The sequence below is a fragment of the Lygodium microphyllum genome, chromosome 17 (assembly GCF_053477565.2).
Source record: "Lygodium microphyllum isolate KBCC chromosome 17, Lygodium_microphyllum_v1.1.10, whole genome shotgun sequence".
Taxonomy (NCBI): Eukaryota; Viridiplantae; Streptophyta; class Polypodiopsida; order Schizaeales; family Lygodiaceae; genus Lygodium; species Lygodium microphyllum.
In genome coordinates this window covers 9,158,099-9,230,187 of record NC_141151.1, presented here as the reverse complement: position 1 = coordinate 9,230,187, position 72,089 = coordinate 9,158,099, and the positions used below count along the sequence as shown (strand labels likewise).

Here is a 72,089-nt window from a genome sequence, read left to right as displayed (position 1 = left end):
ACATTTCCAACATGAGTGATGGGGTAAGCTTTATCATCCCTTATCTCCATATAGCCTAGAGACTCTACACTACTCATCTCTCTAAATCACTTTTCGTGAGAAGTCATGTGGTTAGAGAGGAACTTGAGTCTACATGTCATATATAATTCTTTAATGAACCATCAATAGTTGTATCATTTACAAAGTGATATACAAGAAACAACTGTTCACTTCAATCATCATTGTTTTTGCTATTGGATACATGATTGCCTTACTTTTTTTTTCATTTTTAATTTGAGCCTTCTTTTTTAAGAAAATTTTAGAAATGTGACCTTTTTGGCCACAATGCCAGTACTCCCTACTATCACCAAAATTATCTTGCATATTAGAATTCGCAAGTTGGTCTCTTTGACTTCCCCTTCCTCGAGGTTGTCCTCTATTTTGTTGTGCATCATAACTTTGACTACGAGTGTAATGAAGCATTCAACCATGAAAGGAAATCTAACTAAAACTGTAATTGATATGAAAACAACAAGAAAATAACAAAGAACTATAGCACCGAGACATCTTGCCATGTATTAATGTTGATGGTTCCAAGATACATGACAGCCATGGCTGATGCTTTAGCTAACAAGAAGGAAGCTAACTTCAAGAAAGTAGACAATCAGATTTAGTGAATGAGCCAAAAGATGTCTTCCCTTGGCCTCTTGCCCTCTTTATTATAACCCCCATTTCCAAAGTTAAGGGCTATTCACAAAGGCAAAGGCTGAATTTACAAGGGTTGGAATTTACATGCTATAGAACTAACATGATTCCAAGGTGCAAAAGATATCAAGGTATTTTCCTTCACGACAAACCATCCCATCCTAAGATGGTTTTGTCCTCAAAACCAAGGAGAAATGGACCAAATCCAAGTGGAAGATGATAGCAATCATGCCTATATAGCTCCGATATGATATGAAGCACTTTCCATGTGAGAGAGTCCTTTATGTATGTCAAACTGTGGGTAAACTGGCTGCTGTCCAAACAGGTCTGATTTGCAAAAAAAAACTGTCATAACTTTTGATAGAGTGGTCCAAATGATACGTATGAGGTGTAGAAATGAAGTATACACTCTCAAGTATCATCCCATAACATCAAAATCAATTTTTGATAAAGTCAAGACAATTTTATTTATGATAGAAATTTCTTACAGAAAGCTCTCCCTGCACAATCCCTGCACAGTCTGTCATGTATCATCCTGTAATAACCAAGGAAAATCATTCACATAAGTGGATGATTGCCAAGAAGATTCCTCTATAGGTAGAGTCTTCCACTTAATGAGGTACTCAGTAAGAATACGATTTCTGGGCACTTTTTCTCTCTTCCCAATAATGCTTTTAGGTTCATATATAACAAGTCCTGCCTCATCTAAAGGTGGCAACTCTTCCAAATCCTTCACATCAGGTCCAACATACTTCTTAAGCTGTGAAACATGGAATACATCATGTATTCTAGTGGAAGAAGGTAGTTGTAGCTTATAAGCGAGCTCTCCAACTTTATCCAAAACCAAATACAGTCCATAGAATCTATGAGCAAGCTTATTGTTTCAACCCTTTAATGAAGCATAATGGGCCTTGGGAACTTTGAGAAACACCCAATCTCCAACTTTGAAATCCAAATGCCTTCTCTTCTCATTGGCATAAACTTTCATTACTTCTTGTGCTTTTTTTATGATGTCCTTGCATTGCCTCATGAGCATCTCCATTCTTTCCAATTCTTCCTTTGCTTGGGGATTGATATCTTCATGAAACAAAGCTGATGGGATTTGAACTTTGTATCCATAAAGTGCTTCAAATGGGGACATACCTATGCTCAAATGAAGTGTGTTGTTGTAGCAAAATTTAGCAAGGTGGATCCAACGATCCCATGAAGCTTGTGTGTCATGGCAATAATGTCTAAGGTAAATTTCCACCCAATGATTGACTCTTTCTGTTTTCCCATTGGTTTGGGGGTGATAGGTTGTACTAGAAGTGAGGGAAGTATCCATAGAAGATAAAAGACTTCTCCAAAAGTTGCCCATGAACTTGGTATCTCTATCCGATACTATTCTTATTAGCATACCATGCAATTTGAACACATTTTCCATGAACTGCTCAACCACTTGCTTGGCTGAATATTGTACCTTGGTTGGAAAAAAGTGGGCTAATTTAGTCAATCGATCAACAACCACATAGACACTATTCCATCCATGACTAGTGGTAGGTAGTCTCGTTATAAAATCCATGGAAATGTTGATCCATTTACCGGTAGGGATGGGTAAAGGCAAGGCTGGTAATAAGGTAGAGTCTTTATTTTGTTGGCACTCTAAGTACTTGGATACATGCTCCTTGACGTCTTTCCATAAACCCTTCTAGTAGAAGCCTTGATGAACTTTATCAAAAGTCTTGAAAAGACCCAAATGACTAGCCATTGGCGATGAATGCATCTCATGGAGCACTTTCAGCTTGAATTTACTATTAAGAACCAAGTACACTTTACCCTTAAACCATAAGAGCCCATTATGCACTTTGAAATTTGGAAATTCTTCATCACACCCTTGCTGTAATTTCTGTAAAATCTGGGTAGCATGCTCATCAATCACATATTCTTCTTGGATGTCGTCTATCCAATCCTTATAAATTGTAGATAGGGTAGATAAATTGCATGCCCACATTCTAGAGAGTGCATCGGCCACAATATTATCCTTTCCAGCCATATATGCTATCTCGAAATCGTATGATTGCAAAGTGGCCAGCCATCTCTTTTACTTGGGAGAAAGGTTGGGTTGCAAGGGAAAATACTTCAGCACTCTATGATCACTTTTGACTTTGAAATGCGTCCTATAGAGGTAATGATGCCATTTCTTGATCGCATGTAAAATAGCAAGCATCTCTTGCTCGTATACATGCATCTCCCTCTCTTTCTCATCAATTTTTTTGCTCTCAAATGCAATGACACCATGCTCTTGGACCAAAACAGCCCCTAAACCTCTACCACTAGCATCCACATGGATGGTAAAAGTTTTAGAAAAATTAGGGCAAACTAGTATAGGTGTTGAAATAAGCAATTGCTTCAACTCATTAAAGCTCTTGTCGGCAATTTCGTCCCAAAAGAAGGCCTCTTTTTTCAGTCGATCAATAAGAGGGGCTGCAACATGAGCATAATTCTTCATAAACCGACGGTAGAAGGAAGATAACCCAAGAAAGCCTCTTAGAGAAGTGGCATTAGTTGGAGTAGGCTATTCTTTGACGCATTGCACCTTCTTAGGATCCACTTTGATTCCATCTTCTCCCACTATGTGGCCTAGGTATTCAACTTCCTTTGTCATGAATGAGCACTTAGTTGCCTTAGCAAATAGTTTGTGTTTTCTCAATATGTCAAAGACCTCTTTTACATGATGCAAATGGTCCTCTTTGTTCTTGCTATAGATCAAAATGTCATCAAAGAACACCAAAACTGTTCGAAATAGCAAGGGCTGAAGTATGTTGTGCATGAGAGATTGGAATGTGGCTGGGGCATTGGATAAACCAAAAGGCATAACCATAAATTGATAGAGGCCTCTTTTCGTCCCAAAGGCCGTTTTAAACTCATCCCCTTCCTTCATGCGTATTTGATGATACCCCGATCGCAAGTCGATCTTGGAGAATACCTTAGCATCCTTCAATTCATCCAAGAGGTCATCTATTCTAGGTATTGGATACCTATTCTTGATAGTGACCTTGTTAAGATTGCGGTAGTCAATACACATGCGAAAAGAGCCATCTTTCTTCTTTACAAGAAGGACCAGAGAGGCAAATGGCGATTGGCTTGCCTTGATGAGACCCATTTCTAATAGCTCTTTCACTTGGCACTCTACCTCTTCCCTTTCCACTTTGGAGAGGCGATATGGTGGTTTGTTAATGGGCTTGGTGTTGGGCAGCAAGTCTATAGGATGATCCACTTCTCTTTTAGGAGGAAGAGAAGTAGGTGGTTGAAAAATATCATCATAATCCTTAAGCAACTTGCAAAGACATGGATCTATGTCATTGGTATAAGAAAAGGGTTGATCCCCATCAACCTTGGAAAGAAGAATAGTGAACATACATGCCTTTGTATTCATCTCCTTTTTTATCTTCTTAGGGCTGATCACCTCCATTTTCTTCTTTTCAACACCATGTAGAGTTACTTATTGTCCACACCATTGAAATTCCATTTCCATCTTGTTGAGATCCATAGTAAATCTGCCCAAAGATTTTAGCCAATTGCAGCCAAGTATAATGTCAATGGGACCCATTTCTAATGCAACTAAACTCACCGATGTAGTGCACAATGGAGAAAGAGTAATAGGTACATTTGGACAGCATTGATTGCTATTTTCAAAGTCTCCATTTGCCACTTGGATTTTGAGAGATGTAGGCATATCATGAGTATTCAATTTTAGCCCATTGAGTGATTTGGAATTAATAAAGCTATGTGTGTTTCCCGTATCAATGAGTATATGAGCGGTCCTTCCCTTGATTTGGCCTTTGAGGCGTAGGGTATTGTCCCCTCTTAAACCACTCCATGCATCATTTGATATGGCACATAGCAAGGGATGAAAATCAGTCCAATAATCACCCAAGTAATGACTGCTCGGATCGAAAGGGAAACCATCCATCGGGTCATAAAACTCATCATGGATACTCTCTTCATTTTCATGCATCTCTTCTTGAGTTGTTGAGCCTTCAAGCTGTGCTAGACTTCTTTCAATAGGTTCAGCATCAGAATCATCCTCGAAGTTCATGCTAACCTTCAAATTTTTAGCCTTGCACTTGGACTTATGGTCGGGTGACCATTTCTCTCCACACTTGAAGCATAGTCCTTTGGCATACATTTCTTTGAGCTTGTCATTGGACACATGTTTGCCTTGGGTAGGGGCTGAAATTTTGGCACTAATATCAGTCCTCTTTCCATCAAATTTATTTTCAGCATTAGATCTGAAATTACTGCTTTGTTTTGGCCCATAAACAGTGGAAAAAGTTGGTATCTTGCTGTAGGTGTTGTTGAAAACATTTGATGGCTTCCCAACATGCTGAAAATCAGTTCTAACATGCCCATAATGGCCTGATGCCTTTGGGAACTGTGTAGGCTGAAATGAATGCCCTGTTTTTGGCTGAAAACCCTTGTATTTCTACCCATAACGTTTAGCCAATTGAATGGCAGCTTGCAAGGATGTAGGATTCATGGCTCCGACTTCAAAGAATAGGGTAGATTCCAAACCAAATATGTATTTGTTCAATTTGGCACTATCAGAAACTCCATGAACATACATTGAGAGGTTTAAAAATTGATTTGAGTACTATCTAACTGAGAGACCACATTGCTCAAGGGCATACAATTTCTTCTCCAAGTGTTCCTTTTCGAAGGTGGGAGAAACAAAGACTTCAATCATGGCATTCTTCAATGCGTCCCAAGATAAGAAATAATGTCCCATCCTCGTCATATATCTCCACCAAGTATGTGCATAGCCTTCTAAATGAAGGGTTGCAAATTTCACTTTAGCATTTTCGGGCCTTGGATAAAGGGAAAAGTACATCTCCAATTTGTCAAACCACTCCTCCAACTCCGTGGGTGACGGATTCTCTCCTTTAAAATTTGAAATGACTATTTTCTCTTTGTACTCTCTCTCATATTGAGGTGGTTGCCCATTATGGTGATGTTGTTCACTATGGTGTTGTTGCCCAAAAGAGTTACCAAATGAGCCTTACCTAGGAAATTCATTATTCCAAGTTCCTTGTGCATATGGGGTTTGTTGTCTAAACTGCATACCATAACCTTGTGGCTGGAAATAATTTCCTTGAGGCTGAAAATAGGCGTTGCTCACATTGGGAGGTTGTCCATGGTACCCTTGAGGTTGTCCATGCATAGTAGTGTTGAATGGTGGTTGCTGCCCACTATTTTGTTGTGGCCAACCATGATTCGATAAGGAGCTTGGCCTATTAGGTTGCATTTGAGTATGAGAATTGTGTTGTGGCTGTCCATAGGAGTTTGGGACTGAATTCACATGCCCTTGTTCATACCCACCAACATTTGTTTGGGGATAAATTTTCTTGTAAAATGAATTGCAACCATGGATGTCTTCTTCATGCCTAGAGTTTGCTTGAACCCTCTTGTGTGGATCTTGCCCATGTGGCTGAGAATAGGCCTTTGATTGATGGGGCTTAGGTTGAAATGAAGTGGGCTGAGTAAAATCCTTAGCCTTTGATGATTCCCCAATCTCAAATTGTCCTACCACCTTTCGAGTAGAAGGTTTGGGTTGCTCTTCAACCAAATGAGGGTGTGGGACATTAGGACCAGTTGTAGGTAACATCTTTTCACTAAAGATAGCCACTAGCTTGTCAATACCCATCCTCATACCATCAAGGCCTGATTTCATGTCTTTAATATCATTTGAGAGTTGTTGTAGACTGTTAGAGTTCATAGAAGCATGAGACATCTCAACTCCATTCATTGGTTGATTGATAGGGGAATGAGTGGAGCTTGCATCAACCTCTTCATTCTCATAGTGCATACAGTATAGAGCTTCTTGAGAAGTATCATGTTCACTTCGTTCATGTTGGTATTCTCTCATCTCTTCATTAATGGTGTCCAAAACAGTGTCTCTTTTCTTATTCCTTGCCATGAGTCAATTTCTATCATGTATATACAGCAGAGGAAAAACTCGATTATCTTGAGTTCTAGAGCTCCGAATAATGAACTCTTTGGCTCTACTTGAAGCTTGAGAAGTCTCCTTTCAAACAAGCTATCAAGTATTGAAAGTGGATAAGTACAAAAAATTCTATAGGTACTTTACTGTTGCTGTCTGAAAATACATTTGCCCAAGCTGAAAATACTCTCTAAAATAACCAAAATGACTGAATAATCCATTGTAGATTGCCAAAATCAATGATGACCTGCTTGCGTACTCTATCCCAACACTTCAATGCTGATCCAATGTGTCATTATCATAGGAGACATACATCTTTCTTCCATGCATTACCTTCCATACACTTTCCCATTCAATGGTTGCCAAGCATTTGTCAATACATCAATTAACCACTGCCAAATACATCATGCTGTAGGCTGATTTCTTGTATCTTGAGTTTTGTACGTGCACCTAAACTTTAAATGCGCGGGATCTGAGACTCGAGGGGTGTGCAAAGTTCCCTCTCGAGCCGGGTCGCGCTCCCCTTCAGGGTCATCGTCAATAGGGGAGGGTCACCTCTCTTTTGTCCTACCAACTCGCCCGGCATCCACTTTTCCTCGTGGGCATATACATGGCAGTTCAATGCTAGGCTCTAAAAATTAGCATCAAATGCATGGAATATTGATTGCCCTTTTATGATATGCAAGAATTGAATAGAATAGGCTGGATTTGAAATGAAAATGGGTAAGGGATCACCTCAGCAGTGACTCACTGCTTAACAAATCTTTTTCCACTTACCATTGGGTAGAATTTACTTATGACATAGAAACAAATAGGGAAACCAATCAATGTCAGGTTTAGGCAAAAGAAATTGAGAATTGGGACACTAAGAAGTGATTACTTCAGTGAATAGAAGTGGATAGGTATTGATCAATCACTATGATAGAGTTTGAGGCATTTAGAAATGATTATTTCAGTTGATGGAATTGATTATGCATTGAGCAATCACTACATTGACCCTATAGGCTTCCATGAAATGCATTTGATTGATTGAACGGCTTTCTTAATCATCCAATTCCCTCTTTAGCAATTGGACTAAGCTCAGCAAGAGGATTTAAAGAGAGATTGGAAATGATTACTATACCTCTTTAGCTTGTAGGAGAAGAGTGTTGTTGTTGATGAAATAGCCTCTCATCAATAGTGCTTGACATCAGCAAATAGAGCTTGATGTCCTCTTTGATTTCGTCCAAGAATGCCCAAAATCAAGAGTGCTCCATCAATGAATAAGCCTCAGCTTCATAGACTCTCATGATTGCTCCAAATGGCTTCAAGAAGGGTAGATGTAGACCAAATCTTTCTCTACTTGTTGTAGAGCATGAATGACCAATGAAGAGAGCTCCAATATAGAATATAGACTCCAAGATTTGAAAGAAGAAGCCAAAATTTTAATGACATTAAAGGTACATATGCTGTCCATTTCCTTGCCTTGACTAATGTTGGCTCCAATCCTTTCAATGTCGGCCAATGTTGATGAAGACTTGAGGGCAAGTACTTGAGGGTACTTCAGGGATGATTTGCCACCAAAATCCCTTTGATTTGCTTCAAAATTTTTGAGAATCTTTGATGCTGTCCAAAACAACCAAATGTCACGTATAGTAGAGGCTTAGTATAAGCTCTATAGAGCTTCTAATCTCAAAATTTCTTCAGGTGAGGCAGGAGTGTGTGTTAGAATGCTGATTAAGGCTCTAAAGACATATGGCCTAAAAATATGAGATCTTATAAAGGTTTTCCATGTGTTTGGATGCTTTTCTTTCAACTTCAAAGAGAGATATGAGATATTTTGTCAGATTCCAACATTTTCTGTAGCAGTACACAGAGGACAAGCATATGTATATTCAAAATTAGAGCTTGGTAGGAGCACAGGCTATTCCCTAATGACATCGACACCTCTCATGCACTCTATTTTTACCAAAATTTCATAATAGTTGGAAGAAGGGAACGGGAGAAGCCTCCGCCGGGAAGCTTTTGCAATCTTGAGGAGCCTTCCCAAGACAACAATCCAGACAAGAATTAGGCGGAACAATGGCTTACCATTCTGACGAGCAATAGGAGCAAACCTGTGCGGGCGTGGTTGTGTGTTTAGAAATAATAGTGTATGAGCATGACAAAGTGCTCTCTCTCTCTCTCTCTCTCTCTCTCTCTCTCTCTCTCTCTCTCTCTCTCTCTCTCTCTCTCTCTCTCTCTCTCTCTCTCTCTCTATGCATGCTTCCTATTTGTGCGGGTGTGGCTGTGTGTTTAGAAATAACAGTGTATGAGCATGACAAAGTGCTCTCTCACTCTCACTCTCTCTCTCTCTCTCTCTCTCTCTCTCTCTCTCTCTCTCTCTACCTGCTTCCGATTCTGTGTGTGTGTGCGCCTCTCTCTCTCTCTCTGTGCCTCTGTCTCTCCTCGCTCTCAGGCCTTCACAATTCTTGTTGGACAAAGGCCCCTGCAATGAACCTTATATCCACCATATGCCCTCAAGCTGCTGCTGGTTCCAGGAAAACAATTGTAATGGTTCCATCCATTCTCATCATCGTGCTGCCATTCAAACGGCTACCCGATTATGACCCGTAGCCAGTCGTTGCCTTCCTTGTCCCTCGACTCTGTCTGCCTTGGCATGCATGTGATGACAGAGAACCTAACAACATGCTAGTACAACTAGTAGCCATAGTTTTTTTAGAAACCTCTCTCTCTTCATTTTTTAAGCTAAAATTGAGCCATGACCTATTAAAATGGGATGGAGCCCGCCATTTCCCACTGGATATTACCAAGATCCACCATCTTTAACACGGTTGACCGTGGATAGTATGGCTTCAGGTACTTGTGCACTTGAGCCAGCTGTCCAGGAAACTGTAGGCCTCTTTACCTGCCACTCTTTTGAGCATGTGCTCAGTGTATGGCAATGGATAGTTATCTCTCTTAGTGGCAGTGTTCACCTTCTTGTAATTGACGCATACTCTAATCTTTCTATTCTTCTTCATCACTATGACTATGGGCGACACCCAGTCCGTGTGCTCAATTTCGTAAATGAATCCTGCTTTCATCAGCTTGTCAATCTCTTATTTGACTGCATGAGCATGTTTTGTATTCATCGGGTATGTTCGCTGCTTGATCGGTGTTGCGTCTGGTGTCATTAATATGCTATGAGTCACTACACTCGAATCCACCCCCTTAAGCTTCTCCAGGGACCAAGCAAACACGTCTATATACTCTCGCAAGAGAGCAACAAGACTTGTCTCCTCTTCCTCACTCAAGTCATCGGCAATTAAGACTGATCAAGGTGCCTCCCCTTCATGTGCTACGTTCACCTCCTTGACCTTGGCTGGTCCCTCGATGGGTTCACTCGTTTGCCCTTGGCGTTTGGCACCCAACAGGATTACTACCTTGTCACCCTTCTTGAACTTTGTAAATCTCCTCTGGCAGATCCTGCGGCTTTCTTTGATCCTCTGTTTGTGTGTCCCTAGGCTGTTTTTCCCTATCTTCCTTCAATTGTCGACGACTCAGGTGGATGGGTAGGTCCCCCTTGGTGCGTCTGGTCTTGGATGGTCGAGGTATCTTTGGGTCGCTATTTGAGCTCACTTCCAACTTGGAATCGAACTCACCATTTTAGCTAGAAGAGGTAGTTTCTCCCGGCAGTCGCAGCTCAGAGGGTGACTCTGTTCTAAGCACTAATGTCATACCTGGTTGGGTTAAGCCTGCTGATTTGAAATCTATGGCTCTTGTGTGTTCCAACCACGCATGGTCACATTTCATGCGCATGACCCCTCGCTCCATCCTAAAGACACCCATTTTCTGTGGTTTGAAGTCTGCTTGTATCTGTTCTATTTCTCGTCCCTCAATGTCGTATTCCACCGTGTCTATTTCACCCTTACTTTTGCCACTAAAGAAATGACAGTCTTCGTACTCATCCTTGGAATCATCTTCATCCGACTGCTCATTGTCCGCTAGGTTTTGGCACAACTATTGTTTTTGGTCAAAGACTAGGGCCCAATTGTACATGAGGTTTAAGTCATGCACCCTGGTCCATTGCCAGCTAGGTCCATCTAGCAGATCTTGGAGTGGCTTGAAGTTTGTGCTGGATTGCCAGCTAGCGTGCTAATCAAATACTCCACAATCTCTTGGAGTTCCTTCTTGTTAATTGGCACTTGGAATGTGACAGGCTTAGGTCACCCACAAAGGGTTCTTGCCATCATGCAAACTGGTGTGGAGGGTGTGTCTATTGTCCTACCAACTGTCTCGATGGCTTGTTCGTATGTCTCATGATCTGAGAATGGCATGTCGATCGTAGCATGGACATGCATCCAGTCTCCCTCATTCTCTGAGCATGGGATATACTTGGTCAAGGGCCCATAGGACTTCTTGACCTGAGCGTTACCCTTAAGCATCGCGGAGATAGCATTCAAGTCGATTGGTGAGGTTTTCCACGTGTCCATCTCTACCCTCACAGCTTTCGTTCTATTGCCCAAGAAGATTAAGCCGTTACCCCGATCCTCGATGACTCTTGCATTGCACATCCAGGATCAGCCTAATAGGATGTCGTAGTCCACTCCCTTCATGGCTATAAAGCCGAGTGAGAACTGGACACCTGTGATCTTCATCGCCAATTTTTAAGTACCCCGAACGGTTTCACTTTCATACTGTTTGCTAGTGTGACATTGAACCTGGCGGTCTCCACAGGCGGGTTTTCCCACGTCTGAAGCACTGTGTGGCTCAATACACTAACCCTTGCTCTTGTGTCTACAATCCCCTTTCGAGTTGTGTTGCCCAAGGCTAAGACAGGTAGGACTGAATGCGTCTCGGTGCCTTCCCAAAAGCAATAATGTGCAAGGACTTGGGCATAGAGTGTAGCGTCAGGCTTGGTATTTGTGTCTCTGTGTCACGATCATGCAGATCTATGGCAGCTTGCTCTCATGATCCTTCAACCCACTACTTTAGGTCTTGCCATAGGGTGGAATGCGACCTAAGCAGGTCTCCGAGGCTCAGCGTCACAGGGGTGGTCACCAGCGTGGTAAGGAGGTCGTTGACTACTTGTCTTTCTCATATTTTGAATCATCTTAGTCAATGGCCGTGACTGATTTGCTGGCCTGTAGCGTCAAGGATTTGCCTAAGAAGTACCGCTTGCAAGGCAGTTGCATCTCTTGCTTTCGATCGAGGGGGTGAGACTAGCGTGCTTATGCTGGAGAGATCTTCGATCTCGTCCTCTAGGATGGGCTCTACATCTTTTAGGTGCTCTTGAGCCTCTCTTACCCATTTCTTCACTTTCTTCATAGCCTCTAGTTGGCACTTAGGATGCGGGTACTCCCCTACCCTAGCACTTCCCTTTCGGTCGTCTTAGAGGCTGAGGTTTCTACCTCCGCATTCGTCAATGACCTTCTTTCCAGCAGACAGAGTGGTGGCAGTCTCGGTTTTCAGCATGATCTTAGCTTTGGGTTTCTTCTTTCTCCGTCTACAGTTCTTCTTCCTGATCGAGGCTGTATCGAGGTTGCTCGGATCTGGCAACGATATGTTGGCCTGCTTCTTTTATGCTCGGGTCATGACACGCAATGGGATAGGTGTGGCCTCCCCATCGAGATTCTCGACATTAAACAACCCCAATGGGATAGATGGCATGTTGGTTGAACTTGAGGATGGTTTTTGCTTGGGATATTCAATGAAGAGGTGAGTGATTCCACACTCTGGGCACCTTAGGTCTACCTTATCTCTATTTGGTTGCTCTCATTCAGGCCAACGTGATGAGACGTGCCCTGGATGGCAGCAAGTCCAACATATGATTGGGATCCTGCATCTGCCCTCCTAGGCCTCTATCTCGGCCTCTTCCTAACACCATCGGTGGCACTGTCTGATAGTCCATAAGGACTGCATTGCCCTTGTCATCGTGTGAGACGTATGGGTATACGTAAGTCTCTTCCTTATTTGGCTCCTCCACATAGTGGACTGGTGCATCAATTGGTGGATGAGTCACGTAGGGACCAAGCGGTCTTGGTATACCTGTAAGATTTATGTCCATTCTAGGAACAACCAGTTTAACATCGTTAGGCGCAGGAAGGGCCAATGTGGATGCCCTTCCCCGAAGAATTGTTGGGGTCTGCTCGCTAGGTAGGGCTAGTTGTAGGGTTGTGAGTAAGGGAGTCTTCTTGGTAATGTGCAATGTGCAACGTCGTGACCAAATCTACTGCAATTAGCGCAAGTTCATGACCTACGGTCTTGACACTCGGCCGGCAAGTGGTTTCTGCCATTGTACGTGTGGGCGCATTGGTCATCTCAACATATCATGTAGTTTGGCTATCTCCATTTTCACCTCAGTCAAGTCTTGGTTTGTCTCAGAGGCCTTCCCCTTGTCTTGGGCTGTTGGACCTAATCGTTCATTAGAGGCTGACGCTCTCTCCGAACTTTGCAAGTTGGTCTTTTCTCAATTTGAGTTCCTGGAGCTCCACTCTTTCAGCTGGTCATCCACTCAAATGGCCTTTTCAAACACCCTGTCTATCGAGTCTCGTTGCAAGCTCGAATTACCTACCAAGGCCTTATATAGCTCCTCACTCCGTATTCCACTAATAAATACGGTGTACAGCTCTCTCTTGGTAGGTCGTTTGCCCACAAGGATTCTCTTGAAGAGGCTCCTTATGTGGGTGACATAGTCTCGAATGTCCTCTTTCTCTTTCTTCTTGACATTCATCAGTCTCACTAGCAGATTGTCAGAGTAATCAGGCTCGGAGGACCTCTTGATGAAGAGGTTTTTGAGGCCCTTGTCGCCTAAGCAAAGCCCGAATGCTTGAGAGCACTGAGTCAAGTAGGTGAGGCCGTTGGCCTCGCAGACTTGCTCGAATTGCTCTACAAAGCTATATGAGTCATTGTGGGGTTGGTACTTGTCGAGTTGCTTTGCAACAATTGGGATTGTAGACTAGCCCTTAGAGCCTTGGTTTGTTCCTAATCCTGTTAGTAATGATGTCGCTAGTGCTGCAACACTCTGCTCCACTACGGTGTTATCAAGCAATCGCTTCATGAGAAGCTCACTCAATGTCAAGTCTCCTTCCATGGCTCTCTCGTGATCGGTCCAATTCCCATCTGCCAGGTTCAGCACCCGCTATACCTCACGCAATTCTGCATTCTGCCTTAAGCTCCTAGCACGCTGGTCTTGGTTGTATTTCACTATGCCTTTGTAGTGCCTTGTGGGATAGCTTCTGTTCCTCCTCCAAGTCTGTTATGATGGCTTCTGTTGTTCTACCGTGATGCTCATACCGAGCGTGCGCATCGCAGCTGCTTACCAGTTGCTGAATCACCTCTAGAAAAACTCCTAAGTCGAGTTCCTCGTTTGGCCTGCGGTCTGAGCTTTCCTCTAGCATGATCACGTTCTCGTGCTCCACCAAGCTGTCGATCAGGTTGCACAAGCTAGTGAGATCCACTTCTCTAGTGCTGCTTGCTTGGTCCTACTCTATACCTTGGTTGTCCATCTATGTCTTGGGATCTTCTCCTACTGTTGGGTTCCTTGAGGTGTTTATTTGAGTGAGCTCCTTGACTTATTGCATCAAATCCTCAATTTACCTCTCCTCAATGTGTGTGTTCTTTCCCATGCACTTGTGCTCAATCAAGCTTTCCGCTGTCCTTAAGTGTACTTCAGGTGCAAAAATTCAGGGTGAGTGCGAAAAACAAATGTCTAAACGGCTTACGCACCCTCTTGCTTCATTTTAGGCCTAGTAGGCTTGTTGACCCGCATCTGGCCATCTTGTCCATCTTTGGGTTATTCGTCCAAGTTGCAGGGGTCGAGTGTGTCACTTGGACAGCGGGCCAAGGGTCGAATGGGGTTGTAGGCTAAGTGAATTCACTCGGACGGGGCCGAGGCCGAATGGTAACTAGTCCAAATGGGCCGAGGGCAGAGGACCGAGGTCCAAGGTCTGAGTCAAGAGGGCCGAGGGTTGAGGTCCAAGGCTACTGGGTTGAGGCTAATGGGCTGAGGGCAGAATGGTGAATTCGGCTGGGCCAAGTGTTGACTTGTCCGAGTGGTGTTGGGCCAAGGGCCGAATTTTAAGGCTGGTCCGAATGCTTCTCGGATGGACCAAGTGAAAGGCATCCGAGTATAGTTGGCCGAGGTCCGAATGGTCAAGTGGGCCGAATGGTCCGAGAGTCGATTCTTGGACTTAGCTCAAAATCACCAACACTCAGACAGGTTGAGCCGTGCGCGACGACAACCGCGTCGGGAATGATTTTGTCAAAACTAACGATCCGCACAACCACCAAGCACGATGCCTTCCAGATCACAACAAATACATAGCAGAGAGGTCCTGACGTACCTGAATTGCGCGGAGAGCTCCTCAATAGCAAGATCGAAGCGAATCAATGCTGGAAACACACTCTTGCTCTTTCTCACTCTCTCTCAATATCAGGGCATGAAATGAGCTCTTCCCATTCCCCTTGGCTCTTAAATCCCTTGCCGGGTAAGGTTTCAGTGTCTCCAATCACTCACTTGCCGACATTAACATCCCAAGCACTCTTTTTTTTCCATTTTTGCATGACTTGTGCCCTATTTTACAGCAACAAACCCTACGCTTTTCCTATCCAATTTCCTAATCCTATTCTACTCCAAATGCAACAGCGATCGAAGGCAAAAAAATGAAATGATTTCTCCATCTTTTCCAATCATCAAACTAGCAAAATAACCCGAAATACTTACTTGTTTTGAAGATCAAAAACCCAACTTCCTACCTATCTCAAGCTCCGGTTCGAGGATGAATCCCTTACTTCGATACTCGATATGCGGTGCGCGAGGGCTCAAGCTTGAATCCGTTGGTCCTGACAACATAACCAAAATGTGGGAGCTTTTGCTCAACCGCCAAGACCCACGGACCACTTATTGCTTCAAGCGTTCCAAGCGAGCTCTCATGGCTATCTCTCACCTAGCCGATGTGTCGTCAATCCTATCGAGGTGTAGTGAGCTTACCTTGATGCCGAAACGAGTTGTCTCCTCCCTCACACAAGTCGGTAGCTCCATGATCCTAGATGCTAGCTCAAGCATCCTCAAGTCTCCTCCATCTCCAAGCTCCATTCTCCATAGCCACGTGTAAGGTAAGACAAGGGAAGAAAAGAGAGAGGAAAAGAGAAGAGGAGATGGTGAAGAGCTTCACCCTCTTGATCCCTCACTTCCACACACTCAGTCACTCCCTCACACTCTCACACTCCCTCCCTCAAGAGCACACACTAGCAAGGAGAAGAGAAGAAGAGAAGAAGAGAGGACTCTTGTTAGCCACACACCAAAGAATGAGCTTTCATTCACTTTTTGAACTTAATATATACAAACCCTAAAACCCCCATGGGCACCCATCCCTTGTTACATGATCGGTCATTATGGCAAGGTCCCTTTTCCTAATTCCCTCTTCTTGCTTCATGCCCTAAGCCTATACCCGTCTATTCCTTTACAAGTGGCACAGGAGGGAGCCTGGCGCTCTTTTACAAGAGTTTTTAGAGTTTTTGAGGTGCCTTTCCTTTAAAATTGCTCTTTTTTCCTCAGTTTAGTTTTCGAGGCCGCCTCTACGCCTTTGCTCTCTTTCTATTCTTTTTGCACTTTTTCCTTTATTTTTTCGCCATTCCGATTTGAGGTTAACAACTCCTAAACTCAAAGGTGTCTTAGACCCGAAAGTGAAAGGATAGAAATGCTTTAGTTCTAGCATGCATGAGAAAATGTGTATATGGCCATGCAAGATCATATGCATACATGGCACTCACTAAAGACCAGCTAAGCATTATCTAGTCCCGTGTGTGTGTGTGTGTGTGTGTGTGTGTGTGTGTGTGTGTGTGTGAAGACCTTGCTAATAAATGTTTGTTTGTCTATATCTGCACATAGCACTCACCAAAGGGTCAAAGGTGTCCTAGATTGGAAGGCATCTAAGACTGGAAGTGAAAGAATAGAGATTCTTTAGTTCTAGCATAGCCATGTAGGCCCACCAAGGTGGTGAAAGAAGGTTATTCAACACTCGATAAACAATTAAATGGCTCATAAACTACTATTGATGAGCATATCCCACAATAGGGACATCCCATAAGACTATATTTTGAGATGAAAGCACATCAAACACTTCTTGGTGTTATTGTCAATGATGCTTTTATCTATTTTACTATATATCTTTGTATAACCGTTCAATGAACTAGGATTCTAGCATGGCATACACATGGAGTATTAAGATGGTAAAAGAATCACCATCTAAAAAATCTCTAGCCAATTAATAAAACAAAATAAACAGAAGGTACAATAGCCACTAAAGGTTGTCCATGAGGAAGCATGCATACATAATGCTTACTCCTGAACTCAGAGCTATCCTAAAGTGTCCACTTGAAAGAAAAAGCTTAACCTAAATATCATCATCATGAGGTAACTCAAGGTGAGAGATTCCACCATCATCATCTTGTTGCACTTCAGGTGTTAGCTAATCTCGAAAGCAAAGAGGATGCTAGTTAATCATGAGGTAACTTAAGGTGAGACCTTGCAACATTCATTCTTTTCTTATTGGATTATGGTAAAACACATTATCAAGTTATTTTTTTATCTCGACACTTTTATGGTTCAACTATTTTATGTATCTAATGTAAATCATGAGAGCACTTTTGTCAAACTATATCCATCATGATTGACATAGTGAAACTCTTTATTATTATAAGCTTCAAAGTGGGAATATTACAAACTCATGAGTGTATCATTGTCTATTTCTAGAACACCTAAAGACTTGTATTCTGACTATTTTCCCTTTGTAACATTTTATTATCTTTGTAGAAGAAATGAGCATGAGTGACAACAATACATTATTTGAGAATGAAGTGGTAGAGTTCAAGAATACGACTTTCTTAATGATGTGCCGCAAGTCATAACAAGCTGAGCTCTGCAAATTTTGACTTCACTTTTAAGATAGAGGGAAAAAGAGACTATTAAAGTAGTTTAAAACAGTTTTATAATTTGCAAGAGATAGATAATGCATTTCAAAATTGAGATTTCTGTCAAATAACTCATTTAATAAGTCTTATAGATATTACATATATCAAGCAAGCTATGGATTCGAGGATGAGCCTATGTAACAATTCACCTAGGTTAGCATTGCCAAAAACCTATTATGATAAACTTTCAAAGAAGTAAGTTGCACATCAAGGGCAATGTTCTCCAGAGAGGATGAGCCTATGTGGCTATTCATCTAGGTTAATATTATCAAAAACCTATTAAGATAAACTTTCAAAGAAATAAGTTGCACATCAAGAGAAATGTTTTCTGGTGCAACTAAGCTCTCATTCTTATGAGCAATTAACGCGCATACTCCATCCTCTATACGACATGTACTATTAATAAGGTTTTTTATCTTCTCTTCATGATCATCTAAAGATTTAGCATGTGGCCACCAATATCTATGTATGTGTTTATATATGTCTCCTATATAACCCTTGATTTCTTCTAATTCGCTCTGTATCGTTACTCCATCAATAAGATTCCCTTCATATTTCTCTTTCAATATTATACTGATCCTCTATAGATGATTACCAATGTTCTCACTAAGAGAAATCAAATCTTTATGACATTGAAATAATGTCTTCACTTGCTTTTCAATCCCATCCAAGCAATAAATAACCCTCAAGAAACTAATAGAAGTATCATACCCTCCAACATACTTGAGTGCACGACGAACTTTCTTCTTTCTTGTGACATTTGCTGTGGACACATTCTTGTTTGTTGTAGAGAAGCCTCCATACTACACAAAACATGTGCTTTAATATTGAGGTGTATATAAACTATTCTCAAAATTTGAAAATAATGAAAAATCCTAGATGGAATCGCGTTAGCCTTTTAATGTGTAAAATATACTTTTGAGAAAGTTCAGAAATCTTAAGAGGCTAGATTTTTAAGTAATATTCTAAGCGAATCTCCAAAACACTATACTTAGCTCATATAATGAATACTTTTTACATTAGGAGAAATATGGACTCTCTTTTTTGCCCCTTAAGGAGTTTCTCTCACCTCTCTCTCTCTAAAAAGAGATTCCAAAATAATTTTATAATAAGAGATCTTTTACAATCAAGTAAATCTCATATTTGTATTTTTCTAGTAAATTTCACCTATTATTTTATTTCCAAACTATAGGATAAGGTCACTTTTTTCCAAAATCCTCATAACTACAAAAATACAATTCTATTTTCTCTAAAAATAGAGCCAATTATTGATATATGACTCTTTAATGCCCTCATGACTTTTCAACATTAAAATATATTAGAATCATTCTCATTCTCACTTCTTAAAAGGGTGGAAGTTAAAAAATGATATAAAATGACATACATATCATATTTTAATAATATTTTTTTCTCAAATATACTTTTTTTCCTCGAGAGTTTCCTTGTAAATTTTTATCTTTTTTGGACAAGTATATGCCTATTTCTGGGCATTTTTTCATTCCCTCTCAAAGCTCTAGTTTTGTCCCAAAGTTTGTATACTCTTCTCCTTCCCTCCAAAATATGGTTTCTTGCATGTGAATTCTTTTGAAGCAGCACTTAGTACTATCTACAACACTCTCTACCCTGCTACAAGCAATCTCCCTCTTCAGTACTATGCTATAAGATATCTTCCTCTTCAACAGTCTATACTACAAGCATTCAAGTGATAATGGAGGTATCTTTATTTTTTTAAACTTTGTAATGTTACTATTCTTCACACTTGTTGTTTAATCCTTAAGCATCAATTCACATAGAGAGAGAGAGGGGGGGAAGAGAGAGGGAGAGAGGGAGAAGGGGGGAAAGAGAGAGGACTGTGTGAGATGAACTAAGAAAATAAGTGATAGAGTGACAGAGAGTAAATTAGGACAGAAGATAAGATGATGTTATTGTTCTCCACTAGCCAAGCTTCTATATAAATGTGTTTAAATATCTTTGATAAATTCTTATTAAGAGAGAGAGAGAGAGAGAGAGAGAGAGAGAGAGAGAGAGAGAGAGAGAGAGAGAATATTTTGGATAGAACAAAAGATAAGATTTAATGCTAATTAGAGGTAGATTAAAAGCTATGATTAGGGGTTGATTAGGGTCTATCATGACTAAAATCAAGAGAAAGAGACAAGATCCAACTGGGTATAAAAGAACACTGATATAGTGAATCAAAGGGGTATAATTGTGTGATTTGAATGTTAATCCAAGTTAAAATCGGTATACATTTTACTTTGTAGAATGCAAGTGTAAGACGTACCAAGAGAAAGAGAGATATCCACTTTCAATTGGAGGATGAATATGCACCAATGTTCAAAAGAATAGTGGAAATGGATTATGTAATAAGATACAACATGCAATAAGAAAGAAATGCAGGGAAAAAAATGTGGACCTTTGGGTTGATTGGTGCATTTATCCACCCGATCCAGTCACTCAAAGGCCACCACAATTTGAAGGCTTACATCATTTGTAAAGTTTGTTTGTGAAGGCAATGAAGGATTGTATGGATACACATGTAGACTTATCACACAAGAATTAGCAGGGGTTCATCAAGCCTTGATAAATATGCAGACAAGATTACAAGGGAATATGTAGTTTTTTATGGAAAATGATAGATTATTGGCTAAGAAGGATAGGGAGAACCAGAGCCTATACAAAGCATCGCAAGCATTGATGGAGACCAAGCACATTGGCTCTTCGCAAGATCCACCATTACCAGAAGACCACGCACCTCCTAATCCCAAAGGCTCCATTCCAGAAGCTGGTGCGAGAGATTATGAATGGCATACTAATTAAGAACATCATGAGATACTTTTCATATGGATCATGCTTGCAATAACCCGATCACTGGATTGCCTAGGCCCTCCTTGCACTACAAGAAGCTACCAAAGCTTACCTCATTGACTTGTTCAAAGACTTTTTCTATGTAGCTGTGAATGCAAGGAGAGTCAATATCACCGACAAGGATCTGCGAATAGTGAGCTTCTTCCAGTGATGGAAGGATAGTCCTCACGGAGATCAACAATGATAGAGGTATACTACTTACGAAAATGTAGCTTCCAAAGAGATTTTGTAAAACCCCAGTTGTAATGGATCCCATGTAAAATGTTATGAATATGAATACATTTTTTTACATATCTTTTTTTTAAATTCACTTGTTATTTGTTTTATTTATGTCTTTGAGTTATCGTTACATGCATTCGAACAAATACATGTTGCGCACGAATTCGATAAAGCACTACATATTAAATTTAGGGTACATTTAATCGTGTTGCGTATAAATCTGACAAATAAACGTAACATTCAAGTAAAAAATAGTAATAAACGACACGTATGACAAACTACATTGCATGCAAATCCAACAAACATCGATTTTCATTACTTCAAGAGAATATTACAAAGTGCATTACATTGATGATGAGATATCATTTGGCAATAAGTATATCTTCTCTCTCCTAGGCTTCTTCGAGCTATACTCCCCATGGTCAGAGCTATTCTTGATCATAGGCAGCAATACATTTTGCCTTAGTAGTTCTTGCCTAATGACATTCGGGTCTTGAACACTAGCAACCATGTCAAGGGCCACCCTTGAAAAAAGTAGCCAGACCTAGTACTAGAGAATAAGTAGAGTAGATTCTTCGAACGTCAAAGCAACACTACTTCCTCCAAGCTGAAGTTTTGTCGGGATAGTCTTGAAGTCTTGCAAGTCAAATGTATTGGCTGAAATAACTTATGGATCTCTCCATGAAAGAGAATGTGACCATGTCAACTCATCTAAGCTAGTTTCATGCTATTCTTAAGAACTGGTTTTGCAATGCATTGAATTCAAAGAGGATGTCACTCAGTTGTTCTTGCTTGGAACTCTTAATGAGTCTTGGGATGTATTCCGCACTACCTTATGTGCTTCTGCCACTACTCTAAAGCTATATGATGTTGAGAGCTCTCTTTTGTAAGAAGAGATAAATCGTAAGAATTTGGATGCCTCTCATGTGTCTCATGCTTTGACAATTGGAGGCCGACATGATGGAAATGCAAAGAATGATCATGGATAGGATTCACAGAAATCTCGGTCCAAGTCACATGGCAAGTTGTTCAATAAGTCGCTTGGGAGAAATGCAAATCTGACTTGTCGTCATTGTGGGAAGAAAGTTCACATAAGGCCACAATGTCATGAGTTGCGCAATGAAAGGCACAAAGACAAGGGGGAAGAGAAAGTGCAAGAAAATTATTTTGATCACAGCATAGTACCTACTAAGTCAAGTGTTAAAATTGAAGAGATCAATGTTATGCAGCCTGAGGATAGTGATGGGGATTATATCCTTGCAGCAGAGTCATCTAGTATTTCACATATGTAAGAGATACATTCTGTGTATGCATAGTGTTGGCTCTTAGACTCAAGTGCATCCTTTCATGTGGCACCTTGCTGAGAGTGACTCCATTCATATCGTTCTGTTTCGGGTTCTGTGTGCTTGGGTGATGACATGTCACTTGAGATTGTCGACATTGGTAATGTTAGGCTACATTTTTCTTCTAGCAACAGTTTTGTTATGCACGATGTATGTCATGTACCTGCATTGACACGTAATCTCATGTCCACTGGACAACTTGATGATGCAGGATATCATGTATCTTTTGGAGACTCTACATGGAAGATTACTCGTGGCAGGCTTGTGCTTACGAGAGGTGCCAAGGATGGTAGCCTGTACCCCTTAGTTGTTTTTGGATCTACAGTCAATCATGTTTTATTGGTGGGGTCTTTTCCTCATATATCTCTTTGGCATGCTCGTTTGGGGTATATATATGTTAAAGGAATGAAAATGCTTTTTGGTTTGCAATACTTACCACCCCTTAACTATTCTCATTTTGATTCTTGTGATCATTATCATTATGGCAGGCAAACTAGGTGTACGCATAAGAAGTTTGGTATGTCATGCATAAGTGAGCCCTTGGCTTTGGTACATTCTGATGTCTGTGGACCCATGCTGTGTCAATATTTGGGTGATACAAAGTATATTGTTACTTTCATAGATGATTTTTCACATAAAGTATGGGCTTATCCCATAAAGCGAAAGTCCAATGCATTATCATTTTTTTAGAGATGGCTTACTTTGGCAGAAAACCAACATGTAGGCTGAAATGCCTAAGGATAGATAATGGGGGTGAGTACGTCTCACGTGCTTTTGAGCAATTATGTGATGAGAGGGGTATTAAGCATGAATTGACTACCCCTTACACCTCTCCCCAGAATGGTAGGGCTGAGAGGATGAATAGGACCATCCAAGAGAGAGTTTGTAGTATGATTAGCCATGCAGGCCTACCCCAGCACTTTTGGGCTGAGGCAGTTACGACTGTTGTGCATATCATTAATAGATTGCGATGTAGTGCCATTGATTTCCAAGTTACAGAGAAGATATGGACAGGAAATCCTCCCTCTTATGCACATTTACATGTCTTTGGATGTGAGGCATTCTACCATGTGCCCCAAGGACAATCGTAACAAGCTAGATCCTAAGAGTGTTAAATGCATATTCCTTGATTATGGAGATGTAGAAGAGATGGGTAACCATCTATAGGATCCGTAGGTGTAGAAAGTCATCCGCAGAGCCATGATGTAGTCTTCCATCAAGACAAGATGCATAGACAGCCTGAGAGAGTCATGGAGATACGCAAGGTTATATTTCAGGAGGAGCCACGAGCTCCCATATAGCCAGGTGAACAGCCTGCAACAATAGCAGATGTTCATGGCTAGGGTTTTGGATAGAATATTGGGCAATAGCAAAGCCTGTAGTGTGGCATTCTACTAGAGATAGATGCCCACTTGATAGATTTGAGCCCTCCATGCACTATGTCTTGGTTATAGATGCAAAAAAACCTCTCACCTATGATGAGGCTATGCGCAGGGGTGACAGTCACTCCTGGGAGAGGGCTATGTAGTCTAAGATAGACTCCTTACATAAGAATATGACTTGGGATTTGGTTTCCTTGCATGTTGGCAAGAAGGCTTTGCCATGCAAGTGGATGTACAAGCTGAAAAGTACCCTTGGACACCCCAAGGCAGTATTCAAGGCTAGATTGGTAGCAAAGGGTTTTAAGCAAGAGCATGGTGTTGACTTTGATGAGGTCTTCTCTCATGTGATTAAGATGACCACCCTGCACTTAGTCTTGGCTTTGGTTGCACAGCTTGACTTGGACTTCTACCAGATGGATGTCAAGATAGCTTTCTTACATGGGGACTTGCATGATTAGATTTACATGGAGCAGTCTAAGGGCTTTGTAGAGCCTGGCAAGGAGCACCTTGTGTGCAAGTTGAAGAAAAGTCTTTATGGCTTAAAGCAGGCACCTAAGGAATGGTACCACAAGTTCGATGCTTTTATGCAGTCACAAGGCTACAGTCGTAGTGTTATGGATCCGTGCTTGTACACAAAGAAATCCCGTGATGGATCTTTGCTTATTTTGGTACTCTATGTGGATGACATGCTATTAGCAGGGAAAGCTCATGATGAGCTAGATGCTCTTAAGGCTCAACTCAAGAAGAGCTTTCAGAGGAATGATCTGGGACATGCCTCTCACATACTTGGTATGTGCATTAGACGTGACAGGCATCAAGGACTCCTCTACTTGTCACAAAGGGAGTACATTCATAAAGTCCTTGAGCACTTCCGCATGCAGGATGCAAGGAGGCCTCACATGGATAAGAGATACTGAAAGGTGAGAAGGATCGAAGCTTGCATGGGAGAGCTATGGCAGGAGAGCAAGAGCAAGAGAGAGATAGACTCACAATGTGGAAACTCCAATAGTCATAATGTCTGACCGGCCTTCCCTTTATTCATCTGTCTCTAAAAGAATAAAGAATAAAGTGATGGTGATGGGCGCCCACCACCTGTAATGTGCAAGCGCGAGCACTATCAATGTAGCAATACACATGCAGCTAGGTGGAGGCGCCTTTATCCCCAACAGTTTTCCACTTAAAGAAGAATTTTCCCTAGTGAGGAGTGAAATAAAAAATAAAAAAATGAAAAAGACAATACAACATATACACATATACAACAGGATGAGGAAAAACGTCATCTCATCCCATGCCCATCAATCTCCTAAGGAAGGCAAAGCGCTCCATAGAGAGGCTTTTGTGAGTAGATCTGCAGGATTCTGGTCAGTCAAGATCTTGACAAGGTCAACATACTTGTCCTCAACGACCCCACGTATGAACTAATACCTCACCTCAATGTGTTTCGTCTTTGCATGGAAGACCGGATTCTTGGCTAATTGAATAGCACTCATACAATCCGAATGTAGTGTAGGGATAGCATCAATACTAAGATCATGAACCAAATGGCCTAACCATACGGCCTCCTTGTAAGCCTTAGTGGCTGCAACATACTCGGCCTCAGTGGTGGAAAGAGCCATACACTTCTACACCCTGGACATCCAAGAGACATCATCTTTAGCATAGGTGAACACATAGCCAGAAGTGGACTTCCTACTATTTGCATGTTCTGCATAATCAGAGTCAATGTACCCCACGACTTCTGTATCCTAGCTACCATAGCATATGTATATATCTGCAGTGCCCTACAAGTACCTCATGATACCTTCACGACATCCCAATGCTTCTTGCTAGGTGTAGCCATATAGCATGCCACAACACCAACTGCAAAGGCAATATCTGGACGAGTAGCTATCATGGCATACATAAGACTGCCCACTACGGATGCATAGGGAATCTTGGCCATCTCGACCCTGTGTTCATTTGTGTGTGGATAGCAATCGGCCTATGATGCATTGTTTCTCTTGTGACGTATGAAACGCAAGAGGGTGTTAGATTCTCTTGTCCAGAAGGCCTCCTCGCATTTCATATGTCTTGTGCCTGCATTGTTTTATTGAAATTGGAGGTAGACTATGTGATTAGTGTTTTTTACTACTTAGTGATTGTAGATAACATTATATGAGAGATTTAGATATTTTTCCTAATTCGATTGTTTTTTTTTTAATGTTTCAGATGGCTAGAACTAAGGCCACTGCAAGGAAGCAGAAAGTTAATCCTAGAGGTCTTGCTTCAAATATCCATCAATCCTCCAAGTCTTTCAAACTTACAAGGAAATCAAAGCCAAGAAGAAGGTTTTCATAGCATGTTAGGTGCCTAAAGGAGATTAGAAATGCAATGAAGGCTCTACATAATGCAATTCCAAAACTGCCTTTTCAGAGGCTTGTCAAAGAAATTTGTGATAAGCATAGTCTTGATAGTTCAGATGGACTAGGGAAACTCTCACAACTGTATTCAGGAGGCTACATAATCTTTTTTTATTGAGTTTTTTCAAGATTCTTATATATGTGTTGCTTATACACATAGGCTTACACTTATGGATAAAGATATGATAATTCTCAGGAGATTGAGATACAAGTTTTCAAAGGTCCTTGAGCCAGTCCCCCTTTCTAATGTGAAGGATCTTAATATTTTAAATGTACTTCCATATAGAAAGAAGACAAATGATCCAGATCTTAAGGTTAAAGATATCACCCATGAAAAGGACACAAGACAACATGAAAAAGAGGAAAATGTCACAGAAGAGCAAGCAAATAAATAAAGGGAGTATAAAAGAAAGAATGAGAAAGAAAAGGAAGCAGAACAACTCTCATCTTTTGAAGAGGAGTTATCTACCCTTCTTGAAAGGGCTAACCCTAAGGGCTTCAATGTTTGTTGCTTTTTACCTGGTGATATTAACAAAAGATCTAATATGGTATTTTTAGACTCTGATTGTGTTCAAATTCTCAAGAATAAAGTGAGAGAAGTAAATAACTCTATTCTTCTTACTAGGATGAGGTATAGTATAGCAAAATTTATTTTTACTCACTATATTTTTCTAGCAATTGACTTTCATATTGATGCTTACTATCTTCATTCCTTTTTGCTAGGTGAGTAATGCATGAGCTCCCCTTTGATATACAACAAAAGATTGAGGTTCTTGATCCATCTATCTCATACTATATGAGGAGTGAGCTTGATGTGAGTGCATTTGACCATTGGTTCAATTCAATTGACTTTGAAACTTTGGAGCTTCTTCTAATTCCATGCAATGAAAAGTAAGTAATTTGATATTTTTTTCGATTTTATGAGATCTTGTTTTGCTAGATTATTGAAATATTTTTGTTTTCAATTCTCATTAGAGCCTAATTGGAATAGATTGTGTGGAGAGGGAATGTTTCCTCATCAATTCTATAAAAGGAAGCCATGGAAATGCCAAGTTGTAAGTTATATAATCTAGGGTCTCCTTGATATTTTGATCTTTTTGTTGTAGGTGCTCTAAATATTTTGATATTTCTTTTGTAATAACTATTAATTTTATTGCCTTTTTTGTACAGAGCTGTAAAAAGATTGATTGAAGTGCTACAGAAAAGGCCTCCCATGCCTTTTAACTTACTTACAACAATGCAATATAGACAAGTTGTGGTAAGCTCTTGATTAATATGGTTGGAACATCCTAAGAAAATTTATTCTAAAAACTACCATAAACAAGTTTCATAGTTTTACTTTATATTGTCGATTGAAGTGTCCTCATCAAGATAATAGTTACTATTGCGGCCGGAGAGTAATTGTAAATGCCTGAAGATTGGTTTAGTTTATTTATCTCAATGATGATAAATTTATAAAGGTGATGTGAAACATACTAAACTTTAAGATAGAGGTTTATTGCAAAATAATCCATTGATGATAATAATATAGTCGATTGTAAAAAATAACAATGAACTAAAAATCTTCTCTTACAAATGTATGACAATTTATAAGGGATTGTTATATAAGTGAGTATGTTTGGTATATAAGAGCAAAGCTCATGAATTACATAATGGTCAATTGTATTTGTATACAACCAACAAGAATGGACAATAGTGGGGGACTAAAACATTAAAGGAGAGAAGGTGATGTAACTAGAGCAGGTGAAGCTATGCCTTCAACACCCAAGGCAACCAAAGCATCAAAGATAGGCAAAAGGAATCCTAGAAATGATGTCCCTTCTCCTAAGAAAAGTTCTCAAAAAAAGTAGCTTTGCCTCATTGATTGTAAGCCCTTGTGTATAAGTCATGGAGATGGCTAATGAAAATTTGACACAAAATTTATACATGTATTTTATATTGATAGTAAAGAGATGTTTTCTTCAATATCCTTACATTGTATATTCTTCTCTCTTCTCATTGATATATGTTAAAAAAATATGTTACAAATGTTTATTAATCAGGAAGTGAAATCAGATATACACCTAAGTATATATAATATGATATAAAAACTTGCTCTTTTTGTTTTAAGTTGGAATGCAAATGAGTATGGTAGTTCAATATCTTCATTCTGTAAATCCATCCTCACTTGATATAGCGTATATGATGATCTAACCTTTAGGATTGCAATAATGTCCTCATTGTACCAAACATCAAGATCCACTATAGGATCTTTACTAAAATTATCAAGATTTTGATCTAAAGCAACCAAACTACCACCAACATAATGCCATCTACTATAATAAAAGCTAAGGATGAAATGTTGAGTAGCAATCATATATTTATAAGCTGTAGAGTCTTGATCTATCTTACATATAATTTTTCCTTCTGTCCTAATGTCCCATCTCTCATCATCAACAAATTTTATAACATGGTCATATGTTAGCCTCTTCACTGAAAGCATGGCCTTTGATCTTCTTATATCAACATTAGAAAAGAAGTCAACAAATATATTAATATGCATGAACAAAGTAACTTTGCTTAGCTTACTTGAGATACTAGGTTTTAATGCTCTCTGTATCTCAAAAAATGTTTTACATCTATAGCCCTCACTAGTAGTTGGACTTGACAAAAGCCACTCAAAGCTTGAAAAATCGAGCAAAGGAAAGGGGGATATTGATCCCCATTGGCTACACTACATGGGGACAATATAAGAATGGTCATAGAAGAATATTACATTCTCTGCAAGCTCTGTCTTCTTTCTACCTTTATACATCTCTTCTCCAATCAAGCCATGCATCACATCAATCACATCAACAATAGACTCAACTAGTTGCCATTTCTCAAGATTAGAGGGATAGACATCTACAAGTCAAATGAACAAATGTTATAATGGAAAACCTTAAACCAAGTTCAAGAAAATAAAGACTTTAAGAATCAAATCCTTACAATTTGGTTTATACATTGGAATATTTGAACTTTCAGGTTCCAAACATAGCTCTCTATATATAAACACATGTTGCACCAGAACCTCTTTTATTCTATTCTTATTTACTTCAAGCTTGAAATCTCGGATTCTACCTTTCCAAGCAGAGATGAACAAGCTCTCATATCTTCACCTTTTCCCACGTTTTGCCTATTGCTTGTATAGTGATCCAACTGCCTTTGTTAATGATTGTAGGAATCCATCTTCCATATTTTTGGAATGAGTTAAGCACTGATATGGATGTGATTTGGAAGCTTGGACGCCTTGTTGAAGGTCGAATTTTTGTATCCATATAAGAGAGAGAGAGAGAGAGATGACTAAGCTACCACAAGAAAGGAGGGAAAAACACAAGGGATAAAAGAAAGTGGGAGAATACAATTATCATTAATCCAGACATATCATTAAATAAAAGTGGCGTGGACTATATATCTTTAATGTAAAGAATATCATAATCACGAATATAAGAGGCTAAAAATAGATATTGATAATACAAAGTCTTAATATTATATATGTATATATATATATATATATATATATATATATATATATATATTATATAGTAAAATATTTTTTTGTATTTTTTTAAGTAGAACTTCTGTTACAGAGGCTCTACTCCTATTGGTCTAGAGCACTCTCTCTCTATCTCCTAAAAGGTATTTTTGAGACCTCAAAAATCCCCTAATGAGAGAGAGAGAGAGAGAGAGAGAGAGAGAGAGAGAGAGAGAGGGAGGGAGGGAGGGAGGGAGGGAGGGAGAGAGTGTGTGTGTGTGTGTGTGTTTGTTTACAAAACAAAAATCCATAAATTTTCAATAAAAGTAAACATCTCTAACATTTACAAGTAAATACTAATTTAATGTTTTTAATGATAGACACGAATTTATTTACATAAATTACCAATAAGAGAAAAATAAAAAAATTAATATTTTCATTTAATATTAAAATATTAAATAAAAACTTAAAATATTATGGATGTGTGTGTGTGAGAGAGTGAGAGAGTTCTACTTTACGTACAAAATGAAATCACGTAAATTATTGAGAAGAGTAAAACTACTCCCTTTCTTATAAAATATAAAACCACTCAAACAGCATTCAAACATTCAAATGCAAATACTAAACTAAACATTTCTAGCATTACATGTTATTTTAACATTAGTTAACTACCAACAAAGTACTATTCTTATACCATATAAAATGGAAAAGGGAGGGATGAACCAACCTCAACCAATAGCCATAAAAAATACTTTGTTATTGGCTCACAATCACATGACCAAAGCTCTAATCACGACATTTTAATCATTAGAAGCTCTCTCTCTCTCTCTCTCTCTCTCTCTCTCTCTCTCTCTCTCTCTCTCTCTCTCTCTCTCTCTTCACACAATATAAATAACTGGCTGGTAGAGTGAACATGGATTGCCTACCTTACATAGGTTGCATGCGTGGCTTGCCTATGTGGCTTGTATGCTCTCTTCCATGCATGAAAGACGCAAGATAAGGGGATTTTCTGTCAGTATCTCAGTAGCAATTTCAGTTGGGGAGGGGCCGACAGATCAAATGGAACATAATAAAGACAAAGCCACATGAGCATGGGATATTGCAAAGAAGAAGCTTGCCACAATAGCTCTTCCCAAGTCTCAATGATATTGCAAAGAGAGAGAGAGAGAGAGAGAGAGAGAGAGAGAGAGAGAGAGAGAGAGAGTGTGTGTGTGTGTGTGTGTGTGACCAACCTTGCCTATATGACAAGCCCTACTGTTGCTTGCCTGTTGCCATGTCCACATGCCTCTCTTGATCATGCTTACGAGAGAGAGAGAGAGAGAGAGAGAGAGAGAGAGAGAGAGAGAGAGAGAGAGAGAGAGAGAGAGAGAGAGAGAGAGAGAGAGAGAGAGAGATGAAATCAAAGGCATAGCACAATGTTGAGTAAATGCACAATATCTAATCATCACAACATCGAGTAAAGGCACGATAGCAAAGGCATTATATCTTTTAATCATTGCACCATGCAATTTAAATTTTTGGTATGGTGACCTATAGTCAAATTTGTGAGCCTTTTCATGCTTTGATATACACCAAACCCATAGTCCTAATAATATAGTAGTATAGATAAATAAGAAGTAATGCATAAAAGTGCAAATCAAATAAGAAAGTTTAGCTAAAAACATTGAATGAGAAAGAAGGTGAATGGTAAATAAAAGAAGACCTTTCACTACAATCTCTCATAATCACTTTTAATAATCCTTTTTAGGTCGTGGATGTACCTCCCAAGAGGTATGTCTGATATGAAGAGTCACCAGAGCCACTACAGTGTCCTTTCATAGCTCACCACTGTCACTTCACTTCAGTCTTTACTTCAGTCTTCAGCAGCTACTTCTTTCACTTCTTTTAGCTCTTTTGCACTTGTATTCACCTCTTTCCAAGGCTAGAAAACTTTCCCAAGCTACACTCTCATCCAACAAAACACATACAGAAGCATACAGAACAGTCACAGTACAGTACCAGAACAGCTACAGTACAGTTACAGTACATAGACAGAAGCTCTACAGAAGATCTACAGAAGGTTACAGAAGGTCATCAAAACCTCATAACTCATACTCAAACCATTCCAAACTCTCAAAAACTATTCAATAAGCTTTCACAAGATCTCAATCTTCATCAATCATCAATCCATGCTTCATACAAAAAACAATCAGAACAAAACAGAAGCTATACAGAAGATATACAGAACCAATCAGAACTTATCAGAACATCATATCTCCACTGAAAATCATCATGAACTTCCAAAACATAATCAATATCATCCAAAACACTCTCAAACCACTTTCAAACCAATCAATCATCTCATAAAATCAACCATTCAACTCTCAAAAACAACAAAAATCAGCCAAAAAACATGTCATTTCAACACTCAACATATCCCCACACTTAATAAGGAAGCGTCCTCGTGACCCAGGAAAAAGGGAATACAAGTTCATTCAAAAGCTCAACTTTGATCTTCAATACATCTTCAAAAACAATCCATCCAACCACGACCCCAACTTATCACCTGTATCTGATATAAAAATACAACGAAAGGAAAACCCTTTATACATTAACACTTCTTATCAAACTGAAAATCACAACAAACTTGTAAAGGATATAAGAGGTTTCTTCTTCTTCTTCTGCATCAGCATCTTCAACTATCCAACCAGCAACACCATCACCACAATTCTCCAAAATGTAACTGGCACGAAAGTCAATCCAATAGGCAACCACCACGATCTTATTACATAAATTAACCCACAACACAAACACTACACACAACACAACCATCTGAATGACTCCTCCAAAAAGAGAGATTTATCATTAAAAATCATCCACCATACATGGCAAAGGTATCAATGAAGATGATCCCTCTTGAAAGATTGGTGATTTCGGAAATGATCCATAGACAAGGATTCATCTACAAATGTCTTGGGAGGATTCTGAAAAAAGTAAAGGCAGCACATCCTTTCCAACAAGACAAGGTATCTGCTAGGCAAACACAGGGCATGAAAATATAGGACATCCAACTGGTGGGAGTCAATATTCACATTGACATTCATACAAAGTTTTGGAATGGCCTTTTGATCATTATGGGAATGCCTATGCATATACGCCAGATACCAAGCAAAATGAGCTGTCAATCTCATCGAAGGCTCCAGAGACTGTGAATATTGGTGAGCAAAATGCATATAGTTCTGGTATGCTTGACTGCCAGTTGTCCAATCTCCTGGAATTATTGGCCAGTTTATCTGAGGTCCTGTAAGAGAATCATTCGAGCTCCATCCCTTTCTTTTGGAAATCTGATGATCAAACCTGTCATAGTCACTAACCAACTGAGGTGGTTGAGATATAGAAGTGGCAGGAGATGGAAGTGAAATAAGGAAAAGTGGATGAAGAGATGGGTAGGCAAAATCATAAAAGGAAGAATAGTTTAAAGAAGGAGTGGCTGAAAATTTTAGGGAATCACTTAGAAAGGGTGTTAACTGATAAATAGAAAAGGTAGAAGGTACATGAATGGATGGAGAAGGACATGGTGGAGAAGGGAAAAATACTCTATCCTCAATAAAAGAGCAGTATGTAAATATGGGAATTTGAGGAAAATATTGAGGTTGGAAAAGAAGGGGTAAGATGGTTCTGGAATTGGTTTGATAGAGGGAAAGATATATATCATAACGGTGAGCCATTTGTTGATAATACAATAGGGTAGGAACAGAAGGACCTAAGATAGATTTTCTCTGATAGGCATCAAAAAAGGTAGAATCAAATGGATTATGTTTGGAAAGATAAGCTAAGAGATCCACCCTCTGTTGATTAGTGCTCTGTACATAGGTAGGGGCTATGTTCTGTCTTTGATTCAGGACCACAGAATCAATCATGGTATGCCAGGAATTATCAGGGCAAGTAGCCACTTTGGAGGAGTAACTATGAAACATGTCATCTATTCGCAACTCCAAATGGTTGACATACAAAATAGCTTGTAAAACCATGTCTCCCACATACCAAGCCATATCCACTTCATCTGGAATCAACAAGTCTCCTCGTAGATACATATATGACATCAACATGGTATCAGTCGTGACAGAATCTTCAAACACCATACGGACCACCTCTGTCAGTAACTCAGGAGACCAAGCCCCACTCCAACCATCCTCTGGAAGAGGAAGATCCATCGTTGAAAGCTTCATGTAGAAGGCCAACTTCTGTAATTGATAATGGACAAAGAAAGAATAGTCCGGAGAAACATATTCCTGGAATCGCTCAAATGAAGACCATAACAAATCCATCCTGGACTGCAATCTTTCCACTTTATCTTGGAAGAGAGGACACAAGGTAGCCTATCTTTGAAGAGCTGCCAAGTCCTGCTGTGAGAGAGAAGGGATCAAGGGAACATGAGGGCTTGGAGGAACAGACCGTGACTTTGCCAGTTGATCTTGCAACTGCTTGATTTGGGAAGCTTGTGATTCCACTGTTTCATTAGCAGTCTGTAAGGCTGAAAGTTTGACATCTAAAAGAGTTTGGAACTCTTGGGCTTCTGTGGACATCCTCTCCTTCTCCTATGAGAGGCTAGTAACCTCTGATTGAGCCTCTATTAACTGAATCTTCAAAGAAGATATCTCATCTCTTTGGGTTGCAATCAGTTGGGTTTGTTGCTCCATCTGCTTAAACAAATCTGCTAGGGTATCCTTAGCAGAGGCTAACTCGGATGTTGCCTTATGCAACTGGTCCTTAGACTGCATCAGTTTTTCATAAAAAGAAGCGTACAGCTGTTGAACACAGGCTGTCATTGACAGTTCAATGGAACTCTGAATGTCTTTACATAGGAAAGGAATGGCATCTCCCGAGACTAGACTGTTTAGTGAGGGGACTGATATGTCCAACGAACCTTCTCGATGTGCTCTGAACAGGTTATTACATGTGAGATAACCAGGGAGATCACTGCCAGAGGTAGCAAGAATGGGCACAGAAGGAAGAACTGAAGGAGCTTTATCTGCTACCCGCTTCAAGCGTTTGCGTTGTATGACCAGGGGAGACGGAGAATCCAAATCCTCTATATCAATTGGTTCTGACTCATTTGAAGGTGGAGGAGGAGGAGGTACTGGATCAGATGGAGGAGGTGGAGGCACACGCTTCTGTAAACCTGAGTAGGTCAAGAAGACAGACAAGTACGATCCATAGGTGACATTGGTAGCATTGCCCCTGGTGACTTTGACGAAATGTTGATCCATCTTAGTGAGTAGGTAAGTGCTCCAATCAATAGCTACTCCTTTTAACACCATCCTTGAAGCTGTAAAGAGCTCTTTGGACAAGTAATGGGATGGCGTTTTTGCAGGCATAAACCTGTCTTGGAGAAACTGACAGACCAACTTCCACACAGGATCAGTGATCATGGAAAAGGAAACTCCTGACATCCAGAATTTCCCTGGTCTGCTTTTGTAACAGCTTCAAAATCTCTTCGTTAGAGAAAGCTGGTGAGTTGTAACAAAGGGTTCACCTTTGGAGGAAAGAGATAGAGCCTTCCCAAGGCCTCGAGGTGTCAAAGTCATGGAAGTACCCTGGATCAGTCCCAACTTCTTGCTGTAGGAGGCCAGAAACTCGTCACACATCGATGGATCCTCTAGAAGCAATGGAAAAGAGGCAGCCACGAAAGTGGCGAGTCCCGCCTTCGTGAGAGGCTCAAAAGTGAGTAGGGAAGAGTAATCCCTACTGACTAGTGGGACATATTGGATAGGGGGAGAAGTGTGAGGCGCCATTCAGATGGTTACACACACACCACAACACAGACAAACAAGGAGAATGCCTGCAAAGCAACAGACAAAAACCAAGGATAAGATAGCAACCAATATGATAAAACCTGACTCAACCAACTATCCCCAAGCAAACCACAGCCTAGAAAAAATTCGACATGACCTCTAGACATATGCGACCGAAAGCTTCATGCTATACATCATGCAAACACCCAAATCCCCGTATCAGGCAATAAAGAAAAAAACTACACACTGTACCCTTAACCGTAACAAAGAAACTGAACCAAAACATAACAACAACCCACACATATCAAGACCACAACTTTGATAATCAGGTTTGACCATGGAGACAACTCCGAAGACTTCGCGTACCCATCCCATGAAACGAGTTCATTAAAAAGGGGAAATAAGTGCAGTGAGGGGGAATTAATTTAATGAAAGGTTCATTTTAATAAATTATTAAGAAATGGATGAATTTTTATTAAGTGATAAACCTTATCAAGAAAACGGGGGTTCCTTCTTAAAATTTTAATTACCAATTATTAGGTTAAAACGGTGCATTAATTCGAATCCCGAACTTCGATAAGACTGGGTCTCTAAATGCAAGTTCCTTTATTAAAAATTTAAGGTGATGTGGAGCGCTTTTTTGCCAGCGTGTGCTCTTGTGACGGCTGGTTCATTTTAATTAAAAATATTAAAGTGCCTCTTAAGCGCACTTAGCGCGTGCTAAGTGAACGGCGAGCTTATTTTTATTATAAAATGGTGTGTTTAGCGCGAGCACGCGTGCCATGGTGGTGTTTAAGGTTCATTTTAATAATTAACCGTGAATTTCGAGGTAGCGAAAAAAAAATAAAAAGATAAAAGAGAAAAAAATACCTGGTAGTGGATGTATGTGAATGCAATGAATGCGCTCTTCTCAATCCCAAAATAGACGTCAGTAATCCAAAAAGAACCAAGGTATCTGGATTTTTCTAGAATTTTTAGTGTGTGTTTTGAATGAAAGATGATTTTTTTAAAAATGAATTTAGGTGTTTAATGAAGTATTTTTACAGCTTAGAAAATATGCCAAAAATAAGTAAAAATGTTAATGGAATTTTTTGAAATTTTTTGCAATTAATTTGGAATTTTTTACCATTTTTAATGAATTTTTTTATTTTTTGGGTATTTTTAAAAGAATTTTAAATTTTAAAATGGTCTGAATTTGTTTTTTGAAATTTGCAGGTTAGAAAAATATGGCAATTTGCTGCAGAAATATTGAGGATTTTTCAAGATTTTTCTTTTTTTTAGAAATTTTAAGTATTTTTTAATGATTTGTTTAATTTTTCAATGTATTTTAAAGGTTTTCGGGTATTTGAAATTAACAATCCGGGAAAATACCCAGGAATAGACTGCGTGGCAGCTACGTGTGAACAACCGCGAACACCACCTCATGGACCAGCTAATGTGCGTCCCCGCGCATGAAGATCCGCGAACAATCTCCCGCACACGAACACGAACAATCACAATCACCCACACGCGCGTGTGTCAAGGGCTGAGAAAAGGGGTGTATGGGGGGTGTTCGGGTATTTGAAATTAATGATTTGTTTAATTTTTCAATGTATTTTAAAGGTTTTCGAGTATTTGAAATTAACAATCCGGGAAAATACCGAGGAATAGACTGCGTGGCAGCTGCGTGTGAACAACCGCGAACACCACCTCATGGACCAGCTAATGCGCGTCCCCGCGCGTGAAGATCCGCGAACAATCTCCCGCACACGAACACGAACAATCACAATCACCCACACGCGCGTGTGTCAAGGGCTGAGAAAAGGGGCGTATGGGGGGTGTTCTGTTGTTGGATTCCTGCGGGTGGAAACAAGGGCTTGGAGGGAGGTTTTCTGCGGGGTGTCTGTGGGTGTGGGGTTCTGCGGGTGTGAACAGTGCTTATGGAGGGGTTTGGTGGGTTATGTGCGGGGGAACAGTGCTTGGGAAGGGGGACAGTGGGGGTTCTACGGTTCGGCGGGATGGGGGGCTTATGGAGGGGTGTGGTGGGGTATGGGTTTATGTGTGATGGTAGGACGGGGGGGAAGGGGGGACTTGTGTGGGGGGGTTGGGTTTGTGTGTGTTTGTGGGGGGGGGGGGGGGGGGGGGGGGGGTTTAGTGTGTGTTTGGGCATTGGGGGGGGAAGGGGGGCTTAGATGGGGGTAAGGGGGGTGGGTTTGGTTGCAGGGCACGTGGCAGGGCGGGGTCAACGGCGGATGGCGACTGCAGCACGCGACGAGGAGGGGGCGCAGCGCCGGAGGCAGCGGCACGGCGGGGAGAAGCCGCGAGCGTTACGGCAGAAGGGGCATCACGGCGGCGTGGGCGCAGGGAGGAGGCCATAGCGGGCAGAATGGCCGCTACATGGCGGAATCATCAGGCGAGGGCAGGGCGCAGGCAGCCAGCGGCCCGGCAGAGGCCACGAAGGAGGCACGATGGCGGGCAAGGAGAAGAGGGAGGAGGCGTGGAGTAGGGAGGGGAGGAGAGGAGCAGAGGAGGAGGAGGGGAGGAAGGAGAGGAGGAGAAGGGGAGGAGAGGGAGAAGGAAAGGAGAAGGGGAGGAGAGGGAGAAGGAAAGGAGGAGGAGGGGAGGGTGAAGAAGATGGAGGGGGGGAGCGGGCACGACAGGGAGAGGGAGAGAGAAAGGTAGTTGGGGGGGATAGGGAAGGGTGTGGGAGGGGAATGGGAGGGAGGGTTCATGGGATGGGGGGTGGGCATAGGGGAATAGGCATGGGGGGTGGGTATAGGGGAATGGGCAGGGGTACCTATGGGGGGTGCCCAGAGGTGGGAATGGGATGGGAGGGGGGCCCATAAGAGAAAGGCGTACCCCCGTCCCGCGCGCGTGCGCGGGGCGGGGTAAAAAAATTTACCGTGACGGGATCGAAATAGCGCCGGGATGTCGGAACGGGGCACGCGGACGCGACCGGGGTGCATGGAGACGCGGGAAATTGAAAACGGACGCGTTCACGCACGGAACGAGTCGCGCGAAAACACAAAAAAATAAAGAAAAATGAATATTTCCCAATCCGGTCATCAAAACGAAATGTCGTAAAAACAAAAACGGGGCAGGAAGCAGGGGAAGACAGGGGAAATGTGCAACAGGAGTTCCAGGGGGGTAAAGGGCGTTCACGTGCAAAAAACACGAAAAACAGGTCCAAAAACGCAATTAAAAATTAATATCGAAAGATCCGTCCAAAAAACCCAAAAAAAAGACCCGATAATGAAATTGAAAATTAATATTGGACGAACCGCTCGCCGGAATGACATGCAATAAAAAGGAAAAATGTCTGTAGGAAGGGGTGGCATAGGGTTGTCATGGTAGAACGCAATTCCGACAGAAGTAGGAGGGGTTCACATGCAAAAAACACCAAAAATACACCCAAAAACACATTGAAAAATTAATAATTAAAAATCCAAAAGTCGAAAGAGGGTGGAGGAAAAAGGAAAAAGGTGGGGGAAGGCACAGGAGACACGACTGTCAAATCAAATTGGAATTCCGATGTAAACAGGGCAGGTTCACATGGAAAAATGTCAAAAAGACACACGAGAAAGTCTTGAGAAACCGCAAAATTAATATTGGACAAACCATGCATCAAAATGACACGTAGTAAAAAGGGAAAATGTCAGGTAGAAAGCGGTTGTCAGGGCTATGATGTCAGATCACGGTTCCGAAGCAAGCAAAGCACGTTCACATGGAAAATCGGCTAATGTGCGCAAAATGCTTCAAAAATTAATAACTTGAAAACCGTGCACCGAAACATGGGTAGGTAAAAAGGAAAAATGGTCACTTCAAAGGGATGAACAGGTCTATAAGGTTGGATGTGGAGTTTGGTGAACGTAGGGTGCATGCACATGGCAGGACAACGAAATCAGGATATGAAGGAAAACTGCAAGGGAACAGCCCTGAGGTTGGGTGGAACATAAATGAGTGGGTGGGAAGGGACCCCATTAGGGTAAAAGCAAGTCATGGCATACATGTATGAGTAGGTTGAGGCATATGCAGAAGGATATGCAATTTAGACGCGCAGGGACGCGTCCCCACACTTAAAACCTTAACGGATAGGGTGAACCGAGCAACAGGGACCTAGGACCACACAACAAACCATCCACTAATGTCCCCACACTTAAAACATGAATGTCACTGAGAAACATAAGGTGTAGGGTTAGAAAAACTTGGCCCATATTGTTGAGGATCAAGGTTGATTGTCGATGGCATGTCCGGTGTTGTTATCGGCTGCAGCAGGAGGTACCAAGGTTCTCTCCAGCACACGCCCGTCATGGCAGGGACCATGCAACAGCACCCAGGGAGGTAGCTGGTTGAAGAAATCGCAGGAAATTCGTCGATGGCGAGGGATATTACACTCAACTCACAATCACTCATATGGAATGAAAGAGCAATCACTCACCCCATGACTAATATCACTCAAGAAATAATGATTGAATCCCATATCTCATACCTGGTTTAGAAATCGACAAGGGGGATGGTGCAGAGGGAGTATGCCAGGGTGCACAGTTGATGGTGCATTAGTGCGTCCAACCCGTCTGGCATAAGTGCAAGGAGGAAGGCAAGGGAGCCTTACAGTGCAGTGTACAGAACAAGGTGGTGTGTCTTGTGAAGACGGTAGAGACCCACCCCATGGGTGCATAGGAAAATGGAAACATACCTGACTCCAAGCGTCGTAACGTCCCTCAATCTCACCTCTCAATAATTGATTGAAGAAACTCCAGTCACACTCAACCCACCCTCTGTCTCACGCTCTGCTGATAGATACAGGAGGGCAACCATGTCCTAAAACCCATTGATGTAATCCTCACCGTCACTTGTGCAAAGGTTGTATACCTTGTGCGCATTTAATGGTGCAACTGTGCATCCTGCCCCGTGCCGGCATACGGTGCGAGAAGGAAGGCCAGAGAGCCTTATAGTGCAGTGCACAAAAACAAATTGTGCTTTGTGCATTGAGAGGCCCATCCCATGCGTGCAACAGTTCATTCACACTTCTCACCTCTCATTTGATTTGAAAGGAAAAGACTGGTCACTCGCCCCACCCTCTGTCCCACTCTCTGATAGATACAGAGGGCAACCATACTCACTTCCCCATCCGGTTAGGATGAAAGCTCGCGTCACTCGATTGTTTGTCGATGAAGATCGTGTCGTCAGTTGTTGAAGAGGCGTACCCAGGGAGGTAGCCATTAAATCGAACGTTGTGTTGGATAGGAATATGTCGTCTGCTAGAGGACAGTTAGACACTCTACAGAGAGACCCAGGACATAGCGTACCAAGGGAGGCAGCTTCGGAACTGGATCCTGGGGATATCAATTGATGAATCCACTTTCTGGACTGCTGGGTGTTGCCACCTTTTCCACAGCCAGCTTCTCGCCCAAGGGTGTTTGCCACCTTTTCTTGGAACGAGGCTTGCTATGACAGGGAATTGCTTCCTTTTCTCCCATAACAGATTTTTTTGTTTTCTTGTTTTTTTTTCTTTCTTGTCTTCTTTTTTCTTGTTTTTTTTTTTAATTTTTTTCTCCTACTCCCGAGGGTGTTTCCACCTTTTCTCGAAGAATAGGTCGGCATGACAAGGACCTAAGTCCTTTTCTCCCATGACCGATATTTTTTTCTTCTTTTTTTTTCTTCGAATTAAGCAAGGGAATGGTAGAAATACCACTTGTCAGAACCCACCTCGCCACTGTCGCTGGTGGAAAATAGAGGATAAGAGATCAAGGCTGGAAGGTGGGGTTGAGGGGACAGAGGGTTGTGTCCACTTCATCAGAAGTGGCTGAAGAACTGCTATCAGAAGTAGAATCATAAGAGTTACAGGGCCACGCCAACAGGGGAAAGGATCAAGTGACCGTGATTGTCAAGATCCCCAAGGAGGGAAGTATTTCTTCAAACAATATCCATTGATCAGGAAGGGATCATCAGAGGCATCAACGGTCTGCACTTGGACAGAGCCATTAGGGTTGACAGCAAGTACCTTATATCAGCCCATCCACCGCTGTTGGAGCTTGCCAAGAAACTTGCCAAATCATGAATCATAGGCTAGGATCAAATCACCTTCTTTGAACTCCTTGTGCTTGATGAAGCTGTCATGGTAAGCCTTACGTCAAGCTTGCGTGGCTTCCATGCACTGTAGAGCCATCCTGCGAGTTTCATCCAAACATTCCAGGTGCAGGAGACGGCGTTGCAGTGAATCATCGTCCCCCAAACGCTCTTTGATGGCCACTCTCAAAGAGGGTAATTCCAATTCAACAGGGAAAACGGCTTCTGTACCATACACCAGCTGGAAGGGTGTCTGTCCTGTTGTTGCTTTATGGGAGGTTCTGTACACCCAGAGGGCCTCTGTAAGTCGATCATCTCAATCATGACGATGTGCGGCAATCGTTCTTGTCAAGATCGAGCAGAGGATGTGATTCGTGACTTTGACTTAGCCATTGGCTCTGGGGTAATAAGGAGTGGACTTGCGATGGTGGATCTTATACAGCTCTGTCAACTCTTCCATGACTTTATTAATGAAATGAGTGCCTCTGTCACTTACCAGCTCTAAGGGACTGCCAAAACGGGTGATGATATTCTCATACATGAACACGGCCACGCTGTTACCATCGTCCCGCTTTAGGGCTTTAGCTTCACACCACTTTGTGACATAATCCGTATATACGAGGGTGTATCTGTTCTGTTTCCTTCTGGTAGGAGGATCGATTGGGCCTAGAAGTCGATGCCCCACTTCTCAAATGGCTTCAAAGGAAGGATAGGTTGTAGTGGCATGGCACTTGTTTTCGTGGGTTTCCCCATTCTCTGACAAGCATCACATCTTTTACAGTAATCATAGGCATCCTTATGAATGGTAGGCCACCAGTATCCTGCTAGCAGAGCCTTCCTAGCTGTGGCTTCTCCTGTAAAGTGGCCTCCACATGGCTCGTCATGGCAAGCCTTCAAAACAATCCCAATCTCATCTTCTGCAACACATCTTCTGAGCATTTCATCTTTGCCTTTCTTGTACAGTGCACCGCCTAACAGGGTATAGGGGGATGATTCTAACATAAGCTTCTTCCTTTCCCGACTAGAAATGCCATGAGGGTACTGTTGGGTTGCCAGCAGATTGGCAATGTCTGCATACCAGGGAGTTACAGTTTCTACCAAGAATAGGGAAGCATCAGGGAGGTCTGGATCATCCTGCTCCTCGTCTGCAGTTTGTAGGATATGCGACAAATGATCAGCCAGAACATGGGAACGACCAGGTTTGGTAATTACCTCAAAGTCGAACTCCTGGAATAGAAGGAGCCATCTCATCATTTGTCCTTTCACATCTGCTTTGTTCATCAGGAAGGGCAGGGCCTCATGATTCACATAAAATTTAAAGTGGGTAGATAGGAGGTAGTGGCGGAACTTCTCTAGGGCAAACACCATTGCCAAGCACTCCAGCTCTGTCACTGTATAGTTCCGTTCCCTATCAGTGACTTTTCGGCTTGCATAATAGATGGGTTGATCCAACTTCGAGGAGCCCTTCTGACAGAGAACTGTGCCTAAGCCTTCAATGGATGCATCAGTGTGTACATGGAACTCCTTCGTCCAATCAGGAGGTTGAAGAATGGGTGCCTCAATTAGACACTGCTTCAGAGTGTTGAAGGCTTTGTCACATTCTTCCGTCCAAGTAAACTCTGCATCTTTCCTCAGAAGCTTCTGCAAGGAGATTGCCTTTGTTGCAAAATGGGCTATAAATCTTCTGTAGTAACCCACATGGCCTAGGAATCCCCTCAACTGTTTGAGGTTGGTGGGTGCTGTCAGAGCTGCGATCTTTTCGATCTTTGCAAGGTCTATTGATATCCCTTGTGCAAAGACAATGTGGCCTACCAAAACTCCAGAAGAGACCCCAAAGATGCATTTGTCGGGGTTGAGGGAAATCCCATACTCCCGGCATCGATCAAAGCATTGTTCCAAATGTCCACAGTGTTCACAGATCAAACTATAGACACAGAAGTCATCCAAATATACCTCAATAAAGTCATGCAGATGATTTTGGAATGCGGCCATCATGACTTGCTGGAAAGTAGCAGGGGCATTGCAGAGCCCAAATGGCATCACTCGGTAAGCGTAGGTCCCCCATTCTGTGTGGTGAAGGTTGTTTTGGATTGGTCTTTTTCTGCTATATGTACTTGGTTGTATCCACTGAATCCATCCAGAAGGGAATAAAGCTCATGCCCTTCCACTGTGTCCAACAGTTGGTCTGTGAAAGGAGTAGGAAAGTGATCCTTCTTCGTCTTGGAATTCAACTTGCGAAAATCCACACATATACGAAGCTTGCCATTCTTCTTGGGTACAACCACGATGGGTGAAACCCATTCACTATTTGCCATTGTATAGATGAACTCGGCTTCCAGAAGCTTCAGCAGCTTTGCTTTCACCAATGTGGAATAATTCGGGTTCATTCACCTCTGTCGTTGCCGTACTGGCTTGGCATCAGGCTCCAAGTCAATATGATGCTAACATATTGTGGGATCAATCCCCTTTAGGTCTTTGTAGGACCATGCAAACACGTCCAAATTCTCTTTCAACAAGTTTTACAAAGTTGACAACTCCTCTTCTCGTAGGCTGCTACCCACCTTCAAATGGCGTTCAATGCCATCTGCATCCACAAAAGTTAACTGCCTTTCACCTTCTACTTCACGGATGAAGGTCCCACGGACTGCTTCTGGATACAGATCCGACTCCTTCAAGGGAGTGGTGTCCTCTTCTGATGTCCCACTAGAACCAACTTCTTCTCTTGGTGGAGACTTAGGTTGCTCCTTGAGATGTTGGAATGGGATTAGAGCCGTTTCGTGTTTGGTTTCACGATTAGTTACCTCTTGGCTTGAAGAATCATCTTCTGATGACACGTCCAGGAACGTCACATAGCAGGGACCCTCTGATACCTGTTGGGTTTGTGGGACTAGTGCTTGTTGGCACGATGCATCATCATCATCTTTCCTTGGCAAAGGTGGGTGAGGGTGGCATGAGCCACTGCTAAAAGATGGCTTGGTCTTCTTAATCCATTTCTTATAAATATTTTGCATATGAGAAGATCCATTTACCAGACCAAATGGTACCATCGCCATCCTGTCCCACAGCATGAGCTCGTCTGCTTCTGATGCTTCTGGAACTTCTTCTTCATATATATCTTCTTCGGGTGGGATAGATTCTTCTGTCTCGCTTTCATAACCTTCTTCTTCAATATCATCTCCTTCCTCTCCTGCCTCTGTCTCTGTCTCTGTAGGAGCTCTGTAAGAGAAGAACAGGTTCTCTGTTTCATCTTCTGCCTCTGTCTCTGGCTCTGCTATGGCCATGTAACAGGGAGAGCAGTACATCCATGCTTCTATCTCACTATCAGAAGTGATTTTAGAAATCATTCCCGGTTCAGGCAGAAAGTATTCACCCATTGACAATGGCTTTGCATCTTTTGGGAGTTGGCTTACAGTATCCACTGTTAAGGAACGTGCCACTGTTTTCTTGGGAAGAATCTGTTTGACAGCATCTTCATCTGCTGATGTTCCATCTGTAGCCTCATTAGGGGAGTCTGAAGATAATTCCAAGGATGTGGATCCATGTCCTTGTTGAGCACCATATAGCTTCAGCACCACTTTGTTGGGTCCTCTACCCAAGGTCAAGGTTCCTTTGAACCAATCCGTCCTTGCTCTGGCTTCAAAAAGCCATGGTCTGCCCAGTAACAGAGGGTAGGATGTACCATAAGAGTTTGGCTTCACCACCAGATAGGTTAGCCAATAATCTCTTCCGGCTACTATAGTCTTCACATATGGGAGAATGCCCAAAGGCTTGATTCTGCTCTGATCCGCCAGTCTGATGAGCCATTGGATTGGTTGCACACCTTGTAGGCCTAGATCCTTCATTGTCACATCCGTCATAATGTTCACTGATGAACCACCATCAATCAGTGCATTTGCAATGAAGCAGCCTTCTATCCACACACGAGTCTCTGGGATACCCGGATCCAGGAAGGCGTTAGCCACGTCCACTTCTTTGACAGGCTTTGGAGCTTTGTTGGACTTTGTTGCTGTTGAGGGAGCAATCCTTAAGCCACGTCTTCTTGTCAGTATACTTTTGAACCTTTTTCGGCAAAACTGGGAGACAACATCAATGATTGTCGGAATGTGAGGTTTGGTTTAAAGGTATCTAGATCTCTGACCAGATCGTATTCCTTAATAGGATCCACTGGCTTCTCTAACCGGTTAGGAAATGGGGCAACACCCATTTTCATTTTCCCTCTTTCTTCCAACAGGGGCATCATGGGGACTTCTTCTACCACTTGTGGCACTTCCTCCTCTTCTATTTCCTAGACCTCTGGTCCTGTCTCTGGAACTGTCTCTGTGACTCTCTATGGCACTGTAGTGCTCTGTACGGAACTGTCAAGCTCTGTTCTGTTCTGTTCTTCTGGTGGAAGATTGAACTTCACTGTTCTGGCAGGAGGATTATTTAATTTCTGGATAGGTGGTTCCTTCTTCTTTGCACGCGTGATAGCAACAACTTTCAATTCCACTAAATTGGAGGTAGGCTCTTGGGCCTTGGCCGGACTATCAGTAGCACTGTTTTTCACTGGGGCTGGGCTTGGACAATCTTTTGTAGTGTGGCCTTCTCCTTTTCATCAACTGCATAAGGGCTTATAATCCACTAACCTTCTGGGATTTGGACAATTTGGTGAAATGTGTCCCTTTTCTCCGCATCTGTAACACTCCACTTCTGATCTCTGACCACTGCCAGACTGTCTTCCTCTGTAACTTTGGGATGGAAATCTTCTGGGTCTGAAATTAGGACCAAACTCTCTAGGCTTGGGTCCAATATCATGTGTTTTCATTTTGGATTCCAGCAAGTTGAATCTTGCGTCTTCTTCCTTTCTTCTCCTATCATGCATCTCCTTTAGAGAGCAAATATCCTCTGTATGGTTCTTCCGCAAACAGTAGGAACAGAAGGCTCCAAGAATGGTTGGTTTTTGTGTACATTCAGTGGCTAAATGGCCTGCTTGATGACACTTTCCACACCAAGTATTTGACCGCATCACATCTCTTCCTACTCATGCAACTTTGGATATGCTGGCGGTATTCACTTTCAGCGTCTGTAGCTGCTCTATAATCACATCCATCAACTCCTTTTTGATATTTGCAACCGAGTTGGATAAATAATCCTTCAAGCTTTCTCCTCCTGAGGTACTAGTAGTAGGGTTTTGAGGAGTCTCTATAATCACTGCATCAATAGGCTGGGCTAGTACAGAGGGATCTATGTTCTGATTCTGATTCAGAGCTCCTGTTTGAACTATTGGTTGTTGGCTCCAGTTGGTAGGGTTCCACTGTTGCTGCTAATTTGGCACTGGGGAAATTGGTTGGGACCATTGTTGTTGTGGTTGAACCATCATTTGAGGCATGGATTGTGGCCACTGTGGATTTGGTGCACTGTACTGTGATACTGAGGGCATCTGTGGGTAAGGGTAGGGGACTGTCCCTGGGACTGCATTTGGTGGATACATCATTCATGGCATCAGAGGAGGTAGGACTCCTCTTCTTGGATTCATCACCAATCTAGCTTCCACTTCATCGTACAGTCTTGCACCTTCTGTTGCAGCTTGCAGTGTGGCTGGTCTTTGCAGCTCCACAAACTTACGAACTTCTGGTTGTAATCCTCTGAGAAACACCCCCTTCTGAATGCCATCATCTATATTATGGTTAGTCCATCTCTTCAGGATGGATTCCATTCGTGAGACATAAGCTTCTACTCTTTCTCCAGAGGACTGACTTAGGTTCATAAATTCCTCTCGCATCCGCTCTTCAAAACCTTCACGCCTGAATTTAGTGAGGAAGGCCAACTTCAGGTCGTCCCATGTGCCAAAAGTTCCTGCTGCTTGTCTCTCATACCACTGAAACGTTGCGCCCTTGAAAGTGGTGGGTAATATTGCTAACCAATGCTCAGGGGTTCTGGCATTGTTAGCCACACATGCTACCATAAACTCTGCTACATGAAGATCAGGGTCTTCATTGTACTCTCCCTTAAAAATTGGCAATGGAACTACATTCGCTGGCCTGTCATCAATATTTCCAAGACGGATCTGGCTTGGAAGTGGACCTCCAGCAAGAGGAGGAAGGGCTTGATGTGCCATTGGGACTTCTGTAAAGAGTTCCATAAGGGCGTCAAAGGTGGCTTCTCCTGCGAGCTCGTTCTCAGCTTTGATTTTTGCTTTCTCTCTTCTCACATACCTCTGGACTCATTCTAACGCTTGCCTCTTTATTGCGTCATTCATCAGGGGGTTGGCTCCACTCTATTGTTAGTGCTCCATAGAGGGATAAGAGAAGGCTTCAGTCTCTGGAGGACTCTCTTGCCAACATTTCTTCTACTTCTTCCTTTTCAACGTCTCTAAATTCTGCTTTCATGCCACTGCACAGAGAAAGGTATTCGGTTCTGAAGGTGTCAAAATGCATACATCTAAGCATTGTGGTGGTGCCATCATCGTAGTAATGCCAGCTTCTGATGGTTTCAACAGTGTATGTTGTGAAGAACACTCTGTCTACCAACTTCCAGTGGGTTGCCAATTGAACAAACAGAAGATTATCAGTGCACCAAGCATCCCATGTATCTTGCTGTTGAGCATCCACGAACAAATTCCAACTCTTTTCCTTCTTGTCTTTGTGAACCTCTACAAACCAAGACTCCTGAAGCTTCTTCACAATCTCCCACTTGATGATGTCTGGAAACTTCTCAATGAATGCCAAATCTTCCATGTATGGTCATTCTCTCTGTTTCTACTCTTCAGTTTGTTCCCAAACAGTTTGCCACCAAGATGCAAGTTTATGCTGCTTCATCAAGAAGAGGAAACTATCCACTACATAAAGCATGCATCATGATGGTGATGTGTTTCCACCATTGTGGAATGAACTTCTTGTGGAAAGTGGCTTGGATTATGAGAAATTCCAACTCTTCAGTGGAAGAAGGAACTTTACAAACATCCATTGAATTCTTCTCCTCTTGGCAATGCCAATTTCTTCATTTTCAGCCTCTTCTGGTGCTTGTTGATGGCAAGATTCCCCGACTGCGCACCAAAAACAAAAGAAACCATAAATCTTCCACTTAATAATGAACCGATTCGTTATCTTCATCATCTTCATCCATAGCTTCAACCATTAAACAAGAACAAAAGGGAAAAGAAGAATTTCTGCACAAAAGACAGAGGAGAGAGGAGAGAGAACAACTTTTTGCACCACCAAAAAGAGAATATGCAATTGGACAAGAGAGGGAAGGGAAAGAGGCACATAACCACTCGTGCACTCCACCCCACCTCTTCCCCAAAAAGCACACCCCTTCGTATTTTATTATTTCTTAGAATTTTTTGATACATTTGATATTATAAGACCTTTGGCCTTTAATTTTGAGTATTCCTACCCTTTACAAATGTATGCATGTAACACTTTTGTGTATATCATTTATTTATGATGGATGTGGATGTGGATGTGGCCCCCTCATGTAAGTGTGTATTTTAGTGATTTTGAAACAATGTAAATGTTATTCTCTTGATAAAAAATGAAAATATGATGCATGCTTGGATTCTTTTGTGCCTTGTTTTTACGCTTCTTTTGGGTGTCATCATATTCCTCCCACACTGAAATGTGAAGCATCCTCGCGAACCTTGTCAAAGAAGAACCACTGTCTAACACAAACAACTTCCAAAATTGTTAGTAAAACAGCTTTGATCATAAGGATGAGGCCTAGCCATGGTAGGGTATGGGACTCCAAATCCTTGACCACCAGAGTAAGGGAACTCCTGCCTCAAATACTCCCACACTGAAAATATTTTCTAGTCTTCAAAGGATAGGGTTCTGTCTTTCACAATGATCACAACAACAACTTCTTTGTCCAATGTAGAAAGGAAAAAGACTCCATCATGCAGGCCCAAGGATACTTTGGGAATAGGGCTTGGTTGTTCCTCTTGAGATAAGTTTTTTTTTTTTTTGAAGAGTGTATTTTTTAAAAAAAGGGTTATTCTTTCTTGCACTTCCTTGTGGTTGTTGCCAATGTGAGATGAAGGAAAGGGAAAGTTAGGAATGGTGAGGGACAAGGGAATTCGGAGAGAATGAAAGGGGGAAAATATTGGGGATTCTACTCTTCAGTGTGGGAGGAATATATTGGCAAGGATGGAGAGGTGAAGAGTAGGGAAAGGCCATCATAGAGGAGGATGAAGATGGTGCCATGGTGGAGACTCGAGAGAAATAGTGTAGTATTGCTAAGTTTGAGGGAGGGGGATGAAGGGACTATGAAAGGACATGGAGGTACTTTCAAGGGGTCTCAAAGGGATTGAGCTTAGAGATTCATTTGAGAGGCAATATAGAATAGGACCATGCATTTGTTTTGTTTTTTAAAAAGTGTTTTAGTAAATTAAATATGTTATTTGTTTTTTTTCATTAAAAGTTAAGGGTTAGGGTATTTGGTACTTCATTAGGGTTGAGGGAAAAGAAGATACGATGGGATTTGTTGCGGCCTTGACGCCAAGGAGCATCCTCTTCCTCCGTATCCTCTACCTCCGCAAGACCACAATGCAATGATGACGCCTTGTACTTCCTGGTGGTTGAGGGCATTCTCTCTCTCTCCCTCGATATCTGATTTTGTGCTAATTATTGGGTTTTGTGGGATGATGAGACGACAGAACAACAGCAGAGCATAGAGAGCTTTCTCATGGCATCCACAAGCACAACTGCGAAGTTAGGGTTGTCTATATGGATCGGTGAAGGAGTAAGGGAGGACTGTGAAATCTCGTGCTCGTTGCTTTCTCAATTTTGCATTTCACCATCCTCAACCTCTTACATGCTCTCTCTTTGTATCTCTGTATCCGTGTGGTACTTGTTCTTCTTGTGGAAAGCCAAGAGATGCAAAATTCTGTCGTTCCCCCATTGTGAAGTAGATAATACATTTTCGAATATGCTGCTACTGCCTTTGTTGCTTTGCGGTTGAAAGGGAGGCATAGATGTAGGGTGTCAACAAAGGGGAGAAGACAACACCGTGGACTAGGAGAGGAGTAGCCGTTGAAGGACTGAACTATCTGTTCTTCAACATCTTCTTCTTCTTCATAATGAGAGCAAGGCGGCAGGGGAGGAATGTGTAGCAGGCATCCAGGAGGAAGGCGGGCAGCATGACTAGGTTTGCTGATGCTGATGAAGATAATAATGCCACTAGAGTGGGTGCAGCATGTCAATCCATATGTGCGATGGGGCCAGTGGCAAAGGGAGGGTGATTCCTCCTCCTCCTCCTCCTGCTCCTCCTCCCCCCTCTCTTTTGTGTCTCTGTTCTAGTGTCGCAACGTCTTCCTCGTACCTTTTCCATCCGATTTTTCCTTGTTGGCCACTTTGCCATCTTTGTTCAAATTAGACATTTGTTTCCACCCACTTTCGATTTGGCCCCCTTTTTTTTTCCTCTGCATGCCTTCCCCTGTTTTCCCCCTCTCTCCTGCCGCCCCCTTTCTTTCATCTCGATCGATGAATCTTAGCACGGCTTGAAAGCATGGACTTGCTTTATCTTCTTATTTGTCGTTTTGCTTGTGAACAGCCATGGACAGAGAAGACCTAGCTCCCTTGACTCTGATGTCAAGCTCGTCAGACCGGCCACAGCTAAACGTACCTCTTCAATAGCTCCAAATCGAGGTGGACGAACGACTTTTCTGATTACAATGCCCTTTTCAAGATCACATTCGCACTCCTTCCCTCACTACTTCTCTCTCTAACTCTCTCTCTTCCTTCCATCTTCTTCGTTTTCATATGAGATGGTTCAATTAGCACGCGCACAAGAGAACGGAATGTGGTACCGTTATCTACCAAACCCACTCTTGTAATGGAAGCTCATAGGCTCCCACGCTGCTCCTTCTTCTTCTTCTTCTTCTTCTCTTCTGTGCAGAAAGCGTCAAGGTTGTGAAGAAGAAAAAAAAAGCACATTGCTTAATGGTTTCTAGGAGGAAGGTACGGTTTGGAATTGAGAGAGAAAATTTTCACGCCCTCGCTCTCTGTTCTCTTCAATAGTGAACGGCTTGCCCAATCGAGCAAGTGGGGGATGGTAGAATTTTGCACGTCCTGCTGCTCAAGGGCATTCTGGTTCTTTGAGCAACATTCTGGTTCAAGCCCTTCCCTTTCCTTCTCCATCACACTCCCCACCCCCTCTCTTATTCTTCTTCTATCTCTTTTTCCTTTCTTCTTAGAGGTATGTAGGCTACTCTTTTTTTTTTGCTAGGTATCAAAGTTGCTGGTTTTTTTTAAACCAACTTTTGTGGATGCACCTTAGAAGGGAGCCAAACTCTCCCTTCCCTTGTTGAAGACGGAGGAGGAGGGAGCACAGGGATAGATCCCATCATGATCAGTAGAGAAGGAAGCCTGAGGGGATGTCAAGGAGATCCGTGACACAATGGTAGAGGAGAGAGCCAGCGATAAGAAGGTTTGGCCATCGAGGCACATCTTCTTCTTCTTCTTCAGAAAAATAGTGCGCCTATTCTCATGAGGCCTCCCGCCTCACCCATCACAACAAGAAATCCACCATCATGTTGTGAGAGATCCAGATGGCCGTCTGCCTCATTCTACTGGGGAGTTTTCCAAGCATACTGTGTCTGAGGGCACCAAGACCATCACTAACTTCATGAGCACCTCTTGGCCTTCTTCTTCTTCTTCTCTACTGCTGCTATACTATGTCTTCTTCAGACGAGGGGCCAGGGGAGTGGAATTCACAGGGCCATGATGGGGAGCGAAACCCTCGTGCTACTGCATCGGCTTCTTTCTCTCTCTCTCTTTTTTTCTTCTTCTTTTTCATCTCGCAAACAACGACTCACTGCCACTTTATCTAACCATGATGGTTGCATGCTTCACAGAAAAACCCCTCCTTCCTCCCAGACAGACAACCGAGCTCGCAATCATGAGACTACACCCTCCTCCTCCTTCTTCTTTTTCTTCTTGTGCCTCTGTTACTTCTGCTTTAACATAGATTGTCTTTGATAGAACTGAGAAGAGTCTGCATGCCTGTTCAGGACCTTGCGCTGTGAGGAAGACCTTATGCAGTGGTTCTCCCCCTTCCTTGGCTTTTTTCACCTATTCATAAAAAGAGACTACCAGACAGCACAGATCATCATTAGAGATGTCATTTATCCCTTGGGCAGGGTCAATGGGGGTTGAGGGATCCTCTTTCTCTACTCTATCATCTTGGATTGCTTATTAGTTGTATCAGCATCAAGACGATTGGGTGCTCGAACTAGAATATTTTCATTATCACAAATGGGGGCTATAGCAATATCTTGCAAAGAATGTGCTACATCTTGATCCTGGACTAATTTTGCTTCTCTTTTCTCTTGATTTGATGAGGCATAGGGACATGAAGATTGGTCGTGAGGAAGCCAATGATTGCTTCTCCATCACATTCTTCTTTTCCTAGTATTTGCAATCAAGGTGCTTTTGTTGGTTGAATTTTCATCTTACACCCCATGAGATTTCCTGGTTTTTCTTTGCTCCATATTCCCTCATTTGAGGGAGGCCTTCTTTCTCGATTCTTCTACAACACAAAAGCTTTTGGACTTGTATTCCTTTGTGTTTGCAATTCTTCACAAAACTTGAGATTAGCTGTTTCCCCGGCTGCGCACCAAAATGACAGCAACCCTCCCACGGCAGGAAATGAACATGAAACCAAGGTAGAAGTGTGCAAAATCTATGCACATGGCTGAGCCATTAATCTCAAAACTGAAAAGAAACCATAAATCTTCCACTTAATAATGAACCGATTCGTTATCTTCATCATCTTCATCCATAGCTTCAACCATTATACAAGAACAAAAGGGAAAAGAAAAATTTTTGCACAAAAGACAGAGAAGAGAGGAGAGAGAAAAACTTTTTGCACCACCAAAAAGAGAATGTGCAATTGGACAAGAGAGGGAAGGGAAAGAGGCACATAACCACTCGTGCACTCCACCCCACCTCTTCCCCAAAAAGCACACCCCTTCGTATTTTATTATTTCTTAGAATTTTTTGATACATTTGATATTATAAGACCTTTGGCCTTTAATTTTGAGTATTCCTACCCTTTACAAATGCATGCACGTAACACTTTTGTGTATATCATTTATTTATGATGGATGTGGATGTGGATGTGGCCCCCTCATGTAAGTGTGTATTTTAGTGATTTTGAAACAATGTAAATGTTATTCTCTTGACAAAAAATGAAAATATGATGCATGCTTGGATTCTTTTGTGCCTTGTTTTTATGCTTCTTTTGGGTGTCATCAAAGGCCATGTTCTTGTGGACCATGCATGACTTTCCAGGATACGGAGAGTGTTCAGGTACATGTATATAACTCTATATTTAAAATTCAAGACTTGAATCAATTTCATTTTATTAATTCACTTATTTTTTCAGGTTTAACCACATCACGATATCATGCATGTCCTATTCGCGGTCCCTCTCTAGTTTCCTCTAGGCCAGCACGTTTAAAGAAGGTTATCTACGACAATCATCATCGATTTCTTCCTATTGACCATCCCAAATATGTTCTCCCTACTAATGGAATGACTCCACAATCTCTAACCATTCGAGATTCGAAGGAGAGATGGATTAATGCCGACAGCCACCCTCCACTCGGCATGAGTCGGTAAGAAGTGTATTTCTCTCGATTGACTTTAAAGTATTTAGCATGATGAATTGTTTACATAATATATTGTTTGTTTGTTAGGTTCTCTATATTTTTTCGTCTTCCGTACTGGACTGAACTCAATATCTCAAAAATGTTGTATCTACATTATGGGATCACTTGATAGGGACTCGTGATTCAGTCAATGTAAGGGAGGATTTACGTAACATTGGTCGCATGAGACAAGCCTGGCCACGCATTGGACCCAGCGGAAAGATTGAGCTACCCCATGCACCTTGGATGTTGTCAAAGAACGAGGAAAAAATAGTGAAGGAACAAATATATAGCTTTCGAACACCCACAGGATGTATGAGATGTCTCAAGGAAGCCTTCATAAAGAAAAAGAAAAGAGGTGTGGAGCAACTATCTGGTTTGAAGTCCCACGATTGGCACAAAATGATTCAAGTAAGGGTATCTCTAACCATGAATATAGTAATTAGTGGAGTAACTATGTGTAAACTTTGGGGTATGATGACTTTTTCCTCAATTGATCATTTGATCTATGAATATTGTTTACATTCATTTCGTACTTCCTACTAGCATATCCCATTGTGTATCCAAAGATGTACGTGATATCATTTACAAGATGGGAGAGCTTGTGAGGTGTGTATACATTGTATTTTTTCATTATATATCTTTGAATTTCTACACAAAAATAAACAATTCTCAAATACATCCTGAACAGATACATGAGCTCGAAGGAAATTGATCCAAACACATTGCAAGATACTTGAGTATTATCTGTTGAGGTGGTTTGTTTGGTGGAGGAAATTTTTCCTCGATCCATTTTGACTACTCAATTACATTTACTCGTACATTTGATTGATGAGATCGCACTTTGTGGGACAGTTCATGCAAGGTGGATGTTTTTTCTTGAGCGCTTCATGAAAACCTTGAAAGATTTTGTGAGGCAAAAAGCACGGCCTGAGAGAAGCATGGCTGAGGGTTGGTTAGGGCAATCATCCCTTGTTTATATCTCTGAATATCTTGCTGAAGTGGATCCCTCTCAACCACGACTATGGAAAGATTATGAATACTTAAGGATGACCTCTATAATACCTCAAGGAAAAGGAATGAGTAAAGTGCTAACAAAAGAATAACTTCGTAAGCTAAATAGTGTTTGTGTGCTCAATAGTGGTGTAATGAGCAAATGGGTGACACTATAAAATGAAGCAAGGGCAAGAAGAAAAAGCGAAAGACAAGAATTTCGCACTAGATATGGACGTAATGTCTCATTTTTAGATCATCTAAATGCGCTCCCATGTCATATTGATATAGATTGGTTACATGAGGAAATGGAGAGAATGGAAAAAGAGGAGGAAACTAATATATCTCAAGAAGAGTGGGAATACGCACGAGGTTGCTTATCAAAGGTGAGACATACTATCAATTAATTTGTTTCTATAAGTTTTATTTTATATAAATAATTGACATGTTTGATCTTTTATCTTTTACTACTAGTGCATATTATTTAATGCACTTTTTTGTGAGGGTAAACATCTTCGAACTCAACGTATAGATGAAAAGAGAAATACCCAAGATTGTGGTGTCCTTGTTCACTTCAAGGATGCCAATGGTACCATGGAACGTTATTGTGGCTTGATCCAAGATATTCTGAAGCTTGACTTCAGACAATTCTTTATATATGTACTGGATGTGAAGTGGTTTAAAGAAGTGGTAACAAATGGTGAGCATTGCACAATTAGACGTCATCCAAGTGGTTTTGTAATCATTGACTCTACAAAATTTTACCAAAACAAGAATGACACATTAGTACTACCTCAACAATGCGAGCAGGTATATATGCAAAGGCTAATTTTTTAATATGTATACATGTGATACATATACACAATATAATAAGTATTTAAGTTTCTTGCTTTTGTTTTTTAAATACAAGTTGTGTATCATCCAATGGTAAATAATAACCGATGGTGGTATGTCATCCCTATATCTAATCGTTCAAAACTAATATATGGTAATATTACCGACATGGAGATAGCAGATGACAATCCAACAATTAATGATGATGTGCATGATGACACCATAGTGGATGATATACATGATATAGTACAAGATGAACCTCGCGAGGATGTTCAAGGAAACGCAGAAGAAGACAATAATGTGATTGTCGATGATATTGATGAAGTTGTTGAGCAGTATAGCAACACATCTGATAGTGGGATAGACTTATTTGTTTAGTTACCTCTTGGTAACATAGACCTAGAAGTAGATAGTTTCGCAAGGGCTGATCTCATTGAAGATAAGATGGATCATTCACTGTAACATACTTAATTTGCTTAATGATTCAATGTGTATTCTTAATTCTATGGTTTTTATCATGCGCACACGTGCATACTCAAGAATCAATAGTCAAGTTTAAAGCTAAATTGAATTTTTCATAATAAAAAAGAAGTATTTTTTATCATCTTCAAGTAGAGAAATTACGAGATACATATTGCAATGCTTGCTACTAATTGTATAATAAGGTTTCTGTCGCTTGTCGCTAATTACTTATATCAGGCTTGTCAACTGGAGAAAGTGCCATTCATTAGAGAGTAATGAAAAAATAATTATTAACTTTGTTTTTTTAATTCAATGATTCAATGTGTATTCTTGATTCTATGGTTTTTATCATGCACGCACGTGCATGCTCAAGAATCAATTTCAGGTGGTTAAATAATTATTAACTTTGGTTTTTTAATTATATTAATTCCAATTTTAGGTGGTTAAATAATTGCGTGTCTGCTGGCACGTCTATTTGCGCGGATATATAGACGCAAAATTCGCGTCTATTTACACGCTCTTTTACACGCACATATAGACGCAATGATAGACGCGCCCGACTTTACGCGTCTAGCATGCGAGTCTATGCCTCGTTTCTGTTGTAGTGCGCCTGACATCCTTGCGCTCTAACAGCCAGCTGGTGCGCGCGTTGATGGAAACATAGAGATAATAATAATAATTTAAAGTAATATATAAACCTAAAAAGCGTTGCGTCGCCTGTCTGTGGGCTTTCTCCCGTAGTGCCAGGCCGATATATAACGTTCCGTCAAGAGGAACCAAGAGTTAGCTGGAGTACCTACTAGCACTAGAAGTTGCAGCCAACATGAGCAGCAAGCTACAACATCATCTCAATCAAGGAATCGAGGTACTGGAGCATTAGCCTAGCTAGCTGGAGTAGCATCGCAACCAATAGGAGCCATCTGGAGCAAGAGCGTAAGCTTTCCTCGGCAATGGATGCCATCTACAACGACACAATCTACAGCCAACGCCACCTATGACAGGTATTAAACTCCTTGGGTGCCATATTGCCATTAGAGCTGACCAATCACCACATCGCACACTGTAATTTGTTGTACTTGTAGTCTTTACAGAATGAGTCTAAGACTCGAACTCCACATAGAAAAACCAAAGACTAGTGGTCCTGCACAATTGTGGAAATGGTACGTCAATAAAGTTAATTCGATCTATGGTTAAAGAGAACATTAGTGACTACAGTTTACAATCTATGAATCCTTAACTAAATGATAAGTCCCAATACGATTGATTGGTTTTCAAAGCATATGTAAGAACTTAAAGGTGGGAACTTGGAAGTTGGAACTTGTCTCAAAAGCTAGAGATTTTTGGAGTCAAAAGTCACAAGCTCACATTTCTATCTTGAGGTATGTCTACATGACCTTTCCTTTAACTTTATATCAGATTTAGTTCATCTCAATTTGTGATTAAATAATACAATGGAAAATCAAATGCATATCTTTTTATGTGGCAATGTCTAATCATGACTCCATTCAAGCACATAAAAAATAGTAAAAATAAAAGAAAGTAGAAAAATCTTTTGGATCACATGCTTTGCCGAGAGAGGAGGATATTAATGCATCAAATATTGTGAATGTAGCAATTGGTATTGATGAAAGCAATTGCTCTAGAAAGAAATAACATCATAGGGTTTTTCTTTAGCATTGGAAAATTAATCACCTATGGGTCTATTGCATTGTTGATAATGATGGCAAAGAGAGGGTGAAATACAAATGGTGTTCATTTGCTCACAAGGCAAATCCATTTAGTAAAGCCAAGGGAGCAACATCTTTGCAAAAGAATGCATTACAGATCCATGAAAACTCTAGAGAGCATATTGAGGCAAAGCTTATGTGGCAAGAGCATGAGAAAGGAAGTATGATCCCTATGGAAAAGCACATCAATACTATGGTGGTTTGTGAGAAAGAGCGTATAATAACATGTATACAAACTGTTTCGTATGTAATCAAAATGTATTTACCTTTAGAGGAGTTTCAACATCAAAGCAACTTCCAAAAATTCATGAGAACCGCAAATATGCCTCTCAGAAGTGAGTACTCTTTTTATACTAGTACAAAGGAAGGAAAAGAATTTGAAAAGTCCATTAAGCATGTTTATTGGGAGAGATTAGGACATGGTATCCGGAGTAGTCCTTTCTACTCCATCTAGGTTGACAAGAGTACTGATATAAGGGGGCAGCAGCATATGGTCATGTATGCTACTTATATTGAGGATGAAGGTAGCAGTTCTGTAACCACAAAGTTCATGGATCTTCTTCATCCATTAAATGCAACCATTGATCCAACACAGGTTTGGTGACAAGGCTATGTAGAGAGATACCACAAATAGTGAGCTATTGTTGCATAGCTCACACAGAGGCACTTACAGCAAATGATGCATTTAGGAGGTTCAAGGAATTCAATACTTGGATAAAATAGTGAGAAAATTGTATGAATGAACTTCTAAATCCACAAAAAGGCATGCATTCTTGACTGCTATTGTTAAGTCATTTAATATTTGGTGGGAGAGGCAAGCTTAAACAACAAAACATGCATGCTCTCAAATTATTATCTAGGGCTCAAGTGATGACCAACATTGTGAGGTTGATGCTTGCATTGTTGACTATCATGTGGACTAAGAATGCCACTTTGTATTCTTTCTTAACTAACTATAAGGTGAAACTCCTTTTTTACTTTTTTGCTTATGTACTTTGGAAATTGGCTTGATCAAAGTGATTCATCTATCTGATCTTTCTGGAAATCAAAAGAATTGGAGACACTTTACTCATCGAAAAAATCCTCATTGTTCTGCCTCGGTGCAACAAGATCTTTCATGGAATTGATTGGAAGGGAGTTAAACATGTTGAATACCATTTTTCAAGATACTCACCCTAACATATCGAGTGTTGGAAGTCATATTAAGTCCATTATGGAAACTTTTCGTCTTACATTTCTTAGCACACAATTTGCTGCTAATTCTATGCATATGGAGAGCTTTATCAAAAAGGTGTATGAACATATGGAAGTTATGATGTACAAAGATACACAAGGTGTAAATCATAAACATTTTTTGCATTTGGGACCTATGTGGGAAGGACAAGAGACTTATGATGATGTAGTGGAACATATGATATATTTATAGATGCTACATCATAACTTTGATCCATGCTCTATGGGACAAATTTAGAAATGATTTTGATGTATATGAAGCATCAAATTTTTTCTCTCCATAAGATTATGAGCATATTGATTTGGAAAAGTTAGATACTTCAACCAAGGAATGGTTGCAAGTGTTATGCAAACATTTTTGTCAAAATGCAAGTCCTTTGATCAGTGAACAAGAATGCAAAAGTGAGTGAAGATATTTCATAACAAGAATGTGTAATTGTTTTAAGGGCAGAGACATGGACTTAGCTTGGCAAGAGTGTTGCAATCATAATGAACGGGAGCAATCACTTTCATCAACTATGAAGCCATGAAGAGCATTATTGTATTGCCCCTCTCTTCAATTGCATGTGAGAGAGGATTCTCCAAGATGAATAAGATCAAGAATAAGTTTCGAAATCATTTGTCACTTCACACTTTGAGTTTGCTAATGTTTGTGGGCATGAATACCACAAAATTTTCAAATCCAAAACAATTGCCATGGAGTGAATGCTATGATGCTTGGAAAGGCATGAAGAACAAGAGATCCAGTGCTTTGAAAACAACTTGAGGAAGTTGTTGGTGCTTCTTTTGATTTTCTTTTTATGTTTTTTGACTTTGCATGCAAATACCTTTCAAGTTTTTACTAGTTGTTGATCTCTTTATGTATTTTGTTTGGAAGTTGGTACTCTATCTATGATTGAATTGAATGTCTCATTACTTTGTGTGATTCTATGCCATAGTCTTGTAGAAACCTAAGAAAAGCTTGTCAATGATACTATACACTATACGCTTTAGTAGTTTCAATTGTTATTATTGTTTAACTTAGTCACTTTTACAAATTTATGTGTTACAAAAATAGGTGTGAAAAGCATACATATCCAGTGATTGTCAATGGAGTGACAATGTTCAAATTTGCCATGCAATTGGGAATGGCAAGGTCCAAAAGACAATGTCCTATGAAAAGAAGGGGTGCATGTAAAATCCTAACATTGGTGTTATGGCTATGCTTTGCATATGCGAGTAGTTACAAGTGCTATCCTTTGTCTCCAAACTCCTCAACACACACTCTCTCTCTCTCTCTCTCTCTCTCTCTCTCTCTCTCTCTCTCTCTCTCTCTCTCTCTCTCTCTCTCTCTCTCTCTCTCTCTCTCTCTCTCTCTCTCTCTCTCTCTCTCTCTCTCTCTCTCTCTCTCTCTCTCTCTCTCTCTCTCTCTCTCTCTCTCTCTCTGGGTGTGCTATGTAGAGTAGTTGTAGAAGATTGTACATATATACAAGTTATGAAGATGTCCTTGCCTACAAATGTCCAATGAAATCCTTAGTGCTATGGATGTGCTATGCATATGCAAGGCATTTATTTTCAATTACATTACTCATCACAATATTTCACATAAGCATTTATATGTTATTATCCTCTTTTTTTGAGATTGCATACTTTTTACATCTCGGTATGAATACATACCTTATGGTGACATTCAAACTACCAATCTCTAGAACTTGTGCAAACATGGTGGTCGCATGTTATGTAAAATCCAAAGTGTTATGTTTTTTCATTATTTATTCAAATTGCTATTTTCACCTTATGTTTGCATGTCTTGTATGCCAAAATTCATAAATTAGGTTGCCACATGTTACATAGAACTAAAGACTTGCATTTATAATACATTATCACTGTTCAATCAAAGGCCAGTGGGAATATAAAGGTGAAGTTACAAGTTTACTACAATCGAACCCACATAATTCTTATTGTTTTATCAATATGCATTGAAGGCATTCATTGTTAACATAAATGAACAAATAATACAACCACTTTAAAAGCTACAACCTTTTCATGTTCAGGTATGACCTTGAGGTTGATATTGCATATTGTGACAAGGCAAAGTATACTATATACTTTATGATGACTACTTGCAAATCAAGGAGCACTTAAAGAAATTATAGACTTGTGTATTCTGATTTTGAAAGTTTGGATGATCCATGTTCTAATATTTTGGAAGTTTAGTCAATACAAGAATCTTAATACCTTGATGATCCATATTTGATAACCACTTTATTGTGTAATGATCTCCCTCCTAATTGCCTAAGATGGTGACCTTTAGCAATCATCCAATTACTTGTCCTTCATGACAATGTCTACACCCTAGAGAAATTTTGAGCATAGCAAGGAGGTTTCTCATTGGATTTGCCACATATTAATATGGGGTACATAGACCTACCTATGGAACTAACCTAACGATGGTCTTGATCAATCTAAGTTTTTTTAGTCTTGAAGGCCCTATACCACCATTGGGTGGATTAGTGCTTACTCAAGATAACCAAACTTGCACTTGGTTTATAGAAAATGCAAACTAAGGGGTACAAGGCTCCCCTCTTATGTGGAGGCACATGGGTGAACTATTCTCCTAAAATTGATTTGATCAAGGCCAAGGATGACTTTGGTGGCTAATATTAGTGACTTGACTACTTTTCTAAGAAAATCAAATTTAGGGTTTGAAACTCTAGTAGCTTGGATAATATCTTTTTGAAAGAAGATTCGCATGCTTTGAAATGATTTGAGAAAACTTACATAACATTTGCAACTATGTTGACAAGCGCAGCTCAGTAAAGGATTATGAAGTTCTATGTGCAGTTCTTACATGTTTATTATGTAGCAGTTTTACTGATGGTGTTTAGACATGCGTCGTGTTTCAAAGTGACGTAGATTTGTAGGTAGGTTTTTGTGTTGTTTAAATACATGGTGGATGTCAAAAGGAGAATATGTATGCATATGTAGTTCGAGTCATTAATCGTGATTTTGAATGTTCACATTTTTTTTGGTATGTTAAATGAGGTTTCTTCTCTTCAAAATAATACTTTTTACATCTTGTTGGGTGTCTATATAGGTTGTTGTACCCTACCACGGTTGCATTTTTCTTATAGATGGTGGCTTGCTCAAAATTCCTAGCTTTGTATATTATATGTTTTTCTTCATTTTCTTGATGGGATTTCTTAGGTGTTGTTGGATTCTTTTCACGATGTTCATCCTCTGTCCTACATACTCCTTTCCATTTTTCTTACATCTTATGATGTAGATGAAGTACTTGCTTTTGTATCTCTGCATTGGCGCTTTTGGACTAGCTCGTGGGTCTCGGTTGCAAACGATGCCAGATGATATGGAAGTACTTGAGCTGGTGGCAGGACACTTTCAATGGTTGAGGCTGGAAGTTTGGCTTTGGCAGAAGTTTGGTTTCTTCTTGGTTTGCTTCTATCTGCGTTTCTATGAGTTTTTTTTAAGTTTGAGAAGAAGTGTTTGAGAGCTTCCTATTACGTAGGTTACGTCATTGAATGGATTGGAGTTGGACTATTTTTCTAGGTATAAACCTCTTTGCTTAGTAGGTATGTGACCTTCTCGATCGTTATTGTAGGATTGTCATGACCATGATTGTAATGGTTATTTCTCATGTAATCTTCTAGTGTGTCCTTGCCTTCTTTTTTCGTGACTTCTACCAACTGGTTGAGCAAGATGTTAAATTCATAATGCAATAGCTCAATTGGGTACGTCCCAATCCTGTTTGTTCTTGTGTCTAACGCTTGGGCCGTGCTTGTTCGTAGTGGATTGTCAACCATGTCTTCGAACTCAAATTCGAGTCTATCTAGTATGTATTTGAGGAATCATGCATATTAAGTGCATGTGAGTTAGCGTTGTTGTCAAAGAGAACATGGATTTATGGTACCACTTGCTATTCATCAGTGCCTTGCGTCGATGCTTGCTACACCACAGGATGAGTTGTTGGTTTGTTGAAAGAATCGTGACCTAGATTCCTGATATCATTTTTCATTTGTTGTGTCAATATGGTTGATCTTACACATGGTAGCATTTGTTGCACTATGGTGAGGTCAATGTTCTCAATTATCATTGCAGTTGCCCCAACAAGTGCTATCTTGTCTATCTCATGGAAGTTCTTGTCATGTAGCCAGGTCTACAATGTCGGCTCGTCATTTGCATTCATTTGAACATTGACGGTCTAGATCTATTCAATTGTGTAGTATTTGTGTAGAATCTACTTGTTGTACTTGCAAATATCTTCCTTGTGTGTGCATATGATTGTTGTTTTTTGGTCGATGAAATCTAGGATGTCCTTCTCGTCGATCATGCACTGACATAAGCATTCATATATATCTCACTTTGTTGGACAATGATACCTGATCACTTGTAGGAACTATAGGAACAACAAGTCATGTACGTGCTGGGAGAGTGTGTTGCTTTCCATGTGCCCAGTACGAGGAGGATGTGATGTGACATTGTTCGCAAAACTCGGCTTGATGATTGCAATAGGTGGTAAATGTGCAAGATCGAGCTTCTTGCTGAGTGGATTGAGCAACGATTCTTGGTAGATGCTCACTATCTGATGCACTATTATATTGAGCGTTGTCCTTGTCAACATGGACCTCTCATTGATGATGATTGTGTCAGCTTCTCTTATTGCAATGTAGCATTCATCCATCTCTTGCAATTGTACTGGATATTGTTGTGCACATACTGGTATCTTGAACTGGTAGTGGATCGTGGTGGATAGGTTGCAAAGTCTAGTTGCAGCTTCTCATGTGCTTGTTGTCAACAACCTGTCAACAATGTGCTCTTATTCCTAGCAATGAGGTTGTAACTATAGTAATGTATGAGGAAGATTTTTTCACTGCCTGGTGTGCCGCTGATGACATGTAGGCCGTATGTCGCATCGATGAGGTGGTTGTAGACAGCTTGTTGTTTTATTGTTAGAGTACTCTCAATAGGCATTGTTCAATACTCTTTCATTAACTGTAATATCTTTATTCATATTAATATGATGGCACTTTCATAGTCAGAAGCTGTTGGAGGTACTGTGAATGTCATTGGGTTGTCTTTGATGAAAGGCATCTTTTGAATGATCATGTTCATTAGTTGGTGGGTCCAATGCAAGTTTCTTTGTGTGTAGTCCGTGATGAACATTTCAAGGTCTTCCTCGTCGAACATGAGACCACGGAGTTGGCACTTGCTGTAGTATAATTGTGTCCTGTTCTCTCGACGCTTATTAGTTCGCTCTCTGACGACCTGAAGGTTTTTCATTGCAGTAATGTGTTGAAGAAGAAACCTTTAGGTTGGTGGCCTGGGTAAAAATCGGTGAAACGTACCAGTCTCGTATACTCTTGCATTGTATTGCCATAAGCATCATGGAGAGTGGATTCATGATCAAATGCGGTGGTGATTTTGGTGATGCTATAGTTTTTGTGGTAGTGGTAGAATGTTAAATGCTCTAAGATCGATGGCTGGGCACAGTAAAGGTCTACAGGATGCATGATGATATTCCCTGTCCTTGTGAGCTTTCGCTATCGTATTTGTGTAGGGGAGCTATCGATGTACTTAACGGACACACTTCTTGTGACTATCGGGATCTGTAAGAAATTCAACGCCACTTCAGTATGGGTGACACTAGCTTGCACAATATTGCGGTGGAAATTAATTTCTGCTTGTTGGAGTCCAAGTCTTGCAATCCAAGTCTATTGGCATCTTCTGTCTAGATGTTTGTCTTCCCGATCGGCTCCGCCTTCATTGAGTACTTGAGTAGGTAGTAAGAGATGGAAGAGTTCATTACTCGTTGAATATTCATGTGCACTCCCCATAGGAGCAATAACATTGGGTGATAAGGCACAACATTTCAGTGCTCATCTCCAAGACGATAATAGATGTATCTTTGATTTTTAGGGCCTATTGTTGGTTCCAAAACTTGACGGGATAGTCTTTCCATGAGAATTCAAGATTGAACTCCTTTGCGATGCATTCCAACTTATTGATCTCGGCCCTCCACCTTGTACTGATGACCTCGTCTGCAGAGTGAACGTGAGGAAGAAATGAGGCATTCCCCGTGCATTGACCATTGTGATAAGGTCCTTTAAGTTACACTGGTGCCAAGATGGGGACCCTGGTATTGAGGCGGGAACACTATATTATCGAAGGATGTGCTTGAAAACCTCTTCATTGGAACTATGCTTGTTGTGCGCTTTTAGTTGTCAATGTCCCTTTGTAGGCAAGTCGTGCTTATGTTGTTCGCAATCAAGATAGCTTGTTTTAGCTGGTATAGATTTTGAAATGTAAGGCTTATCTAAGATGTACATAGAGAAGAGGGTTGAAGCCCTCATCTTGATGTATTCGTTAAGGTAGATGTTGCCATCGTAGGCGCCATGGCCAAGTGGGAATAATAACAGAAACACTACATTTTCCAAGGTGATATCTAGGTACGTTGAGGTTCTTACAGGCAAGCCATCCATCCTAAACATTGGTATTCTTTCAAGGAGACAGTTAATATTCTGTAATATGATGCATGTAAACTCCTGTTGATTGCTCTTTGGAATGCCTATCGTCGGCTTGGCTCGAATACACTTTTGAGCAAACTGTTACATCTTTCATTCTCGTGATCTGCTTGGAGCATTGGGTTGAATGGAGAGCTTTCACGATGGAGCTCTATAATCCTTTCGATGGATTGTCTACTGAGGATGCAAAACCATGTCCTTGGATGTGGATGTTCTGCTATAGCCATGTACTTCTGGATCAATGGATTATGTAGCATGTTGAAAGCAAACACATCTGCAATATCGGATGTAGTCAAGTCAATTCTAGTATATGGTTGTGAAAGCGATCCATCATTCCAAGAGACTAGAGGGTTATCAAGAGTAGATCGATGGTCCAAGGTTTCGTTCGCAATCGCTCTTGTCATTTTGCAGACTGAGATGGATGTATCAATTATGGTGAATTGAAGCTATAATGTCTTTGCATCGAGAATTTGTTGTGTACTTGTAAGAGTGACACCATGCATTTGTTTCTCTCTTTCTTTCCAAGACATGGTTGACATTTAGTTATCATCATGTTGATTCCATGTTGTTGGCATGCAAGGATGAGTAGTGTACTTAACAAAGCCGTTGTAACTTGTATTTCTTCTGTAGATGGATCGTTTTGCAAGTTGACAACATGATGTTGCATTGTGACTATACCATAGGATGCGCACATTGTTAGTCTTCCAATGATGCTTTCACATTCTATTGCCCAAGATTATTCAAATTTTTCTATGTCATACCAAGTTGTAAACAAACTATTTTAGTGATGTTTTTCTAAAAGCCATAGTTTTCCTTTTTCTAGAAATCATGAAGGATGTCTTGTGACTTTGTTTCTTCGTAATGTCCATTGATGTTGATGAGAACAATATGTTTTTATCATAAAATTGAAGTACACTTGTTCATGGAAAAGTATGCTATACTTCGTAATTTTACGTTTTAAAGAATAGTTTATTTTTTCGATGTGTAAAGATGATGATTTTTTTCTTCTTAATAGTAATTCTAATAAAATAAATAAATGAAATCAATAAACAATAACAATACTTCAAAAACTTTTTAAAAACCAAATGAAATGAGAAAACATGCTACATAGCATACCGATGAGTTGGCACAAATCTCTTTGTATTAAATAATTATGAAAGAAGATATCATTCTCCCATCCATTCAAAATATCTGATTTATTGAAGTTTTACGTTTTCGTTTTTTTTTTTAGTACATTCGAAAGTTGGTTACGCTTTCGTTTCTGCTATATATTCAAAAGATCGTTAACTATAACAGTACTTTAAAACCTTTTAAAAAAACTAAATGAAATGAGAAAATATGCTATATGGCATGTCGAAGAGTTCGCACAAATCTCTTCGTAATTAAATATTTATGTAAGAAGGTGTCATTCCCCCGTCCATTCAAAATATCTGGTTTGTTGAAGTTTTATGTTTTTGTTTTTTCCAGTACGTTCGAAAGTTCGCTACGCTTTTGTTTTCGTCATACATTCAAAAGATCGTTTTCTTTCATTTTCGTTTCACTATTATGTAACTATTAACTGACATAAGTCTATCTATACTAATATTGCAACTATTAACTACATACTAACTATTACAAATACTATTGATATTACAAAAGTGTATCAATTTACTAATTGTAGTAGAACTATTAAAATTACTGATAATTCTGACCAATTAAGTACTACTAATATTACTAATAAGTTTAATTACTAATATTGGAACTACTAATTAACTATTAACTAGTACTAATACTACATAAGCCTATCTAATTAACTATTACTAATACTACAAGTTGAACTAGCAGTCCCTCAACTCCTCACTTGCATCCAAGCAATTCGCTAGCGTCACCTTGCAAATACTACTAATATTACAAAAGTGTAACTAATTAACTAACTATACTACAACTATTAATATTACTAATAAGTCTAACTAATTAAGTACTACTAATATTACTAATAAGTTTAATTACTAATACTGCAACTACTAATTAACTATTAACTAGTACAAATACTACTAATACTACATAAGTCTATCTAATTAACTATTACTAATACTACATAAGTAGAACTAGCAATCCATCAACACCTCGCTAGCACCGAAGCGATTCACTAGCTTCGCCTTACTTTGTGTCAACTCGTATTTTGCAAGCCCTACATTGCACCTTAGCTTGCCCAAGTCATCAACCCACTGCTCTGACTTTGCATGTGCAAGTATTGAATCCATCCAACTCGGCCTGGCAATGGTACCGAACCTAGTGACGGCTTTGATGTAGTGATAATAAGTTATAGCTATGGCGAGTCTATCATGGCATGCTAGCTATTAACGATAGCGTTAAGAGTTTGTTTGCTAGGACTCGGTATGGCCATGTCATTACCATTTGCAATGAAAAATTGTGATTCCTTATGATCAATTAACCGATTCCGAAACTTGTTTGACTAAGTCTAACTAATTAAGTAGTACTAATAGTACTAACAAGTCTAACTAGCATAAGTCTAACTACTAATACTACTAGTAGTACTAATAAGTCTAACTATCTAACATTAATAATAAACTCATAGTAATACTACTAATAAGTCTAGCTAATTAACTAATACTAGTATTAGTACTTAATTTAGTAGTAACTAATATATTTACTAAGTATAATAATATAATCTAATCGTTAGAACTAATGGTTTTAACTAAGTTAACAAAATCTAGTGTAACTGCTAAAACTAGTTGTTTGAACTATGACAAAACTAATTATTCTAAGGGAAAAAACTAAATAAATAATCATGTTAACTAATTATAATAAACTAATTGTGTTGACTAATTATAGTAAACTTATCTTGACAAAATTAACTATTCTAAGGATGGACAAATACTAACTAATTATAATAAACTAAAAAGATGAAGGATCAAATTGTTTAAACTAATCCTAAAAAGAACGAATGACGAAGATTTGAATCTAACCTTAATAAACTAAAAGATGAATGACAAAATTGTTTAAACTAATCCTAAAAAGAACGAATGACAAAGATTTGAATCTAACCTTTTGTCTTGCAAACGTAATGACCGAGGAACTAACGTACGCATCTCCACACACTTATGTATGATCTTCGTCTCTCCTCCAATATGAGATTAATTTTGTAATGAAGAGAATGGCCCATACTACTTAACTCTCCCCCCTTTATATAGGCTTAAGGCTTCCCAATGTTCAATGCTTTTCTTTAATCTTTTTAAAGCTTTTGTAGTTTACAAACTTGAAAGCTTTCAAACGTTTAAGCTTTTCTTCAATTTTGGGTGTACGCTTATTTTTTCTTTCTTTAACTCAAAAAAATAACAAAAAATATAATTACAAAACATCACATAGTTGAACTCGTAAAAAATTTGCAAATATTTCATATCCATATTGTATTTTAAATACATATCAAAAGACTGCATGTGATAGCTTTTGTAAATATGGATTCTCCACACAATTTATAATTTTAAAATGTATAATCGCATCTTCTTCATTAAACTCGACAAGGATGCTTGTCAAGATTTGTAAGCAGTGATCGCAGAAAACTTTAATTTTCCACACAAAGATAACGTCTTCTTGCTCAATCACTTTATATCCCTTGCTCCACCAAATAAGCCTCCCCTGATGATATCTTTTCTCGAGATATGGGTGCTCCAAATAAGAAATTAACCGCCCCATCAACCAATTTAAGCTCTCCTGTATGTCTCAAATCAACCCCAACATGGACCTACAATGCATTCAGTACGTTAGCATATTTGAAAATAAAAAAGTTTAATCTTATTAAGATTAACCTTATTCTTAAATTCTACCCCTTGTAGATCAGCTAATAGAACTGTGGACTTATTTTTACCATCTCTTCCACATGTTTTAGTTGCATGGTGGCTTGACTCATTCTCCTCTTCTTTCTACTCTCTCTCTCTACTCATCAAGCATGAATTGAACTTCGTGTCGATTGAACATTTTTTATTTCTCATTAGATCCACTCGCCGTTAAGAAAAATCATGATACTCTCATCTCAACAAGAACTAGGGTTTCCCTATTACAAGTGAATAGCTTCTTTGACTCTTGGACACATGGGTTGTGAGCCCATTTGACACATAGATGCCCACAATCCTTCTAACCTATTTGGAAATTCCTAACTCAAACATGACAATGTTGTCAAAATTGCGTTTAATCCTCCAAGGGAAAAGACTACTCATGTTATCACATTCATCAAGAAGGAAAACACAGGGTCCCATTCCAAGGAAAATTTTCCATTAAATTATTTGCGAATCTATGACAACCTGACCACAATGGCTAGATTTGAATGTATTAATAATGAATGTTTGAATTACATAACAAAGAGTAGCTACGCAAAACAACTGAAGATCTTAGCCAACTCAGCTTCATTAACTTTACCCGTTCTACTTACAAACTTCCTACACCATCTAACTGTAAATACTACATCCTTGACATCAAGCTCTGCCCTGGAACCCCCAACAATCTATTTGAGTCGAGCTTCCCAGATTGACTGCAGTCCAGTAATTCTGACACTAATTCAGTATGCACATCTATATTTCATCTGACAAATCATGAAGATGCTATATTAATGCGAACACAATTGTTATGAAGTGACATTTCACCCATAAGGCATTTTAATAACAGGTCATGACAGTATAGTCCAATGTAACCTCTTTTTCTTAGACCCAAAAGACATGCAACACAAGGCACACAATGCATGTTTCCATTACATTGAGACACATATGCATAGGCATTCTTATATGGATTTCCAGCATCTTTTAGCAATCAGTCACCAATTTCAGTTTAATTTGTCCATTATCTTATGCTCTTTTTCCTTTCCCCTCCCATGCACGTTTGACTCCAGAGCTTTAAGCTTCAACGCAGCAAATAAGACGAAAACAAGAGCAACAGGTCACAGACACCAACATGATGCTACTTATGGCTAGCCTGTGTGAGCTGCTGTTGAAGGCTCCCACTGTGGATGGCACTTAGGCCGAAATTTGGCAGCTGCTGTTGGAAGCTCGCAGCTCAAGAATTGGCTAGAAACTTGACAGTAACAGTGGCCTGCTAGTTGGAGGCCAAGTTGCAGACACTTCAGACCTTGCAAGTGTTGGCAATGCCAGCAACAGCGGATCTTGATGTTCTCTCACTTCAACAGTCCTGTGTGCTTTATTGTGTTCCGTTTCCCACTCCTCATTCAAACTGGGACAACACACAAGTGCACATTATACACACACACACACACATAGAGAGAGAGAGAGAGAGAGAGAGAGAGAGATGTCTGAGCAAAATATCAATTCCAAAAAAAAAAAAAAAAACTGCACAAAGGGTTGCTTATTGTACCACACTCGTACAATAACAAATTTATCCACCCCCTTTTGAGTATGATGCCATGTTGCCTCTCACTTCAACAGTCCTGTGTGCTTTATTGTGCTCCATTGCCACTCCTCGCTCAAAATAGGGCAAACCACATGCACAGAGAGAGAGAGAGAGAGAGAGAGAGAGAGAGAGAGGTGTCTGAGCAGAACAATTCAAAAAAAAAGTCTGCACAAAGGGTTGCTTATTGCACAACATTTGTATAACAGCAAATTTATCCACCCTCTTGTAAGTATAACAAATTTATGCACAATTTTACAGGGTTCTTCAATAAGAATCACAATCAAGCACCCCATGAGGATCCACAGTTTCCAGACCTCGCAATCATGAAAAGCCTTCACTGAAGATGTTATGTACACTTTGACTTTGTTCACAGGTTTACACTTTGATACAATATGAACATTTATCATACAATAACTACTGTGTCACGGGCGCATCTCTGAACAAAATATGTGCCACAGAGGTAGGCAACCAGGATGGATTTCCAGCATCCTTTTGGATATCAGTCACCACTTCCATTTTAATTTGATCAGTATCTTCTGCCCCTTTTTTCTTTCCTTTTCCACACAGTGGAAGTGCATGAACAACTCCACTGCCTAGCTTTAGTGCAACAAATGAGACAAAAGCAATGGCAAGAGGACGCACCGACCAATGCATGGCTTCTAGATGATGATACTTGTCAATTAGCCTGTCATAATCATTGATCTGGACAACTATAACCTCTTCAGGATCGGCCCACCATTCATCCCAATTCCATATACGCCCAGGGAAGCTGACAATGAGACCACCATTGGGTGCAATACAAACAACCTTACCAGTATCCCAACATCGATCTTTCCTGAGAGGCCACTGGAAACGTGGGGATACCACGTCACTCCTCAATTTGACGAACTGTCCAACACAGAAAGGCTTCATTTTCTCCACCTCGCTTGGATTGCACAACCACAACATTTCCCTGCCTAAGAATGCAACCTTCAGTTTGCCATCAGACTCAATGTTGTGTACCACACCAACAGAAGAGGGACTTCGTCCTGCTGGTGTTACCGTAGAAACTGAGGGCCACCCATCTCGAATCCGCACAAGGTCCCCAATGACAAAACCTGAAGAAACCCTCTCTATGAAAGCTGGACTTACCTTCACTGGATTTTGGGATTCAGAAAACTTCAGTAGAATAGTCC

General features: G+C 40.5%; 1 protein-coding gene and 1 pseudogene across 2 annotated transcripts in view; one reads left to right on the top strand and one right to left on the bottom strand.

Annotated features, from left to right (window-relative positions):
* The first annotated feature begins 36,884 nt into the window (after positions 1 to 36,884).
* LOC148021557 (uncharacterized) lies at positions 36,885 to 59,765 on the top strand (annotated as a pseudogene).
* Positions 59,766 to 71,063: 11,298 nt separating this feature from the next.
* Positions 71,064 to 72,089, bottom strand: part of LOC148021556 (Protein kinase superfamily protein) — a 4,473-nt gene continuing 3,447 nt past the window's right edge. The window contains exon 5 of one of the 2 annotated variants that reach the window (XM_087696981.1): positions 71,064 to 72,089. This exon is cut by the window's right edge and continues 284 nt beyond it. In XM_087696981.1, coding sequence (XP_087553107.1) covers positions 71,329 to 72,089 — 761 coding nt within the window. In that variant the 3' untranslated portion in view covers positions 71,064 to 71,328. The other variant, XM_087696980.1, reaches the window with a different exon arrangement.